Source organism: Aythya ferina (assembly GCF_964211825.1).
Source record: "Aythya ferina genome assembly, chromosome: 3".
Lineage (NCBI taxonomy): Eukaryota > Metazoa > Chordata > Aves > Anseriformes > Anatidae > Aythya > Aythya ferina.
Window position 1 is genome coordinate 54660224 of NC_140298.1, and position 72089 is coordinate 54732312.

The following is a 72089-nucleotide window of genomic DNA, read 5'->3' on the forward strand; positions in this document are numbered from 1 at the left end:
GCTCTTCTGCAACTCTCAGATTGATACATAAGTGGCACTCTCATCTCTAGGTAAAGTGCTTCAAGTAAGGAGATACAAAGAGGCTGGGGACAATAGCATGGAGTAAGGTACTTCCCTCTTCTGTCTAGTAATCAAGTGTGACATTGACAGTTCTGCAAATATTTCTTGTACGTGTTTGGATTGGAAACAATAACATCTGTAGTTCTTAATAAGACATGAAGTAAAGTTTTCATTAGCAATTGCATATCCAGAAACAACTCAGGACAATGTCCTTCTCTGCTCAGTCATTTCCAACATTTCCACAGACTTTAGATGTGTGTTCATTTACTCCTCTACTCACAGTCACAATGTCTCACACAGAAAGTGTGAGTTACACACAGCTGAATCCTGCCTCATGCTTGCTCATACCTTGCACTTGACAGCATTACACCGTCTTTTCTGCAAAGATCCTGTGTACATTAACAGAGAAGGATATGACTCTGGCTCTTGGTTTCATGCAGGCAAAATATCCACAGGGAAGGAGTCTTCTCCAATCACTCTTCAGCTGATGGTTAGTAAAATTCATTACTTTCCATTGACAATGCTTTCATGAGAGGTACAGCAGATAATGATCACCTCAGTTCTTTCCCATCTTTACAACCAAATAACCCCTTTCAGAACACCTAAAATACAAGAAATAAACTTGTACTATCGGAGTTAGTTTGGAGTCATCCTCTGCTGGGTACATATGGTCTATATACTCTTTTTCCATAAGCATCCTTTGCAACCCCATTGAATCAAGACTTTGCTTATCAACTGCCAGAAGAAAACATTTGTGCTCCCACAGAATAAGCTGAATTTAGCTAACTTGCTTTTCAGATATGAGAAACTCTATTGTAAAAGCTTTAGACAAAAGGTGCCTGGTTGGAGTCACTTCACAGCAGGAGCCATTTACATGTTATTGTTAAAATAAAGTAAACAATAGCACTGCAAAACTGAGAATGAAGCTTTAAATTCACTCAGTAGGATCCAACTGTGGAAGATTCAATCTACCTGTAGCTAGACAATGGTACAACATAACTGGCTTCCTTACATGATATGTGGGTGAAAAATCTTGTTTCTATCAAAGCATAGCTATTCTCACCTGTATTTTTCTGCGTAGGACTGTAGCCCTGTTCACAGCAGACAGCCCTAGTTTTCAAAGTGACTTTCCCCTGCACAAGACATGTTGCAGTGCCTGGGCATGTTCAGAAAAGCCTTCAGATCTATGATGTCTGTCTGCTAAGACAGACTTAATAACAACAACAAAAAAAAAAAGCACCTTGGCCAACTTCCAGAGTATTTTGACTGTCTCAGGTCACCATTGTGACCATATTTACAGAAAGTACTTGATCACTATTGTCCTATTAAACCAATAACAGGCTGCTGATGTTTGGCTGTGCATGTATCTATTCATAACAGCTCTTATTATTCTTACATGTAAGATCCACCCCAGTGGAGAGGGGTGAGAAATCACTGCAGTCCTTTCCGAAGCTCAAATTCCATGTTATTCTGGAGTAGAGAAGCTTTGATATGAAGATGATTTTCTGATAGAGCTCATCTGTAATAGATATCACTGGATTTTCAGTCATTTCCTTGCCCAGCTGACCTATAAAAATATCCTAACTTAAAATGGAGCTTTCTTATTTACTTTCTGGATCACCTTTTCTTTAAAATGCTCATACAACTTAATAAAAAACAACTTAATGAGTTCTGTGATAACACCATAAAAACCTGTCTTCTGTAGGAATCATACCAAGTATAATTATAAGTAATTATTATCCCACACACAGACTGAATTCAAAATGAAGTCCTTCAACATAGAATTTGATTGGAAACAATTTAAAAACATGAGGTATATTTAATTATCTATATTATGATAGTGCCCAGGGGCCCTAACTGAGATAGGGATCTTGTTGTGATATACTTTGGAGAAACACATAGTAGGAGAGTTGCCTCAGTTTGCAGTCTAACTGAACAAGGTGGCAGCAAATGCAAAGGGGAACAGATTAAACAACTTGACCCCGCTCAGTATCTCTGAGACCTGAGCTCCCTTGATTCCCCTTTCAGCTGCTACTCTTTGGCTCTCATTGTCTTTCCACTGCAAGAAGAGACAGACTGTCAGGATGGATGGGTACACAAGCCTCTATACATGACCTACTCGGTGATGCATGTCACATGAATTAATGTGTATACACTTAGAGTTCTGAAACATACGCTTACAATCCTAAAAATATTTGTTCAGGCTATAGAGGAATACAATATTTCTCTTAAATGTGGTAATCTAGCCAAATACCTTAGAAGTTAGAAGCTAATCAGGTTGTAATTAAATAAGAAAACATTATCAAAGTCATACACAAATACAGGTCTTGACATCAACATGGAAAAGGAACCGTTCCAAATTTCACCACATAGTTCCTATTCAAGAGAAAATTTCTAGCCAGCTAAACCTTTCCATTGTCAAACATGTGATAAGTCCCAAATTCTAACAGCAAGCATGTCCCAAAATGATATAAATAAATCAATACAACATTTACTGGCCCACACGTCAGCTGGACCAGATGGCATCTCTATACATTTTTAAACAATACAACATAATATTGTATTAACACATGCCTGCATAAGTATATGTAATGATACAAGACAATAATAATACTTGACACTAATCCTGAGGAAATCAACATGGAAAATAACTTGCCTAGTAGAGGCTAGCAAAAGCCCTCAACAATGATAGCAAAATACTACTATATATCTGTGATAAAAGATTTCTACCTCTTTGCCTGACATTCTCATTGACTTGCTAAGTATTGCTTAACAGTGCACCACTAACATCAATATTAAGGAGTTGTTAAATATTCTACATTATTTATGATATGAAAATATGAAAAGCTTCTCAGTCTTGGATCCACTAAAGCTCTACAGAGTCTCCTCAAAGTATTTACATTCCCCTTCAGAAGTGTTAATGCTTCTGTTTGGAGGTTGAACACAGCTCTTTTACCAATATTACAAAACTGCCTCAGGTTTGCTAGAGAGAGGTGTCCACCAGTTCTGTCCTCATGTCTTTGGAGCCAACCATCAGACCACCCTCCTGTGGGCCCTATCCTGGGTAACCTTTTCATGCACTTCCTTCTCTGCAAAAGGACAAACTGACAGGTATCTACTTTGCACCAAGGGCATGCTGGTGTCTCTAAAGCATGCAATATTTTTGAACAAATTAAGGAAGAAAATAAAGTGAGGGAAAGAAAAAAGGGAAGGGAAGGGAAGGGAAGGGAAGGGAAGGGAAGGGAAGGGAAGGGAAGGGAAGGGAAGGGAAGGGAAGGGAAGGGAAGGGAAGGGAAGGGAAGGGAAGGGAAGGGAAGGGAAGGGAAGGGAAGGGAAGGGAAGGGAAGGGAAGGGAAGGGAAGGGAAGGGAAGGGAAGGGAAGGGAAGGGAAGGGAAGGGAAGGGAAGGGAAGGGAAGGGAAGGGAAGGGAAGGGAAGGGAAGGGAAGGGAAGGGAAGGGAAGGGAAGGGAAGGGAAGGGAAGGGAAGGGAAGGGAAGGGAAGGGAAGGGAAGGGAAGGGAAGGGAAGGGAAGGGAGAGAAGAGAAGAGAAGAGAAGAGAAGAGAAGAGAAGAGAAGAGAGGAGAAGAGAAGAGAAGAGAAGAGAAGAGAAGAGAAGAGAAGAGAAGAGAAGAGAAGAGAAGAGAAGAGAAGAGAAGAGAAGAGAAGAGAAGAGAAGAGAAGAGAAGAGAAGAGAAGAGAAGAGAAGAGAAGAGAAGAGAAGAGAAGAGAAGAGAAGAGAAGAGAAGAGAAGAGAAGAGAAGAGAAGAGAAGAGAAGAGAAGAGAAGAGAAGAGAATTCTATTTCTTGCCTTTCTAAAGCCAGTAGCAGAGAAGTACCTTTTATTCCACTATGGCAGTCCAGTCAAACCAATGATATTGGTATTTCTTTCCTAATGTATTTAAATATCCAGATAAACTCATAAATCTTTGTCTTGTCTAATGAATATTTTTGACATGCCAAATTTAGTTGCTGAGTCAAAATATCTTACAAGAAATTAAAATCCCTTAAATTTCAAATTGAAAAGAATCTACTCCTCCCCAAGCTGTCCTGCCCTCCTTCTAAGAGCTGGTTTCTCTCTTTCCCCATAAAACCCTCTCCTGACTTTGTCATCCACCCCCTAACCTGACACTAAAGCATAGGACTTGCAGAATTCATTTAGTGGCCATATTTCAGTTGCATGACAAAATTCTGAAATAAAAATTTTCAAGACAGTATATAAAAAAATAGAAGTATGTCGAAAACCTGAAATGTCAAAAGGTCATCTGGTTTCCAGATTGAAGGTGTCTGGCTGTGTCCTTTGGTTTTCCTTCACGACATGTTTCAGAAGAAGGGGAATACCACCCACACCCGCACTAATAAAAAGCCGGGAACACAAAATTCATTTTTCAAAAATCCCAAACACTTTAGTTCTTAGTTCAAGATTTTGTTTATTTGCTTGCTTAAATGGTGAGAAAATCGGACTTAAAGGTGTCAAGTTTTGGGGGAGAGGGGTGTTTTTGTGGGTTTTGTTTTGTTTTGTTTTGTTTTTCCAGAATCCCCTGTTGAAAAGAAATTCTCTTTTCTAATCAGTCCTGCCTGCCAACTAGGTGTGTCATCAATTCAATGGCAAATTTGTGACAGACCATCTTGTTGAAATTTTGGCAGCACACTGCTACATGTGAGCATTCACAGAACACCAGTGTTTTCTAGGCTCACTGCCAAATGAATGCTTGGGAGAATGTATGTATATACTGTATTCCTGCAGTCTTCAAAGGATTAGCTTTGAATTACCTGAATTGTTTTGAGTTTGAGACATCATTAGGTTATATTAAATTACAAAATATGTAAAAATAAGAGCCTGCACTTGCTTGAACTAGCAACTCTGCCACTTTTACCTTTGTGACTTTATCTGTGATGACATTTGCTTTTTTGTGCTCTTCTATTTAACAATTCTTCCAGGAGCTGCTTTTCTTTTTTCTCAGACTTGATTTTCAGCTTCATTGTTTTGCATTTTGCTTGGCTGCATAAAAGGTGGGTACATCCCTTGCACTCTTTGAGAATGAGATTTTTTTCCAAATATTATTTATTTTGGGTCTTCCCAACATTGTTTTTAAGGCTTTTTCATTTAGCTTTTTTTTAACCAAATCTATTTACGCCCACCCTTAAATGTCACTTCAGCCTTCTCCTCCTTTCCATTTTTATCTCTCTCCTTCTATTGCCTCCGTTTCCCCATTTATATTATCACCACCTTTCTTTAACACTAGCTTCTTGGAGCAACATATTGATTTTACCTTCAGGAAGCTGAACTAAAACTAGAAATAAATTGTTCTGAATATTTCATTTTTCTTGAATAGGAGCTGAGCCTATGTAACTATTTTGAAATGTTATTGACCTCAAAGCAATGCCAAACCAGAATGGTTTCTGTTGCCACTGAGTTCAGACTGAAACTGAACCAAAAGATGCTCTGGTTTAATTGCCTGCCCACATACACATCCGCAGTGCTTGCTTACCCTCCCTCCCTACTCTCACACACCATCACTGCTATTTGTTGCCATTCTGTCATTCCCCATCTCACATCTGCTGTTATTCTCTCCCCTCATCCCCAGCCACTGCTGTCTCCAGACTTCATCTGTACCTTACCTTCCTTGTCTCTGTATTTCAATCCCTCCAGATCATGGCTCTCACACAGACAGGGATTTCTCTTTATATAATTTGTTACTTCCACAAACAGTCTCTCCTATTTCAGTCATCACTGAGATCTCTTCTTCCATTTCTATCTGCTCACCTTTTCCCACTTTTTCTCCTTTGAACATGGATGTCAAAGAGTTAATTTTATATCTCTTCCTCTATGTTTATATTACCTACTTCAGTTTTCATTCTTCACCCAAGATTCCCCAGACTCTGCTCTTGCTCTCTACCATTTGTGGGTGTCTTACAACATCATCCACCAGTCCCTCAGAAATACACAGTCACCCACTTTTTCTAGGACAATTCTTTTTCAGCTGGTGGAGAAAACTGTCAGTTGTGACAGTGTCTGTGAGCTCTTTATTTCTTCCTTTCATTTGGACAGGACATTAACTCTGGCTGGGTTGTATATAGCTACAAGGCAATCATCTTCCCTGCTTTCCATTCTCATTAAAACAACAGTGCAGCTTCATGATCTGAATCAGTTGTGCCAGAAGAAACACTGGGCTGCTCAAGTGGCATCTGCTGTCTGTCCATGCAGCAGGCCCCCATGTCCTCTGTTTTGTCACCAGTAGATCATATGACATCTTGTCTTGCCTTACTTTCCTTTCTCTCCCCCTCCCTTTTCTCACAGCATTTCCAAAGAGTGCATCTTCTTTTTCTTTAGCCCTCATGTGCTGCTCTTTCTTCAATCCTGTCTATCCAGACTGCTGCTTTAAAGGTCATCTCTTTCATTTTTAGAGGAAAGTCCGTCATGGATTATCCCCCACTCTTCTACCATCTCTTCCTCTGCACCAAAAGTCTCTTAAGAGACTCCTACCCATAACAGATTCCCATTGGCCATTTGCATGGTTCTCAGACTGATTTTTCAAATCCATTCATCTTTTGCTTTCCACTCTCCCAGATGCTCAGGAGCCACTCTCTATAAATAACTGTGAAACAGTTCATTACCTTCTTTTAAAACTCTCTTGAAAGCCCTCCTTTTCTGTGATTTGACAACATTCAGACTTCTGGTATGCTGAGGTCACTGCCTATGATGCTGACTAATATTTTCTGTGTTTCCTGGTGTTCCTCCATCTGCCTGTCTCCATCTGTTGTTTCTTTGCTTATCCTTGTGAGCTGCTCAGAGGAGGGAATGACTTGCTGCTCCCCGCTTGTGCAGCTGCTGCAGCCCGGGTTTCCCAGCCGAGGCTCGAGCCCATAGGTGCTCTGCTCCCACAGATCACACGTGATGAACCAGCCTGTGCCTTGCTGAGGATCTTCCCACCTGCTGTATTGGGAGGTTTTGGTCAGGCTGCCGTCCGGCTGACTGCTGGCTTAGGCAATCTTTTACCTCTGGCGCCTTATGTTCAAGCATTGCTTATAGTCGCTGGTGGAAGTTATTTCATTGACCTCACTTAGTCAATATCACAAAACACCAAACAATTTGGCAGAATAAGATTCCCTCTGTGGGATAGCTTCCCCACAGCATGTGTCTGTCTCAGGGCCAGCTTTGCTAGTCCATCCATTTAATTCACTCAGAAAATTACAGTGAGAAGGTAGGACATAAAGTGACCCATTTGCCCGTTGCACTACTCTAAGCCTTTTTATTTGCTGCAGTATAAGTAGGGACCAGTGAAGAAAGATGATTTAGCATAAAAACCTGCCCAGCATGCTGATATGAATACTATGAATAGATCAGTGTTAGACACGCAGGACAGGTCATGACGGTGTAATGGCTGTCAGAGAGGAGGTTGCTAACGCCTCAGCTGAACTAAATTAATTCTCCCCAGGTCTCTCTCTGAACAGTTAAAGACACAAACTGGAATTCTAGCAATAAACTCTGGAGTGGGTCATGCAGGAGGATGATGGCTTAGATGCAGGTGGGAAGAGCATTAGGAACATGGATGCAAGGCTAGCAGATAAAGGGGAAGATGCACACAGATGGTCCTTTATTCACAGGATGTCCTTTATTCACAGGATGGCAAAGGCCGATAAAATTTTGACATCCTAAATTGAATTACCAGAAATCCAAACATGAGCATATTGTATTAGACTTCCAGCTTCTGCTGCCTCCAATGAAGGGGTAAAAGCGATTTAATTTTTTGGACAATTGGATTCCAGAAATCCCAGATACCAGAAGATATGACGCAGAGGATCAGTAAGCTGGATGAAATCATTGCCCAGGTTACAAGAAAACTATGACAATGCAAGTTAACAAATAATTATTTTCTGTGGGGGAAAAGAGGTTGTAGTGTCACCTCTGTCTAGCAGTGCTCAATACTTTTACACATGTGCTCCCTGTCAAAGAGCATGGTGGCAATAGCACAGCTAAACAGCTCTCCACCCTCTTCATACAGAGGTTGCATGCATCCTGGTGACATTTAGCATGATATTTTTGATTACCATCTCATATGATAAACTGTTTAATTTGCAGCTCACTAAATGAAATCTCTTTAACCTTATAAGGCTGAGCACTGTTCTGTTCTCATTCAAATCCCCCTTATGAATTCATTCCTTTGAAGCTCACACATTTAATAGGTGAAAAATTACAAAAGAGAGAAAACAAAAGGTCTAGCTGAGCTCTTTCCTCTGAGTTTCTCATGGCATGTCACCAAATCCCAGGTGATAAGATTACAAAGGTCCTCAAGAGAACAGCAAGTCCTCTTGTCCAGTTCAGCTGTGTATAAATTTGTTTAAAAGTTTTTAAAAGTTCACCATTGCAGTGGGGATAGCAGAAAAATAATTCTATCTTCTTTTTATGTGGTTAGGTCTTTCTCCATTTTTACAGAGACCATAGAAGTTGAGCTACTGCAGCAAACTCTACAAGTAATTTGTTTTCCAAGTGCCTTCCACTGGGAGAAAAGAAATTATTTGATTTCATCATGATTTTTCTCCTACATTTACTAATGCATTTTCTCAGGTATATACTAACACTTTTATCCCCTGAACATGTTTAGACAGGCTTTCAGTCCTTCATTCATATTAAGCTGGCATACACATAAAGTTTTCCAAATTTAGAACCATTTGGAAATGTAATTAGTATTGTTTGTCCTTACCTCTAAACAGAGAAGACAAATGTTGAATAAGACATAGATAAGGTAATACCTTTACTTCTCAGTTATCCAGCACATAGTTCATGAATAATTTAAAGCTATAGTTCAAGCCTTTCTAAATAATGAGAGGCTTTAAAACATTTTCATTCTTAAGCTTCTCACTACATACATTTTATAAGAGATCCTAGCCCATCAAGTTTCTTCCAAAGGTTTCAGGTTAGAAGTCCCAAAATGCAACAAAACTGTTACCATTGCTATATTTTAGGACCTTGTTATGGCTTTAAATTAAGTTAATATATCTTTATGTCTTGTTATTTAGACTTGACCAAAAGCTTCTCTTACAAGGCAACAGTTCCATTCATTTAGGAATTTTGTTCCAATGCTTGTAAGTCTTTCCAGGAGGAACTGTTCAGGAGCTAAGAACAAATGCAAACAAATACAAGAGTAGGAAAACAAAATGTTCAGCTGAACTCCTCCTCCTGGGTATCTTGTCACATCTCACAGAGTTGAAGAAAATAAGACTATGTCTTGAGAGGAAAGTTAGTTCAATGCACGCTAGGATCTGCAGGACACCAGCAAGATGATCTGATATATTGCAGAAACACAGTCAGGATCAGGATGCAAAAATGAATTTCTGATCTTTATGTAGCTTGGTTTCCAGTCTCCTCATCACACTTATTTTACATTATTTTGTAATGTAAAACATTCTTTGGACATTATTCCAAATTGTTTGCTCAGGATTTCTGAGGAAAATACATCAGTGACAGCTTGTTTCACACAGGGAATTGTGAGGGATGGACGAAAAATCCTCCTTCTCTCTACATACTGGAGATCGCTTGGTGGAAGTCAACTTCTCCAGCCTCAGCCCAAGGCCTGCAATGGGCAGAAGGGCTTCTAGGAGCATTCTCTTGGGACTTCTGCCCCAACAGTTCCCTTCCTGGCTTCTCAGCTTTCTGTTCCTATTTATCTTCTGTCTCTTTATGATGGTCAGCTCTTCACACCAAAGAAACTACGGTGAAGTATGTACGTCCACGGCTCAGTGAAAACCTGTGCAAACACATGGCCTCAGCTCATCTTCCAGCTTTGCCAAGCTGGTTGGTGACTCAAGCATCAGTTCTCACAGCACCTTCTGCCATTAAGTAAAGGGAGATTTAAGCTCTTACACTTAACCAGAAAGCAAAGCAGGCAGCACTCTGTCCAAACACTGACCATTGAGCAAACTCGCACTCCCTGGAAGCCCTCCAGCCACTGCTTTCTGCAGAGCTCTTCCAAGAAGAGCTATGTTGGAACTGTTCCGCTCGGACCCAGAGTCCAAACTATATCTAATTATAATTAAGCAATATCATTGTGGAAAGCATATTCCAATTACATTTGGAAGAACTGCTGGGTAGCAAAAACCTCCCAGAAAATCTTCAGAGAATTTTGGCTCAGCCAGGGGGTCAAAAAACAAAACCTTGTATAACAGCTCACCATTTGTTCTTCACTTTAAAATTCTGCCTCAGCACAGAGAGGGGAGTGACACAAAGAGATGAGAACTTGAACTCGGAGCCTCAGAGTACACCAGCATTTTTTTCTTGCTTGATTGTGTACTAAAACTGCCTGTAAAGTCAATAACTTCCTATGGCTTCACAGCAAAAAGGAAAGATTAAAAAAGAGCCACGGTCCTTTGAAGATGTGGAAAGCAGTAAGTGAGCAGGCTGAATCCTCTTTGGATTTGAAAGTCTATGCAGTGCTAACAGTTCTACTTTAAGGTGTCAAAATTGCCTTAAATCTTTACCTTTGTTATATCCTGCTGTTACAGACATATAATAGAATAGGTTTGACTATTCCAAACCATTTAGACAGCATCATTTTTCTTTCAACTTTTTTGAAATATAGCTGATTAGCACCTTTTAGTTGTTTGTTTGTTTAATGCACAAGCAATTTTAATTACTTTAATGAGAAGAGCATGGCAATGTAAAGCACAACATGTAACCGCACTGCAGATTTTACTGTGGTTGGTGATAGTATACAAACATAAAGTTTCAAAATAAATGAAATATTGAGGCCTCTGTTCATGTAGCCACTAAACTCAGTGCAAAATCAGGACTCCAAAAAGGGGTTAAGAGCAGAAATATTTTGCTACTCTGTGTTTGGAAAACCAGACTGTGCATATTAAAAGAGAAAGGAAACACCAGAAGGAGGGATGAGCGGGGAGCATCAGATAGAGCGAGACCTGACCTGTGCCACCTTGGCCAGGAACGTGGTCTGAGCTTGCACAGTAACTCCCTGCACACCACAACAAAACTCCGCCTGCTGGGAGTCGGCACCTTTTATCCAAGGCTGCAACCCCAGGAGCCCCCAGGAAAGCAGCAAGACGCTGAGGCCCCACCACAGCAAAAGCAAGTGGCCCAATAAAAGTGAAGAGCTGAGCAGAAAGCAGAAATAGTTCAGAAATCTTCTGAAATAATTTCTCTGTTTTAACAGACTTGATGTTAACCCTTCCTTCATTTAAGTGCAAAGTCAAACAGGTTGGTTAGACCATCACCAGGGACCTAAGCCAGCCCCCTTAGATGTCAAACTGAACAAAAGGGAGTGGGGGGTGTCAACTAACAGATGAGGGGTGGTTGAAGGAGCCCTTCCGTGCTGCCTCCTCACTGAGTATGTCACTGCCTCCTCTTCAGCCTGGACCAGAAGCAAGCCAAGCAGCCAGTCAAACTGATCTCCGGACTCAGTCCCAATCTAGACATACATTACAGCCATCAAAGGGTTTTGTGCCCTTGGGCATCATCTTTGGAGTGACAGCATCACCACCTTTCTCTCCCTCTTGTCTACTTTTGTAAGGCTTCCATGGATCTGGTAAGAGAAGCTTTTGAACTACAGTGATATATTGCAATTAATAGCAATAAGTATGATTACTACACGCTCATTCATTACATTCAAATATGGTCCCTTTCAGTATTCCAGTTTCCTCCCATCACAGACATCCCTTGGCTGGTCCTATGAATTTTCCAGCCTCCTACTATGGTACTATGAAGTGCTATTCTGGGCCGCATAGACACATTCTTGGCATCTGGTCTCTTCCTTAAGAAAACCCCGCTGTCTCGTGGGGATTGTTGAGTTAGTTTGAGGTATAGCTTGAGTGTTGCCCCTGAGCAGACTCCCATAAGTTTCTATCAGAGATTAAACTGTGCTTTAAGCTCCAGGCAGCTAACTTAATGGAGGGCAGGGGATGGTAGATTGAAGCTCAAGTGTAGCTGACCTTCTAGCTCATAAAGCAGTAAAGACTCAAGTATCCCATGCTGCTAATACAAACACCCCTGCCGAAAGCACACAACCGGAGCAGCTGACACAGGAAGAAGAAGCAGACACAGGCTGAGGCACAGGGATAGCTTGGCTTGGGGTTCTGGCAGGGTCCTCGCCCCTGGCTCACCTTCCTTGTCATGCTGCACAGGTAGCTGAGCTGCATGGGAGCTTGCTCCCAAGCCGACACAGGTTAAGGTGCACTTTCTGGGCTTCAGCTTGTCTTAAAACTTGGAGTCATAAATTATTTAAATCAAGTTTTTCTCATTCGCTGGTCTGAGTTTTGAGCGAAACTGTCTTGAAATGGTAGAAATTCTGTGGGGCTACTCAGGTTGGCACTGCAAGGTTGAACCTATGGCAAAACTTACAATGTTTTGCATGAGGACAGAGAATGTAACAGCTCTCCTATAAATCTAACTACTTAACACTTACTATATAAATTTTTCTTTGTAACTTTTTATGGGTTTCTTAAAGAAATGAGACTTACACAGCTCACTGTCTTCAGCCTCCTGCCTGTCTGTCTGTCAGTCTGTTTCCCTACACCAGTAACTTTTAAACATACTGAGTAACTCCGAAAAAATCTGAAAATTGCATAAATGTCTTAGGAACTTGGCAGGCAAGTTGAGAGAGATCTTGAAGTCCTAACCAAGAAAGAGGCTGGAATAGGAGTTCAATTTTTAATAGAAACCAGCCAATCCAAATGCAAAACAAAAATCAGTAGGAATCTCAATTTTGTAACTTCTACTTTTTAAGGAATTATTTGCTAGACATGCAAGTGACACACTTTGGAATACGTGAGGAAAGATTAACAATAGTTAAGCATCTTGTTAAGCACATGGAGCTTGGCAAAGCAGTGAGCAAGGGACAGGATGTGATAACCACATGAAAGTATCTAAAGCATTCAAATAACAGTGCAGGAAAGAAGTCATGATCACTGCAACTCATGGCAGGCCAAGTATGAGCTCGTAACAGCAATCAACATAAACTTCACACTCCCCTGTGTCGGTCTCAGTAGTGAAACATACATGTATGCAGGAGAGGAGCCCACCATAACAGCTGGTGCCAGTTCTAAAATTCATATTTGAAAGGGATCATAATGATCTGAAATTTCACAGCCAGGTCTAAAATCTGCTCACTCCATGAAACATCCCTCCTTCACACTAAAAATCGCATCCTAAAACCAAGCTAATTTGGCTCCTGAGACTGTAAGGAAAATCCAAGATAAGTAGTCAAATGCCACAAATAGACAGATGTGGTACAAAACTTGGACAGCACAGTGATGACTACAGCTTCACGGTGCACGGTGCTACATCCCCCCAGCTGTGACTGATTCCTGAGATGCAGACCCACACCCCTCAGCTCCTTCCTGAGCATTCATTTTGATCAGTAGTACACCTTCCATCCTAAAAGACAACACATTACATACTCAAAGTTTTCACACCCACTACCACTCCTCCTCACCAGATGTATTTTTGTCAAGTAGTTCTCTCTGAATTCCACTCCAGGCATCTGCATGCTGCTGTCATTTTGTCTGCCTGAGGTTAACTTTCTTAGTGTCCTGTTGCCTTCCTTGGTCCAGGAATATAATCCACAGGGATTTCAGGATCCCTTTGCTCTAGTGGCGTTTCCAGTTTTTGACTGTGGAAAAAATATCGATGTGAGTTCCTTGAAATCCTTTCCCTAAGAAGTGTCAATAATTACCATCCTGGCACACAGAAAAGAGACTTTGGCAGGTTGCCCAGTAACATCAAACAGGTCTGGAACAGTCACAAAAGCTCAGCTTTCTGTAACATTACCTGACATGATTGTAAGAAATCGCATATCTGACTTCTAGGAAGTTGAAAAAATGATATATTCCTTGCTTAATTTTGGTCAGCCATATAAGAACTTTTTGATACTGTACTACAAGAATTCAAGCATAAAATCAACTACTTTCACTATCTATCTAGTTGTTATTTCAGTGATGAAAGAGAAAATAATAATTCTTACTGGTCAGGTTCACAAAAATGCCCTGACCAGAACATTCATGATTTAATTTTATCTTTCTATGAACTGTGAGGTTTTAGCCAAAGCTGCACAAAACTTTCTGCAAACTCAGAGAAGTTTTAAGGATTTTTTTTTTCTCATTTTGAGCTTCACAAAACCACAAAGGCAAGAATTGCTTTTTTTTTTTCTTTACTTTTTGTCAGATAAGCAAAATATCAGAATTTAAATTGTTTGTAAACCACTGAAATCATTTAATTTTGAATCAAAGCCATTACCATAATGATATATGTCAGTGTGTATTGTTTGGCTCAAAGTTTCCTTGAGAGGCAAAAGAACTTGAGTGAACCTGACGTGGTCTGAAGGGCTGAACAGACTAACCTTCAGCATATTTCATTTCCTATATATGCATCTACCGAGGCCTGAATTGTATCCATAATTAAAGTTCTTCTTTATACGCCACTATATTTCCTATCCCAAAGAAAGAAGTTTTCCCATTTGTTTCAGTAAAAATTCAGAGTCATTAGGTAGGAAATCCTATGCTAAAGCAATCTATTCTCAAATCAATCTATTAAATATACCCCAGAAGCACTTTTTCTCCATTTCTCAGTGTCAAAATGCTCTTCCTTTTATGTTTGCCTTTATATTCTCAATATATGCATTTCTAAGATCATAATGTAAAATTATCCAAAAATCCATTACATGTTCACAGTTTGGCCAATGTATTAAATGGGGGAACATTTAAAGCCAGAAACACAAAGAGGAGATGAAGCAGAAGTCAATGTACACTAGTAGACAATGACTCTGACATTTTGTACAGCACTGAAATACCAAATGGGAAAGAAATCTGGCCATAACCCACTGGTCAACAGTAAGGTGGTTTTTTTTCCCACCACAAGACATTTCTAACAGCAGCTAGAGTGAGTGATGAAAAAGTAAATCTTATTTTTTGGTTGACCTATGAACTAGGTCATATATTATGATTCTTCTTCTTAATGGTTGTTATAATTTTGCACCAAGCCTCAAGACTCATTCAGACTTCACAAGCACACAAAACTTCCTGTTGCCAGCTCTTAATCAGCCATAAAATAGACATTATAAACCTACAGTTCAACCAGAGAAATCGGCAAGGAGGCAAAGCATCCTTGCAAAAGAATGCTGTGAGAAAAACAAGCAGAGCAGTAAACTGTGACTCTCTGTGATGCACCTTCCCATGGCTGTTATCAAGTAATTTTTATTCTTCTTTGCCTCCCATACATATGTTTCAGTAAATACACAAAAGCCAAATATGTAAATGTACAATAACAAAATTAAGGGCTACCAGGAATTAAGAAATCCTCAGCTGGCACAAATTATCATTGCTTGACTAAAGTCACTCTGCACTAGTGGATGAGCCAACTCTATATTTCTACTCCAGCAGTCAAGTGATTCTGGAATCCCACAGCTCTCTTTTCCATTTCTATTGTTTGGTTTTTTGTTTGTTTTGTTTGCTGGTTTTTGCTATCATATCTTCTCCAAACCTGTTCATAAAAAAGCTGTTATTGTTATTGCAATACACAACTCAATAAAGATAGATTAACAAAAGTATCTTAATAAAAGAACACCTTGGATATTCACATTGTCACCAATTCCATGGTACAAGGTGGTCGGATGGATATGCATGTGCCATTCTGTCACCCTTATCAGACGACCATGAATGTTGTGCTACATTGCTCATAGGCACTCATTAGGTAAACGGCTGACTGAAACCTAAAGCTCAAAACAGCAGATGCAAAATAAAAATCTGTTTATGTGAATAAGCTGGAGGTCAGACAGGACATTACAAGAAAACTGTTTTCCACCTAGTAGAGACTGATTTGAAACTGAATTTATTTGTGTTACTAAAGAGTTACAGAGATCTGAGAAAAGTATTACAGTACTTACCATGACTAGCAAAAAATTATCTTCAAAATGTTTTTATATTGTTAATATCTTGCTGCCCCTCCTGTGTTCTCCCTCAGCTTTGTCAAGAAATACTCCATCCCAGCCAAGAGGGAGTTGTGTGGCAGCAATTAGATATTTTCCCCTAAAGTGATCAGTACAATTGATTCTTCAGATCAGTATTACTCATCAGGAAGCTAAATTCTAAAAGCTTTCTGGTCATAAACAAGCCTCATAGCCTTTGATCTTTGGCATTTCCCAGTCTGTCTGAGTCAACTTGTATAATATGAAAACTAACAGAGATGTGCCAAATGCCAGTTAGTCAGATCAAGAATCATAGGCAAAGCAAATGTCTACGTAAATGTACATGAAGCCTCTGCACTTCTCCAGCTGTTATTGGGAGCTGGAACAGGACTTGAAGTGCATGGTACAGCCCATCCTTTCTGGGCAGTGGTTCTTCATATAGTTTCTAGAGACTCTGGTTTTCAGGCTCCACAGTCACAGAGATTATTTCTGTCTTTAAAGTACATTCATAGTTATGTCAAGGACTGGAACTCACAGGAAAAAAAAAATAATAAAAAAAAATCCCTGATTCTTGACATGGAAGTACCATCTCTCAGGGTAAAGAAATCTTTCAGAATACAGTTATTCCTTTCTTTGTCTCTCTGAGGAGGGTATCTGCAAGGCAGGCAATGTAAGTGGCCTGTTCACACACCCAGAAGGATCCTTTAAAAATTACCTGTGAAAATTCTCATTCAAAGAAAATCTGCTAATTAATTGAAGATTTGACAGTGGAAGTGGAGGTATTCAGCAGCATTTGGATTCACTGTGGAACCAGGCAAACACATGATATGCCAGAAACACAAAGACTAACAGTCTAAGCAACAGACCATGTCAGCCCCAGTAGGGATGTTGCAAAGCAAGAACATTCTTAAAGGCAGACTCTGCCATCAAAAATTTGCCTACCACAAAGTAAGTTCCTCTGAGGTTCTCTGAACCAATTTCCTACACAAAAGCTTGTGTTGGGCCCCATTTTATGCGTCTAACTGCCACCCATTAGCAATATTGCTGTCTCTCCTCAGTGCTGTCCCTGCTTTCTATCTCTCTGCTGTGGCCCAAAAACTCCCTGGCACTTTTGTGTTGACCTCCACTTTCACCTGTCATTTTCATCACAGAGTGAAGACTGTTGTTCTTAGGACTGTTCTATTCATATGAACTGTTTCTAAACTACTATTTCTGTATTAGTCTATTTTGATGGAAACCAATATTTTTACAGAGTCCAACATCTTAGCATTCACAAAATTCTACTGCTTAAATGGGTTTTAGCTTATTCACATGTCTTTATCCTTTTTTTTTTTTTCTTCATTTCATTAATTCAGTTCTTTTTAAAAAATCACTTTCTTGATACCAATTTCAGGTCACCTCTGTTAATCCAGTGCCAACTCTGTTATTGCCATTTATAAAAATGAGATTTTAACATGTGAAATAGAAATATTCTTCATGTCACTTTATAAACTACCAAGTGCTTATTCAGACTAAAGCGCTGATTTCAAAATCACAGCAAGCAACTAAGACATAATTAAAATTTTATCCCTACAGATTTTGAGAGATATACATATATATTTCCCTTTCTAAAAATGAAAGAAAAAGGACACTTGCAGTGGGTTGCTTTTCCTTCATTTTATATGAGAGCATGAAGAAATTCTTTCTTACAGGTACTAGACACGAGACAGAACAAAAATTAAGATAGCAAACAAACATTCTGTTGAGATTTTTATGATCAAGAATTTATTTTGTTTAACACTGATATTTTTCCACACTTTGTTTTGTTTTCCCACTTTTTCTCCATTAGAGTAAGAATAGACTTGATGTGTCTGCATTCAAGAAGAGTTTTCCTCCTGGGACCAAGTCAGTGAAATAGATTCACCCTTTCTCCAGCACAGTGGTCAGTTGAATAAACACCATTTTACTATTCCTGACCCATCTGTGACCCTTCCCACACTGAAAACAGGACTAGTTGGTGAAATAAGCACTTTGGATAATTGTTTTAGGGATATATTTTGTCCATGGTTTTAACTGGACTTCTCTATTCAAGACCCTTTAGGCCAGAACTTGTGAAAAATGCAAACAGAGCCACGTACCAGAAAACTGCTTCAAGGGTACCAATAGGCAGTATGTTAAAAAGTCCATCAGTCAAAGACTTCCTAAGCCAGTTACAGGTCTCTCCATTCTTCCACCTCATCTCCAATGATAATGTGCTCTTGGTCACCTCTCCATACCCTATTGTAGCCTTCAAATGCAGAACCCATGCAAACAAGGTCAGCAGTGGCCTCTGCAAGTATGAGCATCACTTACAGCAATACAAACAAGATCTTCAAGCACAAACAAAATGTTAGTGTCCAACACAAACTAACCATCCTCAAGCAGTACTTAGCCAACCCCCAACCCCAACGAAGTGCTGTAAGCTCTGTTGTACCTACACATGAAGTCTCAGAGCTCAAGTTCAGTGCTTGGGCCCTTGTCCTGCAGGAATCCTGGGTGAGAAAACAAGGTCGGTGCCCTGGCACTCTCCTTTCTGCTTCTGTAGCAGATAAAATGAGCCAGGACTCAACTCCAAAGTAGTGTCATTTCCTGATATTTTTTTTTTCACATGGTGGTCATATGTGCATCTGGATGTTTCACTTTTGTTCCCCGTGGGCAGGGAGATAACTTATTTGCAAGTGTAAGCCTCCTCCTTGAGCTTAGGACCATCCTGGAAATTCAACTAATAGCTTGCAAACAGGACAGCAGGACAGTTTGAAAATGCTGTGTGTGTATATTCAATCTCAGCCACTTTTAAAAGATGATTGAGAAGACTCCTCAGGCACTGACTGCAGAGACAGAAAACAAGTCAGGTCAGCCCAAAGCCATTACCTGCCATGCAGACCTGCTGAATGCACAGTGAGATGTAAGACCTGGATGACAACCAAAACACTTGATTCCAGGGCCTGAGCTCCAACCTTCCCTGCATTTCCATGCAGACACTGCCACTAAAAAGTGAACCAAATCCAAACCAGCTTGTGTTTATCCTCTTTCTTCCTAAATCTTTATGTACTGTTGTGTCTCATCCTTTTCTTCCTTCACTACCCAGCATGTCCTATTGTTCTTATTTGTCAAGTTATCTAATTAGTTTGGGGCCAGATCAACAGATTACTCATGATAGCAGGCTAAGCAAATCACCCAGGAATAAGTGTTTACTGGATCAAGCCCTTAGCCTGTCAGCTCCTCAGAACAGAGACTGTGCTTTATTATTCACATGCAGAGTAGTCTGTACACTAAATGTGTTATATACATAATTCATTTTAAAATAATAATGGTATACTAAGAATGAAAAACATGCCAGCAGGAAAGTTCACTGGCTGCACTACCATCAGTAACTCAGAGCTGCTCTCACACAATTCAGGCTTGGAAAACCAAAAGGATGATGTTTTGTTTAAGGCAAAGAACCAAGAGCCAGAAGAGCTGCAGTACTATACACAGATCTGCCACAAAAATTGTCAGGACAGATCTTCAGAACTCTCTGTCCCCCTTTCCCTTCTGAAAATAATAACAATGAAAAGAGGTAAATATCCTCCTGCTCCTACTTGGCATATTCTAGGGTAAACCAGGGCTTGGACAGTGTCTTGAACAGACAATGCAATGTATACCAAGTTTAAATCATATGTAATTGCATAATAGCACAGTTTTCAGTGTAAGACAATGGCATTACTTATTGGCATTACTATTTGTGGATAATTTCTAAAAATCTGTGATATGACACATACTTACATGAAACAGACACTTATCCACACCAGCGTGTATGTGTGTGTGTAAATGCTATGTGAGCTACACATTTACAGATCACAGAGAGTACACCAGAACAGAAAATGTTTTATGAGAAAATATAAACCCATGACATTGACCTGGCTGCTGCACCATTTAATCCTGCCTTGACCCTCCAGCAACTAAATATTCATGACTGGCATGACCTCCAGGTTTTCCTCTCACACCCAGTTGTACTTAAGAATCGGAGAATTAACCCTTTGGCAAGCCAACACTTAGGGGGAAGGGTTGTCTCTTCCTCTTACTGTTATGCTAGTGTCTTTTTTCACTTTGCCATCTACAATAGCCTGGCTATTCTTCTTTCATATTTAAAAAACCTTTATGCAAATCAGGCTGGTAGCACAGCAACCTAAAGTTCTTGCATTAATGCAGAGTATTATTCACATATAAAAATTCCATTTAAATCCCATTAAGGTTATGACATAAATCCAAACAAACTAGAAAATGCACAGTTAAGGTGGAAAAGTGACATATGTCTTCCAGTCTCTTAGCAGAAGAAAGCAGAATAAGAAACCTATTAGAATGCCACCCAGTTGGGGCAAGGCACAAAAGCAAATATGTTACCTTCCTGCCTTTTAGCTGTTCATTCCATTGCATCTGGGATTGCTTTGTTTTATTTTTTCCTTGATGCCTGTGTCCCAGTGTCAGTGGTCCTGGAAAATAGTATTTGTCTCTAAATACTTCCAAACAATATCCATTCTGAAGGGCAAGAGAGGCAGCCTCCTGTAAAACAACTGTAAGCTAGGAAAAAGAAAATCAGATTAGCATTTTGTATTTTTCTAGAGGTGTTTCTGGGGTATAGTCAGAAGCAATGACACATATGACACTATTTTGCAAGTGTCCCAATTAACAGCACTGCTGTTACAGTCTGGAAGCACCTACTTCTGTTCTCGCATGTTCCTCTCTCTGAATTCCTGACACTTCATAGTAATGAACTATACAACAAGACCTTGTGAAAGAGTCACTGAAAGACCAGAGATACGCTCCTGAAATACATAAAACACTCTGGGTCATGGCTGAGCTGAGGATATGGGTGAAGGCACCACTGCATTTTGGATAATCTACTATAGCTAGTGTGAAGTGCAGAGGCACTCCTGAGCCCCTACAGCTGGCATTGCACATCTTCATACAAGCAGATGGTTCTCTGCCTATTATGTTAAGTTATATCATATTAAATAAAGTCTTACCCTATTGTCCCGTAACAAGGAGAAGGGGAAAAGGGAGAGGTTGATTTGTTGGTGTTTTTTTTCACTGCATTACTCAAGCTGCAGATGCTATAGTTAGCAGGGAAATTTCAAGGAGATCCAGGCCCAAAGTATGTGCCTCTCCATATGTTTGTCATATAGGCAAGTACTGCATAGCGGGCTGTTACTGGAAAGTGTGGGATATATTCTTTTTCTTTGGAGCTGAATGAAACTTGATTGCAGTCTTCTGTCTTTTTGGTAATGATAAGAGTACAGAAACAAGCTGGTTCAGGCAGTGAAGCTGTTGTCTTGACTAGAATCCCAAGTTTGATTTGAATTAGCCATTCGTAAGACAGACATACATATGCACACACACATAAGCACACACACAGCGCTTTGAAAGCAGTTCCATCTGTTTTTTGGTAAGACTGGGTCATAATTAACAAGAGTGGAGATATTTTATGTTTTGTGTTTGTGACCTGACATGTCTTCCTCTGTGTTGTCATTGAACACTTCTGTCCTAAACAGAACTGGTATTAATTGGGGATTTGGTAGGGGAGGGGGGAATAAAAGTTTAGAGGGGGAGTTGTTGATTTTTAAATTTATTTTCCTTAACTCTGCCTTGAAGAATTTATTTTTCCTGTCCTCTGTTCTAAGCAAACATACGACAAATTATACTTTGAATAAAACACATCACAGACTTCCATGGAAACAGCAATCAGCATGAGGAAAGAGTGGAAAGTGCTCAAGGTTACAAGAATACTTTCTGCAGAGCCATCACAAGATACATGTTGAACCCTAGCGAGTACAGAAGAAGCTGACATGACAATACAAAGCTAAATGAGATCACAAAGTTTGAGACAGTGAGGGAGGAAGGGGACATGTGCCCAAAGCTATTCTTTCCTGCCATTTATCGAATCCTTGACAAATCACAAACACTCAGGGTCTCTTTTGGATGGACTTTCAGGGAAGGTTGAGAGAACAGATTAAAGTGGGGATGTCCAGTGTTTTCTTGGACACCGTACACTTCAGATTAATAAATATGTTGAATTAGATAAACATCTGCTGTGTGTGTGAAGGATGGCAGGTCCCTACAGATATATACTATGCTGACGTTTATAGGAGACACTTTTGGTTTATGTCCTCAGAGGGCTCTTCCAAACCATGTTGAACTGCTGCAGAAGTCAGATCTTCTCTGGACAGTGAAGAAAAATGGGTTATATGGCAGACGCTGAAAAACATGGAGGTGAAGAATATGTAGCTAACAACTCTGATAAGATATATTTTTGAGAAGCCTTTCTTACAAAGCAAGATTTTTTAATGGTGTTCTTACTCTCCTCAATATCCAGATACTAAAGGACTCCATCTTTTCTTCTACTATTCTAAATGTTTATGTATGCCCAGAGACTTATCTAGAGCTCTGGCACTGCAAGTTTGTTTTCCATCAAGGACCTCTGGAAGTACTCCTCTTCTATTCACAGCCCAGCTGCTGCAGTCATTTGTCTTGATCCATGGTCTACATCTCCCCATCACATTCTTTCCTTTCTCATCAGATTTAAGCCTTTCTTTCACAGTTGTCATTTCCATGACTGGTTATTCTAGGTGAGCATCTGCTTCTCAAACCAAATTACTCCGTAAGTTTCCAGTTCTTCCTTCTACACCCACTACTCTTCTCCTTACCTCTATCCAAATATTGTCCCTTATTGAGATTTTTTTAATAAAGACTGGCTTTAATAAAAGCAGTAGGACAGTTTGTACTTTTCTTCCAGCAGGCTCAAAGTGTTGACATTATACAACTGTAAATTTTTAAGGGTATCAGTCTAAAGACAAGAACCAGCATCCGTTAATTTTTAGATCCAAGCATGTAGCTCAAAATCTAGAAATATATGGTTATTCATGGTCTCTTGAGCTACAGATAGACTAACTTGAATGGTTTGCATCTTACTCTGTTATACTCTGGCTGTCATCTGTACCATCTGATCGTTTCCTGTCCAGTCAGATCTGCTAACTGAAATCACCTTGTGCTTCCTCCCAAATCTGAATCAGTCCACAGAAGCTAGGTAGCGTAAATATTAGGGTTGGGGGTATTTTTAACATGTCTCATTTTGATTTAAATGGACTAAAAAAATCATATGCAAGGAGCTCAGCCAGAAGATACAACAGAGCATGAAGGAGAACAAGGCTCCTCAAGAAGAGGATGTTACATTCACTGCTAAGGTTTCAGAGCTACAAAATTCCTCTGCATGTGGGGGTGGCTCTATTGACTTTTCATACTTTCAAGTGCAGAAGTAATTTTTTTTCAAGCAACTAAAAGGCTAAGTGGTTTGATCAAGGCCACAAATCAGCATTCCAGAGACAGGACTATTATAATGTTCTAATAATCCTGTCAGATTTTAAGCTTAAACTCTAGAGACAGAAGTCACCTTTTATCATATGTTTGAAGTGTGCCCAGCATAACAGAATTCAATCCTTTCTGAGGTTTCTGAGTACTTGTTTAATACAGATAGTAAATATCATGTAGACTAATGTGCATGGGGCTTTACGCATTTTTTTTACCCTTGGGATCATAAAAACTTCAAACCTTCAGCAGAATATTTTGGGTCTACCTCTAAATGTCTCAAGCTACTTTCCTAGATTCCATAAAATAAAACATACCCTGCTAAGAAAAATTTCCCATATGGAAATTTTCCTTTCAGGTTGTTTTGTTCCCTTTATAACTACTGGTGACAGCATAGCATTTGAGGCATAAGGAGGAAGTTATGCCGACTAGCTATTGTGAGAGGGAATAAAATAAGGGTGGGTAGAAGATGAAGAAAATATTGTGAGTAATCTTAAAAGGTGTATTAAATCTCTTCACCTGCATTGACCCCAAAATGGTGTTAATTATGAGAATTAACATGTTTCTTGCACATAACGATAGGTTATGTCAGCTGCTGGAGGGAGCTGGTCTGGCGTACCCAGACAGACTTTAAAATACAGCCTACAGATTGCTTATACATATAGCCATGAAATAAATGCTGGTATCCTAACCTGCACTGTGAAAATATGGGTCTATCAGAAGGGAACAGGAAAGATAACATTATCCCATATCCAAGAATGTACCCAAAACCAAACATATCCACTCTCAATAAGTTATAAGAGCAACTTTATTTCTGTCATATCTAATCATCTTCAAAAAGTGCATCTGTCGACCTTATTAGTTTCCAGATCAGCTCTTCCCACCCTCTCTACCATTTGTTTCAGACATACGAGTTTTGTGGAAAATTTATATGGGGTTCAGTTCCTCCAGCCTACCTTCTACTTTGCGTATCTCAGTGAAGGACCGATTGAGTGATAAAATGGGTCACATAGACAAACATACTTTGCCTGACAAAAAACCTTCAAAAGGTGGGGAAGCCTTGTGTAGCCTTATCCTGTTGCCAGCTGTCCAAACATAATTTCAGCTCTGAAGGACCAAGACTCTGTACGGTTTGCAGAAACTTAGCCCCAAATATACCAGAAAAAGTCTCAGTAAATGAAATTCAGTTCACATTCTCCTGTTCTGATATTCTTTTAAGTAACACTGCCTCAGGATACATTAGTTTCATTATCTCTGTATCTATAATAAGATCCTCCTGCATGACAGCCCAAGATTGCCATTTATCCTTCCCACACTGACATGTTCCATTTTGCTTGGTGGAAAGGATATGTTATGTGAACCAAAGCCCTGTAATTCCTGCTCAGTGTCGTATCATGGACATGACATTTGGCCCTGAATCCTTCCCATGAGAGAAGGGATGTTGTACTGACTCAGAATAAATATTGCTGGCTCCTTCAGCAAATGTTTCAGTTTTAGCTGAATTGATCTAAAAACTTTCTTCTTGGAAGAAAAAAAAAATATATTTGTCAGTAAACTATATTTATTAGTTTTCACTTCTAAGGAGCATGTTTCATACAGATAAACATCATGTTGGAAAATTCCCAGCAAGTTCTTCTCAGTTGTCAGACATATTTTGCAATAGGAGAAAAGCATTAAGTAGCAGCTTATTGCTGTGCACAAATTCTGGTTTGGCTGAGACATTAATCTTTACAATGAAGACAGAAAAATATAGACTCCATCCTTGGTTTCCATAACATTTAGGAAGAACATCTGAACACAGAATAGCAGGAACCAGAGCACCTGCACTAGGCATGTGTGTTAAACTTTACAGCACCTACAGATACTTAGCCCGAGTATGATGACCCCAAATTAGCATCCCTATACAGTCAGCAAAGAGACTTTGCCATCCTCAAAGAGACTCAAAAACCTAGTGCTGAGTGAGAAGCTGCTTAAAATGGACAGTAAGAAATAGTAAGTGGGGGGGGGGGTATCTGACCTGCTCTTCATCTGAGGACTTTCAGTGTTAGATTCAAGGCAGTTTCAATTATGTGCTTCCACCTAGAGTGAACCCAGTCCTGAAATGCTCCTCTAGGTACTCAACAGTGGTGAGATTCATGGATCACAAGCTGGAAATGGGAAATCTGCTGAGCATCTGCACCTGCACTTTATGACATCCTTTTAGAGGCACCTGTACCTTTTTTTCTGCACAAAAGGGGCAGAAAGGAGTGGAAGAACACTCCTGCTTAAGATGGAGCTGATTCTTCTAACAGAAGAATTATAAGATAGGTTTTTCTGATATTTCAGAGGCCCATGTTCAGTGACCCTGCAGACCCTTTGTTATTTCCTGTGGGCTCGTGCTTCCTGAGACACAATTTTCTTGAAATCAACAACACATCCCTGGGACAAACATTACTACTTCAACACCTCCCCACCCACCTATTCAAGGGCATGGCATGAGTGTGAGCTCTTTAGCTCAGCTTCACTGTTACAGGTTATGCTCAGAAGCAGCAGCTGCAGAAGACACTGAGAAACCAGACAGCTCCAGATAAATAGCCAAGTTATTACTGAAGATATACAGGGTTCAGAACTTTCAGCAACTCTGGATATCTACTCTGGTAGATAGTCTGTACTGAAATCCTTTCTGAAAGGACTATGACTGTGGCAGAGGTAGGGAAGCCATTCTGGAGTGGCACTACCAACTCCACCAACAGCTCTTTCGCATGCATCAGTGCCTCGTCTCACACAGGGATTCACTGGAGAGACACTGTGACAAGGATCTTCCACGTTTCACCTCAAGTCTTTCTGGTGGATTTTCAAAATGCATAAGTAATGGTGTGCTACTGAGGAACAAATTTTTTTATGGTACCAAAGATGTGGGAAGAGAATAACATAGAGGAGCATTTCACTCACATTCCTCTCAAACAGAGCTGTAAATGCTGTGTTGAAGAAGTCAGGGTGACATCCACAGTTTCTTCCAGTCAGCCCAGCTTGGCAGAGCTGATCAAAAAATAACCCATTTTTCCTGGGGAAGATGTTGAATAGTTGGCCATGCTTCTCATTGAGCACAGAGAAATGAGCACTTCTGTAAGTTTTTTTCAAAAGTTTGAGTACCTTCTCAGAAAACCTCTTCTAATGCCTAACATGCCTGATGCCTGACATCAGCAAAAGTGTAGTCAGGTTGAACCTTATAGTCATTGATGAGATTAACAACTATCAACTCACAAATCATATTGTCCTACAGAAAATAACTGAAACCAATCAAAAGAATCTCTCCCTTAAAATGCTTATTCTCTTTACTGATTATAAAGGGATTCAGTGGTGACTGTAATCCCTAAATTCTTGCCACATAAATGTCTAATGCTAGGTGGAGAGAAGCTGTTTTAGTTCAGGTCAGCTAACTGGAATTGCAACACTTTAACTCCTTTATATAGCATGAATTCATAAACCCTGTTCTCTTTCCACCGGCTTTTGAGTGTCTGTCAGCTTTTTGAGTGTCTTTCTGGCAAGGCAAAAAGGAGCCTCTTGTTGATTTCAGCTTTGTGTCTTATTTCATCATGAGGTAATATAAAGTATCATGCCTTATTTGCTTGACCATTCATGAAATCATTAAAAAACACAGCTGTGCCAGTACTTTATTGCATTATTCCTCAGGAGCAAGATCAGTAGTACTACTTCACATGCAAACCCTTCTCTCTGCGCTACTGCCAGTCATGCATTGGATGAGGCAGGACTCATGATCATTTAACAATCATGCTTTTTCACCTTAAAAATTTACACTTCATACCAGCTTGTTAACATACCATTGTAATGCATTAGGTAAGAATCTATATAATAATAAATACTTTGTTTCAGATACCTAGATTAAAATTTGTTTGATCACATTGATTACTTTCTTAGTAAAAACTGACATTATTATTATGTGCAACATGTTTTGTCAGGTTGCCTATGCCATGGAAATTACAAATGAAAAGAAAAAGAATAACTTGCATTTTTCCTATGTAGTTTCTTTAATTTTGATTGATACTCTTTAAATGTATTTCCCCTAGAATATTATACCTCATAACCCTGAAATAAACATTAAAGGCTGATCTATTCTTTCTCAATTTTAGAAATGCAGGAGGATAAAGTGTGCAAGCTAGACCAAGAAGTTATTTAGTGATGTGACAGGAGCTGGTGGCTGAGCCTTGCCACTTACTAAGCCTATGTCACATCTTCACGAAACACAGAAACACAACCTCTCACTTGATAATTTCACAGAACTGGAGTCAGAGAGCTTGGAAAGGACCTCTGGAGATCACGTAGTCCAACACCCCTGCCCAAAACAGGGAGAAAGCAGCAATCTAGCAGGCTCTGGCCAGCTATTCTAGCCCTGGGAGAATGTCAGCAGCACCCATTCCTCAGAGGGCTGACAGTCCCATGCTTACCTTCCCTACAGCCCACACAGAGTTCCCTAGCTGAGCCCTGGCCCTATGCTGGCACAGAGGTTGTGTTGCCCAGCTTCCTGTAATATGACAGACCATTTTATGTCTATATGCAGCTCTGAATCTTCTTCCCATCCTCTGGTAGATAACTGCTTTCTGGCTCCAGTCTTCCTCAGCCCCTCTCACGTTCCATCCCTCAGTTCTCTTTGTCTGTGTCTCCCCTCACATTTACTGTTTCTGTCCAGCCAGAAGAAAACATGACAGTTTTTTTTTGTTTTGTTTTGTTTTGTTTTGTTTTGTTTTTGTTTGTTTGTTTGTTTTGTTGTTTTTTGTTTGTTTGTTTGTTTTTTGTTTTGTTTTGTTTTTTTGTCCAGCAAGAATGAAACCTGCTTGTTCTGGACAAGGAGGTTTTTCTGATCTTGCTCGTTTCCACATATAGTCAGTATTTGCATAACATATTAAGTATGTAGGGAAAGCTCAAAGGATTTGGTTCAATGCTTTTTGGATAAGCACCTGAAGTTTGGCTGTTTGTGCAATCCTAATCCAAACAAACTGATTCTTGAGTTAATGGTCTGGAAATCTTGTGAGAACAGGCTGTCTTCCAGTACAAGATTTCTTGTAATTTTAGCTTCTGCTATTGGAATGGGAGTACAATGAAAATAACTTCATGTACTATTTTGACACTTCCTTTCAGGGATTCAGGATAAGAGAGTAAGAAAGTTACCCAGACTTTTCCTAGCCTTAAAAGAGATTAGTCAGCTTAAGCTGATGTTTCAGGTGAGACCTCAGGAAGGGAGATTATGCCATCCCAGCCAATTCAGTTGTTCTTTTACAGCAGTGATCACAAACTTTATAGATATGCATCAGGTATTGATAAAATAATACACTACATACTCTGACTGACTGGCTAATAGGAATCTGTCAAACTATGAATGCTCTAACAGTCACATAATAATAACACAGCACTACTGAAGGTAATAAATTATATACTTGCCACCATCCCTCACGCATTCTATACGGATCATGGAGTTATGGTTATTGGTTGCAGTGTGTATTACCAGGTCCCAGGGTCAGAAGAACAGAGTTAAATGATGTAAGGGAGTAAGTAAAATGATGATCTATGTTCAAAAACAGCACTAGCCTTGATACCTATTTACCTCATGCAGTATGTTTATATACTGAGCATGAATAGTCAGGTTCCCTGCAAAAGGAGAGAAAATTGACAATACCAGGAGCAGAATAGTGTTTTCCATTTATCAAGAATTTGGGATTTAAAAGATTATTTATTTTCAGAGGTGCTGCAGGTTACGGGGGTATCACATAGAGTTGGCAAAGCTTCTCTCACAGACCTATAAGGCTCTATACCCAGTAGGGTATTTATTTTCCTCACCAAAGTTCACCTGAGACCATCATGTGAAAAGAAAGTATTCCAAATAGCTGCTGTGTGCCACGCTCTGATAACAACTGAGCCTGAGACCAAAGGCCAAAATAATCCTAGCTTATTGTTACTGCCACTGCTCCTACTTGAGCAAAAGGAGCAATTTCTCTCCATTTAGGCAATGCAGTATTTGTGCTTTAGTTTGAAGTATCATCCACTTACTTTTTATTCATGAATCCTTTCAACTTCATTCCGTCTCCACTCTTCGGAGTACTGCATATCCACAGATTCAGTAGACCTCAAAGACAATGCTGATATATCATAACTTATACTCAAGGGAAGCGCAAGGGCGGAATAAATAGTGGCTCTGTACTAGAAGAGGCTGTTCCCAGATTCACTAGGGAAGCAGGTTCTGGATAGGGAAAAACAAACATAATTACACAAAATTGTATTGCTAAAAATTCCCAATTACATAAATCAATGATATTTTATACTGTACATGGATTCATAGACTATTTAGGAATGACTGATACAGCTATCAGCCACATACTGTCAGCAAGCTCCGTATCTCTTGTTGTCAGCAAAAAAAATAAAATAAAAAAATAAGGAGGAGGGTGTTACTTTTACATCTGAGATGAAATTGTGTTGTATTTTCAAAGTAGATGTCATCTCAAGAAAAAAAATTATGCTTAGGCAAGAGTTTTCATGTAAATAATTTTCTACTGGGCAATCTATTGTTGTTTGGATTTTATTTTTTTTAAGTATCTATAAAAACTCAAAGATTTCTAAGAGCAGCTATAATGCTAGGGGAGAAGACAGGAAAGTGAAAATAGTCCAAGTCCCTCAAGTTAAAGGATTGCTAACTCCAGCTGCCTTTTGCTCTTTTACCTGTTTAAGTCAAAAAGTTATCTCCCCATCTCTCCCCTTCTGGCTTCTGCCCAGCATATACATTATGTCCAATTATGCCTCTGGAAACCATTATCAAGACCAGGTGAGGGTAACTGGACTAACTGGAAAACAGCATCCATTCTCTTACTAGGCATTCAGCTTGTCACATCTTTATTACACAGCATGCTCGTAACCCTTCCCATTTCTGTGTAACACAAAACACACATCTGTACCATATGCCAACTTGACTTGTTTGTGCCCTCCCCTGAAAACAATGAGGTTGCTCCAGTGTAATTGAACAGAATTTGAGCAATAATCCTGGCTTTCTCCTGAAAATGAACAGTAGTGCATGAAAGGTAATATAACCCTATTTTGCTGAGTGCAGGGCTCTGAAAGGTCACACTGGGAGAGAGACTGTGAATTGTTTGGAAAATAGCCAATTTGATTACAATGGGCAATTCTGAGCTTATGGTTTGTTTGTGTCTATCCTGCCTAAAGTGGCATCATTTGTAATAACAACTGTATTGTAGAGGCACCGTGGAAGAGATCACAAGCCCACTTTCTATTCTGTTGATGAATCAAAAAGGAGACTTATACATCAAAAACAAGATACGACCTATTCAACATTGTCTACAGTACAGATATGCAAATGCAAATTCAGAAACATTAAATTAACATATATCTGCTAAATAGTCAAAAGTAACAGTAGTTTGGAGGTAAAAATAATATTAAAAGCTACTATAAAGTATTGAAGGATCATTTCCATTTTTACAAATAAAAATTTCAAAACAGATTGAATCTAAAGTATTTTTCTCATTGTCTAGGTGTAAGTCCCATCACTTCCTTGGAATTTGCCTTGCACTTCACTGTTAATGTGGTTAATGTGACTGATTCAGATTCACATAACAACAGTGTCTTAGGTGGTTCACATGGGCTCCTTGTCTTCCAATAAATGGTGGGACTCAAAAATTGCAATATGGAGACTAGAAACCCATATACATGTATCTTCTCATAACTGTACTGTTGGTTTTGTCTATGTAATTGTCTGATGTGAAACTTTTTGTCTGATTGTTGTGAGGGCCACTATAGATAAATGGGTTTTCCCATTTTCTTTTTGTTGTACACATATTTCAAGATATTTCTGTATTTGTTGAGGGTTTGCAATCATCTGGTATGTCTAACACACATCCACCCTGGAGTATACATGCTCAGCAGGTCTAACATCTTTCAGAAATATGGTAGCCCTAATTATAAGCTCTTGCAGATGGGCTGCTTACAAATTGAATCTCCCTTTCCATTTCTTGCATATTTATAAGTATCTGATTAATGAATAACCATAAGTAGTGGACTGCAGTGTGAACTGCAACGGACTTGCAAATGACTTAAGTAATTTTAGAGGAGACCACATCAACCTGTTTCTAAATCCCCTTGTTTCATTTAGGCACACAGGCAAACTAAACTGAAATCAGAGTCACTCCCTCCAATGTCCCGGCGTGATGACTGCATAATTCACTAATAAAGTGAATCCTTAGCTCATCATTCCTTGATGAAAATCAACTCTGCAGTTTCTAGCTTAACATTAGGGTTGAAAGTACAGTCCTAATAAAAAGGAGAAAAAAAAAAAAAAAAGATATAAATAAATAAATATTATAAATAAATTATAAATAAATAAATAAATATATGCATATTTGCTATCTTTAGAAGCATCTTTAGGTTTCTACTCCCTGATGTGTTATACTGAAGTTTTGGAGATGGTAAACCGGAAGTCCATTTCTACCAGAAATAACCAAAATATTTCCACTCAGCTTGGTAAATGTCAAGGACTAACTAGAGACCCCAGACTTGCTGTCATAACTTCATCGTTTTTTTCTTTCTAAGTTCCTGAATCATGTAGATACTCTCATCCAAATGCTAGATCTTGGTGACAAATGATTGTCACTCTCGCTTTCTAGTACCAAAGAACCTTTTCTTAGTTTCATAATTTTCTGCTATGGTTGTCTGTGATGCTTTTCATGAAATAGTCTCCTACCTTAATTTCCAAAAGCACTAAGAAAATAGAGAGTAATGTGAAAAATTTCCACCCAATATTAAAGATTAATAGTCTCGTTTTAAATTTTCAGGTCATTATGAACAACTCCCAGAATCATCATTTTGTGATGGTCTGGAGGCCTTGGTCTAGTAAAAGGAAAGGGTGTAAAGAAAACTTTCCATGTGAGCCATTTAAAAGCTATCATAAACAGACAGTCTCAAATGGAAAGCAGACTGGGCTACAATTTTTTCAGACTTTTCCAACTATGATGGAGAGATTTCATGCATATTTCCAGCAATTTTTTTCATTTATTTTCTACTGAAAATTGGAAGTTAAAAATCATGCCACTGTTCTTGACACAGGAGCCTAGGGAAAAGAAAGACCAAACAAATTATATATCTTTATTCAGGTTACTGAGTTTCTCTCTGTCAGGGAAAAAAAAAAAAAAAAAGATGCAGAGAAATTTGGTTGTATGTAAGCTTTTTGAGAGAGATATCAAGACATTATTAGAAAGCAGGAGTAGGCAGCAAATAGTTTTCATATCCATAAAATTTTTATATTTCAATTATTTCTTCCAGCCTCAAAAGGAAATCTCACAGAATCAGAGAATACTGTAGATTGGAAAGAACATCTTTTTGCAAAATGAAACAGCCAAAAAATTGGTTTTGTTCAGTTAAAATGATTCACATGACCTAGTTTCTCTTTTCTAGTAAAAATTAAATTCAATTTTAAAAGAAAAAGTTAGCTCTGAATGAAAAAAATTCAATGTTTATCATTTTTGTAAATAGCAAAGTCAATATCTATTATTGCACGTGATTTATTAACAAATAATTCACCGAAATGAAACAGCTTATTTTCTGAAATTCTTTTAGCAAATCAGCATTTTTCACTGACTTAGAGAAATTCTTAGCCAACTACACTAGAGAGTCTCCCCCTGCAGATGGGTTTTATCACCTACGATTTAACTTCAGGCATGTCTTAGGAAGCTCTTCCATTGGCTTTTCACCTGTATAAAATATTATTAGGGGTTATGGATTTCTTTCTTGACTTTCTTTCAAGTAGTTTAGAATAACCCAAACACATCAGGAGAATATTACCGTCTACAGATCACCTTTATGAAATACTGCAAAAAGTAGTTGTGCTTTCCTAATTGTAGAAGGAGTAACATCTTATGCTTTGAATATGTGAACTGAAATTATATTTATGTAGACGAAAAAAAGAAATTAAATTCCCCCCCATCAGCTAACTAAAACTATTATCCCTGCCCAACTGTTCCTGTACAAATATCAAGAGGTATCGCAGTTCATCTGTTCTCTCACTCAACCACAGTATATAGTATTTCTAATGCAGAAAACACGGTATTTTCTGTCTTAAATCAAAGAAAAGAGGGCGGAAGAACAAACCCAGCTTCTTTTCCTCCTTTCTTATAAGTAACCTTGAATGAGGAGTGTACAACTTACAGCTGCACATCTCATCAAGAATATATGTCATCTCTCTAAATAAGTATCATATATCTCAATAGTAGGGTCAGTTCCCCCCTATCCCTTCTCAGTAGCTGATCTATCATGCTAAATCACATGCTTTTTGATATGAGTGTCAATGTATATCTGACATTAAAAAAATAAGCCACATGGGACAGAAAAATAGAAAAAAAAATACAGGAAAAAAATAACTCTTTATGATCTCGAGTCACGAAAATCTAGAGAGATTGGTGCTCAGTTTATGCTCTTCTGCACAGAATATTTTAGTTCAAGTATTTTGAATACATGGACACTTTTTCATGAACCCATCTTCCCTTTCTTTTTCAGCCCTCCTAAGCTGCATATTCATTTTTTGTTCTTCTGCAAGAACTTTGTTGCTTCAGCTTCCATATTACCTCTTCATCTATACCTGATACTATTCCCTGCCACAGTCATCTTTTTCTCCAAATTAAATAAGCTTAAAATACATCATTCCCAGAGGCCTTTAAAAAATCAGACGTCTGCTAAAACAGAGAAGGCTTGTAGAATTATTAAGACTTAAACTAATATTTGACCTGATCAGGAGTTTTCCTGGTAGATTATTTTTCCACAGATTCAATGTCAAAATTTTTTAATGGGAGCAAATGTACAAGCTTCAAGAAACATGGGATTTTTCGTCAAAGCAAGAGAGAAGAAGAACAAGACTTCCTCTCCAAAAGACCCATCAGCTCAGTGTTAGGGGATTCACACTTACATAAATAACAGCTCACAGTCCTGCTCCAGTGGCTCAGGGTTCATACAGGCTGCCATACTTTGTGTGGAAGAGGCAGCCAACACAGTGACTCACTGGGAACCTCCCTGGGCCTTCTCTGGCCCTGAGGGCAAGCAGCACTGGTTCCCACAGGTCTCCAGCCTTTCCTTCTCCACAAACACAACCTCATCCATACAGCCCAAGGATACAGATCCCCACCTGTGTCATCCTTCAGATCTTATCTAGGCAGAGACTTGGAGGTAGCACAGGCTGAAACAGGGCCCACGATTCAACCACGTGGGTGACCATGCACCAACACCCCAGCTCAGGCCTTGGCTTTTCTGACCAGCCTGTTAGGCTGAAGCCTTTGTTCCAATCCAGGCACCCTGGACTTTACATGCTGTGTGTTAGGTCACCCTAAACAAGAAGGGGTGCCAAGGTACACCTCTTTTAGGTGCATCTGTGCTGTCCTTTGCAGGCAGGTCCCACTCCTTGTCCTCTGCACTGCTTGCATGTTGGGGCTGGTCATACACACCCAATGGCTTTCTGGAGGAGCATCTCCTGGACCAGATGCTGTTCCACAGGCTGTGTCTATCTGCAGCATCTCGTTTTGTTTCAAAAGATTCTGACTTCATCCCAGTACAAAAGAAAGTGTGGAAAGGAACTTGAAAATTTTGGAGAAATCTTTTCCCGGTCATATTTAGTAACAGATGCCTCTACTATGAAGCTTCTCTCTTGTGCAGTTAAGCCTCAGTCTGGCTTTCTTCAAAGTCAGCACCTTCCTACTGACAGAAGCTAGACAAGACCGTTGCACTGCAAATCTTTGCCAAACAGCAGTCTTACTTCAATAAATGACATACAAAATGCTACTGGTTTGGCAATGGAGAGATACAGCAGTCCTCTTGCAGTTATAGGATATCTCCCTACTCAGGCAGATGACAAAAGATATGTACATATAAAAGGTACATGAACAGAACTAAAACTAAGATTATTATTTACTTCAGCCTGAAAAGACATAGCCTTTCAACACTGCTTTTTCCTCAAAAAAACTTGAGTTTTCAGGTTTCACAGTGAGACCTTTATACCATGGACTCCAGTTCTGTTCTGCAGGAGAGGTTTATTTTATCCACCAGCTTGTAAATGAATTGGGATGTGATAGTGCATTCACAAAGGGTCCTGTAATAGATGAACATGGAAAACAAAAGACCCAGAGAACAAAGGCAGTGAAGGGGCACATGTTAGGCCTCCTTGACATATTCCTTTAGATTAACAGTAAATGTTGTGCTGTTCCCAAGAGTGCCTGTATCCCAAATGTTAACCGTACCCTTACAAATAATGCAGAGGTAAGTGATGAAGTATACACAGACTTGCAAGAAGGAAAGCTTTAAAGAAGATACCAGGCCTTCAATGAATGGTGGGTTTTCCAGCCAGGGTTATGGGTTTGGGGGTCTGCAAGGACAGCTCTGGAGAATGGTCTGTGTGTCTCACAATGCTGCTTGCCTTTCTGCAGGCTCCTCCACTTCTGGAAGGTGGTCTTGGGAAGCAGACATCCATACCATGCTTGTTTCCAATTTATTAATTAGAACTAAATAACTGGGCAAAAGTGTAACATGTGTATAAACAAACACAATTAGAATAAAGTGTGGAAGCAGCAAATTCATCTAATGATCAGGTTGATTAAATTACTTCACATAAACCAACAATTCCTTATAAGCTCTGTGTAATAATTTAGGAAGGCTGCAGTCTTGTTTAGCTCTCAGCCCAGAAAATAACAGGGCTTTTATCAACTCTCAGTGCCAAGTGACATATTTAAGTTCCAGCCAAATAGCTAGTACAGGGAGTGTCAATCGCTCCCAGGCTGAAACTAGTGTTGAGACTGAGGCTCTGCTGCCAGCTCTGAGAGCTTGTGCAGATTATTGGTTATCTAATGGCAGCCAACCTTTTCTTTCACTGCCCTTTCCCCCTGAAATTCCCAACAATGGATTACAGTGGATTACATTGGAGATATTTCAATATTTCAACATGACACGGCTTCGTAAATTTAATATGCAGAAGATAAATTCAATGAAATAGTATGATTTATCATGATTTAGCTGTAGCTAGTTATTTCAAAAATCATTCTTTACTCACTGTCCTCTAATATGCTCTGGGGATTCTTGTTCCACATGTATGCCAGCCAGCAGCTTGCATTAAAAAACTGCAAGAACATTGAAGCAGAGGTGATTCTTAACTTATAAAGATGGGAAAACAAAGAGGTGCAAACATAGAGACATGAAATCTGAGAGAAGTGTTAAGCCACAGGAAAAAAAATGCACAAACTTCTTCACTTAAAAAATTGCTTTGTTTAGGATCTTACCTTTTACATGCAGGAATACCTGCCTCATGAGAGAAATGAACTGTGAGATATATTCTTGTGTCTGGGTTCTTTGGCTGTTGGCTTGTTCTCAGATTAGTAGCACTTCATTATTATCAAAATCCTTCCCCTACTGAAACTGGGATTTCAACCACTGTGCACGATGTAATTTCTGGAAGAGTAAGCCACACAGAACACTGGACTTAGCCATTCATTAGGCAGCAGAATTCAGTGTCATCCTCTCTATTCTTCCAAGAACTGTTTTAGTTCCCTTAAACTGCCCCGTAGCTCAAAGATGAGTTTATATGAAAGAATTAGTGATATTCCATTTAACATGAACTTAGGATTCCAGAGGACAGTTATAGACACTTGGCAAATCACAATAGATTAATATATTTGAATCCATGCCCAAAATGTTCAGATCAATGTCTGAGTTTTTTGGTGGGCAGCTTTTTAGCCCTTGAGACTGACAGAGGTCATGGTACATGCAGTTTATCATTTCAAGGCACAAGAATTAGGCTTTGGCTAATTGGAAGATTTGCCTGTTGTTTAAATTAAGCTTGTTTGCAGTTTCATCAGCCGTGTGGAATCCAGAAAGGCATCAGACTATCCCATCAATTTAGTTAGAAAAGAATAAATGAATAAATAGGTTGACAATTTTCTCCCCTGGGACTCACACTGTCACTACATTGTTTCTCTATTATTAATTACCTATGTAAAAATAATTCACTGTATGGCAGTATATACTACATTCTGCAAATGACTGGATCAGGTTCTTTTCTGTTTGTCTTCCCATGTGCATTTAAATCACTTGGTGTCTGCAAGTGATGTCCAACAGTGTATTCACTCTGAGGGAGGAAGAGGGAAATCAAGTTGCAGACATCAAAGGGTTACAGCCTCCATTTTTGGATTCGTACAGTAATAGGGTTAGTTCCTTTATATTTTGTATGAGAGACTAATTTACAACTGCTGCTCTGCTTCTGAGGTTTGGATTTAGACTCTCTTGCAAGCAGTTTGTGTGCAAAGCTAAGATGCAATAAGCTAGTAGATGTCACTGACAGGTCAAGGAGTCCTTCAGATGCTGGAAGCCCACAGAGCCCCTAATGAAAAGGGGCAGAACAGAAGCCAAATACATTTCTTTGAGTCAGAGCCTTTACAAGTGTTCGCTTCGCATACAAAATTTGTGACACAATTTAGTGGATAAAAAAAGTTAAGAATCTGTTTATCTTCAGTGAACCAATACCTTGCAGATGTATTTCACTTAACTGATGGGAGAGGGAAGGAAGGAAATGAGTGGTGGAGGGACTAAGAGTTCTCTCTTATTAAACTTCAGACTTTCATCTACCTTCTACCTGAATGCCAGAGAGACAGGTAAATTCATCTCCATCTATTGCACCACAAATTCTATCCCCAATAAATATTTTTCTTGTATGCCATCTGAATATTTTTTTAGACTCATTCAAATAATGACACATTTCATTTGTGACTTACAGACTTTGCCACACACCTTTTAGCTCCACTGCTGCATTATTATTAATCCTTTAAAACTTGCAAAAACTATGTCAAAGCAGAAATTCAGTCTTCATAGTCCTACATCCCAAAGGGGTCTCATAATATCAGTGCCAGTCCTGTGTAATTTCAAAGCTACTTCACTGATTCTTCCAGGAAACAATTTCTTCAGAGCTGAAGTTTTTGAAAAGGTTCAGACATCCAGCCTCTCCGAAACTGCTACCAATAATCCAGGAGAAACACTTAGAGTATTCTCACGAGGATGAGATGGGTTATTTTTTCTTATGGCCCTCTCCTGTATTCTCTAGAAGAATGGTGCTGTCTTTAAAGCACTCTTCAGACAAAGATGTGGCATTGGGATATAGTAGTAAAAATTTGTGTTCCCATTGGGCTTTCTGTATAGCAGAGAGCACTTTTCAGCATCTTGTATATTATCTGCTCCCTGCACAAAGGAATTCTAAACTAAATTCCTTGCGGGAACTCCCTCCATATAATGCAAAACTTTAATTTGTGCCCTCTGCTTCTTGTATTTGACACAAATTCAAATTGTCTGGCATCTACCATTCTTCCTATTCCCCCAAGAACTTCACAGAGCAAAATGATCTCACCTCTCAGCCTCTCTTTCACAGAATATAGCCCTAATTCCTTCGTCTTATTTGGCACAACTGGTGTACCCCAATCCCTGCATTATTCTGCTTGCATTTGCTGTATCTTTTTCTATATCTTTAATAATTCTTTATAAGCAGGTGATCAGAAATAAGGATGATAGTACTAGTTCCGTAGTCCTCTCTGTAGTCCTAAAGGATAGTCATTTCTAAATACTTAAATCCACTATTTATGTACAATTTGCAAAGGTTTCTGTAAATTTCTGCATGTGTGTGCACCTATTATAATCCTTCTGCCTTAAATTTCATCTCACTGTTTCTCCTGAACTACATTTTCCTGAACTGTATTTTTGCACAGTATGATCTTTCAGAGTCTGGCCCTCTGTTTTGTCCAGCTCCTCATTACTCTAATTTTTATCTAGGTCATTCATCTTTACACACACACACATAGCTTCTTTGTATTGGCAGTGCTCCCTGTTTCTGCATTATCTGCAAATATTTCTGCTTTACAGCATTTTCATTTTCCTTAGGCCTCAGACAAATAGTATAAATAAGAGGAACAAATCTAGACCCAGTTCTCATTAATATAATTCTCTGCTCCTCCTTCCAAGTTAACACCAAAGCATTATGATTTCCCTGTAGTCCATGGTGATCTCACCCCTTAATCCACTCGGACATGTCACCCCCTGTACCATACTGCCTACCCCATATATTAGCCTTATTGTGTCTACTGCTGTAGTGAAAGCATCATGAAGCTTGCATAAATTATATCTACATCTTCCTCTTGTCAGCTCTTTGTTCTTTTGCCTACAAATAAAAACATCAGATTATCAAGACAGGATCATCTCTCTGTTAATCCATGTGATCCCAGTTGATTAAATGATATCTCAGTAAGGGACCCTCAATCCTTCTTCTGATGAATTTTAATACCATTTTCTCCATCAGTGCTGGCCATATTGTTGTCTGCTTCCTTCTGCCATTTCTGACATGGCAAAGCAATGGCTCAGTACTAAAAGATCTGTGGTACATGAATACCTCTTCTCAAAACAACACAGCATGATGATTTCAGAAATAGTCAGAACAATGGCTGAACGCTAAGAGATGCAAGGTACAAGTTACATGAATACCAGTTCTCAAAATGGCACAGCGGGAGGATTTCAGAAACACTTAGCTCCTCCTGTTCCTTGAGAATCTGTACAACATACTGTTGATTGAGCAAATCAGCCAAGAGCTTCACGCAAAGGAACTCTAAATTTTTGACAGATTTTTCTGCACATGTACACAAAGGCAACTTCCAGCCTACTGGAAATATTTACCACTCATAAATGCGTATTCATAAAACTCTATCTGAAACCCCTTTCAAAGTTTAAAAATTTTCTTCTTTGTGCTGGGACCATGATCTCCAATTGCTTCTTATATGAGGAAACTTCGAAATGGTGAGGGATATGATATACATTGCCATAAAGTACAAAGGAAGTTTTACAGTACACACACACAGAAGTTGATACTATTTTTCATTCTGAAGCAGTTTCATTCTGAAGCAGAGCTGGGGTGACAAACAAAAGCTCTAGTGGTGCTCTTGTGATCTGGTGAGCCTGCTCATTCACCACCTCAGCAATCTTCCCAGGAGACCCCCCACAACCTTGGGCAGAGCAGTGTTTGCCAAGAGCCACTGCAGGGAGTGTTGAGGCACGGGTGGTTTCTGCTGGTGTCTTTCTGCTGCAAGCACACAGAAAAACTTTGCAGACCTCAGGACAAGTACTTTTGCCTTCCATAAAGATGAGGGATCACAAGTCACCGTCCACTGTGGTGTGGATATGTTAGGACAGCAGGCTTCTTGGCTGAGTAGGTTTACCTGCTAACTCTGCTGCTATGGGAAGAGGTGTTTGAGCCATCTTAAAAATAAATAAATAAATAATGAATTAATTTAAGGAAAAAAAAATTGACTTGGGAGAAACCCTAGTAATGGGGATTTTCTACTCTCATTCAAAGTATCCACATTTTCTTTGCATGCCCAGCGTTTCCCTTCATCTATGAAAATTGGTCCTTCATTCTGTTGAAAAACATATGTGGTTTGCAGAGTTTATCGTCAACATCCTTTAAGCATGCCTCTTATTCAGCACAAGACTGCCTTGATTGTCTTGCTCTTGCTAGGTATCTGCTCTTTTTGCTGTACCAAACTCCAGGAGAGAGAAAAAAGAAAAGAAAAACAGATCAGGGTAACAATACCCAGGCTAAATACATTCAGGATGAGCCACTATACAATATGGTCTGATTAAAACTCCCCTAAGAATATTGTGTGAAGTGACTAATTCAGAGAGCTTGCAATGTTTATAAGGCCAGGGTCCCATATCTGAAACATACTGTTACTTTTATCTATCACAAGGTTTCTTGGCTCTGACTATTCCTTTCTCTTTGTAAGTTTTATATTTTCCTATCACTAATAGCGGCGATGTCTGCACAGATGTATTTAAAGTTGTATCAAAGATACCCAATAATGAGAGCACACTTACAGGGAATTTCAAAGTCATCTGTAAAATACAATTTGGGGATGAAACTCAGCAAGCAAAATCTCATCCCAGAAGCAAACTCTTTTGTAACGTTAAGGGGATTGGGAGCAGGGGGGAAGAGAAGACAGAAAATTACTGCAAAGATGAACAAAAAAGTGCTTTGTGGGGAAGTGAAGAGACTACCTTCAAAGAGCTTAGAATCCCAAATATTGAAGAGAATATGTGTGTAGACTTAAATGTGATAGACATTTTTACCTTTGAAAGTCAGTTCCTGCTTAAGTTCATGTCGAGTGTCAAGTGTTTGTCCTTCAAATGATGCTGAGTTCTTATTTTAGAAGGCCTGCTCTTCACCCCAAGAACTGACTTTTGCTCAATTAGTTAATTGTGTGCAAACTCCCATCTATTAAATAAACCCGTAAGTGGGCTGTGAGCAAAGTCATATCTTGCTTTTCTCACTTCCCATCTCTTTTGGAGCACCCCTGTGTGAGGCTAGAGTATCTGATTTCTCAATGAGTTCTGATCAAGAAGCATATGCTGGATCACTGTGAACAATTAAGAAATGAGCATCTCTTCTCACTATCAATTCTGATGAGTTAAAAAAAAAAAAAAAGCATTTCTTTTTTGCAAGACAAAAGGATATTTTTCTCTGCATTCCTTCTGATGTTTCGATGCAAGACTGAGTGCACCAAAATATGACCCCTACAATACCATGGCAATTATCCTGAGCCCATAGGTCCTTTTCCTTACTTTTAAAGCCATGGTTTGTCTGAGAGAAACAAACCAAAGAGTATTAACCAGAATAACAATAAACAACAATGGAAATATGAAGCAGAAGCACCTAGCAAAGCTGCACCAGGACATAGATCACAGAATCACAGAATCATTTAGGTTGGAAGAGACCTTCAAGAGCACTTAGTCCCACCTATGACCAAATAGCAGATGAGCAGACAGTTGCTGAGGACTTTTATACTTTCCATGATGGACTGACTGGAAGCAGGGAAGGAGCAAGGCTGGATCAGCCAAGATCAGCAGCAGATGGCTAAATGGTGTTGGCCAAGAAGTCAACAAGAACACACCTCTCACAAAGAGTGGCTTGTGGGAGGAGCAGGCCTTCAGCATGAGGTGTCCTGCCAGCAGAGGCATGGGCAGCAGGGAGACAGATAGCTGTACCCAGCTGTACCCACAGCAGGAGCATAGGAGGAGTCCTACCTGTGCCTCCCTGACAGCAGCATTTGCTGCAATTTAGCAGAGTGGTGATTTTTCCACCCTTGGCTCATCAGACATGCCAGACACCTTGTTACAGCTGTTCCACACATGGAGGTAAAACAGGGAGAGTATTGCTTTCCTGGAGAGGATCTTTATCCATGATCCAAAAAAAAAAAAAAAAAAAAAAAAAGGAGACCAAAGCCCCGGTTAGGACCATCCTAGCCAGTTCAAACACTTTGCACTTGCATGTACTTTGCAGTTTAGGAAGTTTAGGATATTTGAGAGATAGCATCGCTGCGAGGGGCGGCAGCACCTATGACTCCTGGCAGTGATCATGCTACGAGGAGCTGAATCAAGCAGAAGGCAGGCCCTGCCCCTTCCCTGCGGAGCTGCACTCCCCAGCAGCTGCCAAAACCCTTTCCGCATGCAGGGAATTAAGTTTCACAGATGCCTCTGAATTCACTATTGCATCTATTCTGAGAAATTGATTATATCCAGTCTGAGGAAAGCAAGGCAAAAACATGCCAGGAGATCTGCCCAAGGTCACATCACTAATCTATTGGAGAGCTTGAAATGGAGGGGAGATAGAGCTGCTGGCTCCTTCCCCTTTGATTAATAACCAAATTGACATGTCCTCTCTTACGCCCTGGTCTAAATCCAAGTTAATTAAACCAGCTTTGGGTGTGAACATTATTAAATCAGTTGAAACCTGGCTAATATCAGATTAACTTGCACCTGCGGATGTAAATACACCAGTTAAACCTGCTATAACCTGTTTTTAAACAAAAATATGCAAATCACCACAGTGGTCCCACCAGCCTGGCTGGTTTGGTGTGGAATCACACCTCCGTAGGCTAACACTTCGGTGGTGCTAGGAAAAGCTCTGCATGGTAAGCAGGAGGGGAAGAAAAGAACAGACAAGCAATGCTGTGCCTTGCAACACAGTACTAATACAAGAGGATGTAACTGTCAGCTGAAGATCCTCTAAATTTTCAGTTGAAAGAGTTATCTCTGCAAAATATATAATATTGCAGCTGTAATTATGAGGAATTGGGATTATCTATTCAAACAGTTGAGTAGCCTAGGGAAGTAAGCCGTGGAGGAAGACACAGTGTCTCTAATTAAACTAGCTGACCCAGTTGGGAAAAACAGACAAACTATGGCTCTCATAAGCCCTTCTGTGGGTCTGAAATGAAAGCCATGGATTTCAAGCTAAGAGCAGGCTGGGAACAATTGCTCTGAGTGTTCGACCTTCCACAAAGCTATTCAGCAAAGTCATGCCTTGCATGTGATACTGAGTGTGTAAATACAGTTATCTGAATCTCACTGTTCCTGTGTTTCCTTCATTTTACATTGCGTAAAGCACAAAAAATGCAACAAAGCCCCTTCTTACTGGTCTTCCAGCATTGCCATTTCATGGTAGCTGCTTGGTCTTGACCATCACCACTTAAACCTATTAGGTCAATGTTTCCTTGCTATGCTGATGTGTCTTGTGGGCTAATTACTGAGGAAGCAGTGACTGCTTTAAAGAGAAACTCCTGCGAGGAATCCGGTGGTGAAAGGAGCCTGGCTTACATAGAAGCACTTGAAAGGAAATACCAGATGCCAAGTGCTTTGGTCTAGAGGCTCTGTTTTCCTGGCTGTGGGCAAAACATAGGAGTGAAGCCAAAAGGAGAGTCACATCAGTACTGAGCATCATTCTTTGCTCAGTCTTTTACTCTGAAGATCCTTGTGGGTGGAAATTAGGTTCCCATCAGAGATAGATATTGCCAGAATTAGCAGCAAAAAAAGTCTGGTCTTGCCATCAGAGGTTCATTAGCATACAAAATGTCTCTATAAGAAAGAATTGTGTCAATCGCTGATGCTGTGCTCCATTGTCTTCAGTGTTGCTGTGCTCAGGCAGAATAGTTCACCCACCCTTACTCTGAGATAATTCACACTCAGATCACTGCAATGTTATGGAGGGAGGGAACGGAGAGTGAGGGGTTGTGTAGGAAGAAAGTGCTAAAACTCTATTCAAATTATACTTTACAAGCGTGAAAAACAACTAGATGGAAGCAAAATTCAAGATAAATAGGGGGAGGAGAATGGTTAATTACCTTGCACTTTGCAAGGACTGTGTTAGCTTCAGATAGGCTCCCTCAGTGTGGGATAGATAATTCCCAAGAATATCACCACAGTGCTCTTAGAAAGATAACGCTGAAAAGGGAAACCAATTTTAAGGAAAACAATGTTATTTAAAAAGACACTGATTTCACTGTATGGTCATTTTGAAGTGGGCAAATTAACAATTAAAAAGGCTCTCATGTACCGTAATCTCTGATTGTTCTATTTTAATAGCTATCTCAGTACAGAAGACTCTCTTCAGTAGCTAGAGATCTAATTTCTGTTAATTTTGTGCAACTCTAACAGAGCCACTGATGTTCATTTGTAATGTGGCCCACAACCCCTCCCCTACCACCACTGCTTCTAGGAATATATCTCTTGAAAACACACTGATTATCAGTGGAATTTCTCTGCTAGCTATGAGCTTTTGCAGTCCAAACCAAAACTGCTGATCAGTTCGGAAGTGGCCATGAGAATGTATAACAAATGTGACATCAGGAAACTAACCCTCTTTTCCCAACTGCGCTCCATATCGTTTCACCATCTGGAAGTACTGTGAAAGATGAAAATGCTCACTTCAGCCTGCACCCTGATATCAGAGCTCAGGAGGAGAAATCTCAGGTTCTCTGACTCCCCGTTGCAGCATTATCCAAGGGCCGTGCTGTCCACAACACATGCATTTTAATAAGAAAACCTTTATTTGCTTATATACTGCTTAATCTAAGGGGAACTGGGAGATGAAGACAGACCTTTATATGTGTTAGCTGCTTCAGTAGGTTTCTGTGTGTCCTGACTGAAGTGTTTACTCATGGTCACACATGAAATCTGTTGTTGAATGAGTAATGGAATATCTCTTGCCCTAAGAGGAAATTATTGGGTTAACATTAAAACATTCTACTTTCCTAGTGCTGATACCAATTACCACAGACCTACTCCCAAAGAGGAGCATGAGACTATTACAGCAGCAGAGGTAAAACAGGAAAAAGCCTCTGTTTTGCAGCAAAAGCAAGCCTGTTTGAAGTATTGCTCAGTAATGTCTAGTTGACCATTATTGACTGAGCCAATACAACACCTGTTTTGAAACTAGTGGAAATGGGAAAAGTACATGCCTATTACTTTCTATTATGAAATGGCTTCTTTACCTCTGCGGTGAACTAAATATGTTCATCAGTAAAGGGTTAAAGGAATAACAGAACTGTATAGCTTGCTAGGCTGGTTACAGCTAACCCATATACACAATTTCAGGGGCCTACCCTTGCTTCCCACTTTGAAACCTGACCTCACCGCTCTGGCTTCTGTTATGCAGAATGCTAATTATCCTGCAAAAATGATACTGCAAAGTGCTGTGTGTGCCTGTGCTGTGACTTGGGGGGGATGGGGTTTGTGCTTTAGACATCGTTAGAGCAAGACAAAGTTTTATCTGAAACTTTTTAACATGAAAAATGACTCTCACCCCAGAAATAAATTATTTCTTGTACATTTTTCATTTTACATTTTTTTTTGAGTTTGTCAAGTAAAACAATTTTTCATTTTTCCAGTTTTTGGGCTTCTGTCTTCCTTTTTCCTCTCCCCTTTTAATCCATAGGAGCAAGGAAAACAGGCAAATAAAACTAACAATAAAAAAAAATGTAATATGTGGTGAGATAAATACCTAACAAATGTCCAAAACCTGAAGAAACCAAATTAAATATTCTTTGTACATAACTTTAAAAAATGACATATATATTTTTCAATATGTATGCAATACACACAGTGTCTCTTTTGGCAGTTCTGATCATAGTATGTGTTCTCCAAGCTAGAAGAGCATTAAACCAGCATTTCACTACAATGCCGGTAAGTGAGGACAGAGCTTGAGCTGTATGTTTCCTAACAATTCCATTGAGGGAATTATTTTTCTCCCTTTTGATCAGAAGGATGAAGTCTTTATGTCTATTGTAAGTGCATGTATCTTTGTGCAGTTAAGGAAAATAAATCCATATATTATTTACTAGTTCCATTTCCCTCTCATAATTTAGATTCAGAGTATTGGGAACAGCAGAAAAATAAATAAATAACCAAAGCACATAAGAGCAGCTAAGGTTCTCAAACTCCTTCATGGAAGTGGGTCAGAATAATTGGTCCCCTTCTACATACGAAGCTGTTGAAGAACAAAGAGAAGCAACAAACTAGACTCAGTGCCAGAGTAGGGAATATTATCCATGTTTCTTAATTCCTGCCATTATTTGCTCTCCATAAAACCTCATCCACAGGCAGGGTGTTTGGGGGTGGATGAAAGAAGCTTCCTTTGGCATTTTCCCTAGTACTTCAGGTATGACAAGAAGCTATGTCTCCTGGAAACTGCTTCTACTAGAAGAAGCCTTTCCAAACTGGAAGGTTATTGGAACAGAAATATGATTGGGATTTTCAGCCAGAACAAAAATAACCATCAACCCAATATTGTTCCAGTCTCAGGTAACATTTTGCTGGCACATGTGGCAATGTTTGTCTACTGAGACCTCAGTGCTGGCCTATGACCCAAAATTATTTTCAGGGTGCATTTGTGTGACTTTGACATGCCAATTCATGTCTTGCAGTTCCACACCAAAAAGCTGGGGACAATAATTTCCTTGTCATTGAGAAATACTTTGCAGTCTCCCTAGACTGAGTCCTTCAGGGGAACCCGGTATGACTAGCATCACCTGGCAGACTGTGTGTCTGCAAGTCCAAGAGCAAGCAGTGAAGCCAAAACACTACTATTTTCCTAAAATGTGTGGCTCTGCAACTCAAAAGCTATACGCTACCTGGAGTATACCCTCAAATACACCCTGGAGTATAACCCCAAATAAATGTTTTCTGGCAAGCCGTGGTAGGGTAGAGCATGCCCCAATTCATCACATTCTAATTCATCAAGTTCTAGTATCTAAGACCATCCCTGATATCCAGCCTATTTGTATGGTCTTCAGATAACCAAATTCCCAGTATATCAGACATATGCCATTACCTTCAGTAGGAAAAGTCAGATTTTCAAGACAGGTCATGTGAAGGTTTTAAAGCACTTCCTCCACCTCATTCAGAAATTCAGATAGAAAAGCCAGCTCTCAAAGACATAACTTGGCTTTCGTGATATGCCCTGAAGGACTACAGTAGGTCCAGAAATCAATGACTAGATTGAACTGCATCATAAACATGCTGTAGCTCTTTTTCACCTGGGACAGCTATATCAATGATAATTTTATATTACTTAAGTGCTTACCATCACATGAGAGAGGACACAATACTGTGAGAACTGTTTATACAAAGCCAAGGAGCAGGTTTTAACATTGTAGGATACGTGGCAGGTTTTTCTCTTTGCTGAAGAGTAATGTTGCAAGTCAAGCAAAGCTGCAATACCTATAGCTATAATGTATACGTCGGTGTCAAGTAAACGGCACTACTGGGAGTGATGGGTGGTTGTAGAAACATGAGCAATACCCCCTTGCATAGGGCAGTAGGTAATTTTATGTTCATCCAGAAGAGAAGAAAAAAATGTGAGAGAGTGAAAAGCAGAGCTGGAAAAGATGGGGTTGCTCCCCTGGTGCTCCCACCTCCCAAGTCAAGCAGGGATTTTCCCTCTCCCCATTTTTTAAGGTCCTTTGCAGTACAAACCATTCTATGATTCTGTAGTTTGCAGGGACCCTGGAAACCCAAAGGACAGCAGGCCATTTCAAGGAACAGCCTGTGGAAAGCTTCAGCCCCTTTGGAAATGCCAGCAGGGTCTGATTAAGTGAGACAGAAGGGTGAATGTATATGTTTCACTAACACTGACCTAGCTCTTGGGTTCTTGTCTCCTACATTCACCTATCAGTGGGAAATCTCTCTTGTCGATGCAGAAAATAAATTTGTTTGCTTTGCGGTGTGTATGTCTTACAGCACTGTGATCTTTTCTCAAACAATGACATAAACACTCCTGAACTACATTGCTATGTAGGATCTAAGCAACACCATGATGTAGGCATATGTATGTCTGTGAAGTCTGATAGGATGAAAGATGTGTTTTCATATCTCTGGGATTTAGAAAACACAATTTGAGAGGCACCTGTTACTGTCCATTGTTACCAGCGAGCATCCTGAACAATACAAAACTGAACAGAATCCCAGTTAGACCTAAAGTCCACATGGGGAATAGGTTTGCAAAAGATACAGTATCACATTTTACTTCAAATACACCATTAATTTCTATTTTAAAATAAAATATACTGTCACTCTTACTTCTAGTTCAAAGGTTTTGTTTAAGAGTTTATAAGTAGAGGAGAGAATGACTAGACAGCACACTGAAATTTGGCAAAATTTCCCTCCCTCAAAATGTTTCTGTGGCAAAAAGCTGCATCCAGCCGCTCCTCAACCCAGCAATGCACACTGACCTGACAAATATGTGGTGCACACAGCAGTTGTTTAGTGCTCAATTTCAGCTCCTTGTGGTTGCTGGTTAACAAACAATAGTCAAAAAAATGCCATTTCTGGTAACTTGCAATAAGCAGCACAGCAAATTCTCCCCCTGCTATATCTCATATCTCATTTTAAAGGCAAACTCCTTCATCACCACACAAAATAGCTGCCCCCAAGACACCTTGATCCCCAGCATGTACTCCCAACATGTGCTGAATAATGCCAATTTTTGTTCCCACAAACAAATTTGAATGAGTACCACTGTGCTGTCTTCACTCACTTCTGGCAGCAGCCAGTCCAGGCAGGGGCTGAGAGAGTCATTTCATTTCACACGCAGCTCTCAGTGAATACCACCATCTGCTTTAGGTGGTTAAATGACCCCTGCCTTGGGTCTGAAAATTCCCGTCAAATCCTGCAGCTTCTGACACTGGATAATTTCAGCTTTCTGCTATGCTGCCTTTGTAGACTATGATAGACTTAACCTACATTTATACAAGTGGAAGAGGGAAGAGTTTGACCCTTTTTGGTTTCCTTCAGGAGGTCTCAGAGGACAGTGGTCTTTCTGTGCTCCTCTCCCACTGCACAGATCCCCATCCCCTAAACTGCACTGACTGTGTGAGGGAGCACATGGCAAAATGGGATGATGAACTCACCCAAGTCTGCAAAAATGCAGGGAATATATTTAACCTAGATCAATTTTGCTACCCCATTTTAGTCTATAGCCTCAAAACTCCATTCAGCCCACAGAGAAACTCACGGAGAACAGCAAAGACACACAAATGCACTTTATGAGCTTTTTTTTTTTTGAATACCAGTTTACCTTCATTCACCCAAGAGTGGTGTGCAGATGTGGCTTTAGTCAGCTCCTCAGACTCCTTCCCACCAAGCCATTAAGGAAAGCAGAGCTGGGATCAATTACAACTTGCTTCCTTGGCCTGCCTTTTTGCTGGGTAGGGGCAGATAAATGGTGAAAAGGCTGCTGCAGCCTTGTTAAATCACTCTCTGAACATGCCACTCCAGGAATGCCCAACACAGAATAGATCTGTGTGATTCACCACCCTTGAATCAGCATGTACCTCAATGCTGATGTCATGAATTTTCCATTAATTAACTGATATTCATTAATTTCTGATATATCCACAAACCAGAGCTGATAACATTTGGTTATCGTATATAACAGAATACAATGGTACATACATAGTAACTCTGATGTCATTCGCCAGAAAAACAAGAGTGAATAATATAAAAGATGCTTGGAAATTAATACCCTCCACGTGAATAAAATTAATACATCCAAAACTAAGTTATTGCAATAACCCCTAGGGTTTCCAGATCAGATTGGTGTTTTAAATATGCTTATTTCCTAACATTTTGCAACAGACAGGTGACAATAATTGTGTGATCATGGTTATAACCCAGGTGTGACTGCTTCCAATACTTTTTAACAGGTGCAGGGGATAGTTAGAGGCATCAGCTTCCCCTCAGCAGAACTGCCAAAATTAGGACTGGCTTCTTTGCAGGAATTTAGAAGGTATAAATATCCAGAGGCAACAGATATTTATTTGTAAGCCTGCAGGTAAAAGCAAGGGGTAATAGTAATTACAAAGCAATACATTTCTAATTGCAATAGATCACACCCTTGAAGGCTAGACTTTCATATTAGTTTCTCAGTCCTTAAGCATACTAAACAGCCCTTTAGCAGGATACAGTATACCTTCAGCAGGATTGAGGAAGTAGAAAACACCTGGTAAAATCTTTTAAGGTTAGATGGGGAGGTATAACCTTGCACACACACACAGACAGACAGCCACACAGACAGACGTTTTACCAAGTCCTGGAATCAAAAAAAAAAAAAAAAAAAAAAACAACTACCAAAGCCAATAAAAGAAAATTTGCTTAAAGCTTCCACATTCAAAGCAAGTGTTCAGGTTCCCCAGGATAGAATCCATATGAAAGAAAAAGGTGTTATTTATTCAACATATTATTCACCATGAGGCATCAATTACTGTACAACCATTTCATAACCAAGATTGGACACGAGACAGACCTGGCCTCCGACACAATGGCACACAACAAGCAGTCACACTCACAGTATTTCAGAGGCTCAGGCAAGCACACTGCTTATAGCTGCACAAGGACAAAAACCTGCTGCCAGTCAGAGAGTTCAGGTGAGCAAGCAAGAAACAGCTTGATTGTTAAGCCAGGGTAACTTGCAGTCTCCTTGGACCCTCAGAAAGAAAAAATAATTAAAAAAATAATAATAATTAAAAAACAAAACAAAACCAGAGACCTAAAGCATAATTATTAAATTGCACAAGCTGCTTTTTTGTTTTCGTAAGGGTTATAATATCAGTAGTCTTTTTTTGAAAGCCCCAAGGGAAAGACTCTTTGAGAAGCTATTTATATGTCTTCAGTTTTATCCTACAACAGTATGACTAGTAAACCTTACCAAGAATCTCATGCATGATATCATTTAGGACTTTCACTTAAGTGCTTTTCTGAATTAAAAAACAAAATCCTCCTTCTCTAGTGTTTACATCCTTCCAATTTGCCTTTCATATCACTGCTTTTTTAACCAGCTTAACTAAGAAACTTTTGTTCTGTTTTATTTTTTCCTGTACTGTTTCAATCTTTTTTTTTTTCCAAATAATCTGTGGCCTAGAAAACCAGGATCTTGTAGCAACAATGAACAGGAATGGAAGAAGTGACCCAAACCCGAACTGGTTTAACTTGGAGCACAGACCTAATACTACACACTGCCCTTGTCCTCTATAACTTGAGCTCTCATCAGATTATACTTCATATACTGGGAGATTCCTTATGTACTGGGCTTTTGTGGAGAGAATGGATGGTGACTCATCCATGACTCAATGGATGGTCTTAGGCAGTGTCAAGAAACAGCTTAGCTGACAGCCCTTTGGAGAACATAAAAAACAGCTGATCTGCACCTCCCAGGAAGCTCTGTCAGATATGGACTTCAGGAGGAGGAAAGAGACCAAGATGTAATAGAGACTAAAGGGTCTTTATAGCCCTCCTGTCTTCTGCCCTTCCTCTCACGTACCCATCCCCTACTGCCCCTTTCCACCCTCATGTTGACGTCTCACCCCTCTCATTGTTGCAGCTCCCTTCAGGCTCTTCCAGCACTAAAGAGAAATTGGGCACTATGCAACAGCTCTGCAAAATATGTGTCAGTGTGCACATGTGCACACGTATACATGTCTGACATATCAAGTCTTCCCACCTTGGATCCAGTGATGCAGCCACCCCTGTTGTGTGAGTCCAGGCAAAGAACATGTACCAGACCAGAAAAGCAAGAAAGGCTAAAGCGTCCCCTTCACTTCTGGCTACATGTTTCTCTAAACAGAGCAGAATATTTCCACCAAAAACATTCCTATATTAAAGTGTATGCTTCTTAAAGGAAACATTCAAATTTCTATAGAAAGCACACATTCATTGCAAAAAGTGAGGGGATAATTTGTCAAATATCCAGTTTTCCATTGTATGGGAAATTTTCACTCAGACCTCCTCAGCTTATTGATGGTTTTCAGGAAGCAGACTAGTGCTCCGTACAAATTCGTTCTGACTGTATATGCAAGGACTCTGTTTACCCTTCAGAGTCTAAGAGTGCTGGAGCACTTCCATACCTACCACATCACCCTTCTCCAGACCCAGCCCTAAATGTATTCTCCAGTAGATTGGCATGCAGGGGCCACACTGCAGCTTCCAGACATCCTGGAGGGCTGACCTTTGATGGTAAAACACAGACTCTTCACCTCACTAGCATCATCAGAGATGAATAGGGGAAAACTGGAGAAAAAAAAAAGAGAGGGCAAAATCTTCAGCACGCTGGGTTGGCCCAGTCAAACAGCTGATGCATCCAAGTTGTTTCAAGACCCCTCGGGAGCCTCTCTTCATTTTGAGCATCTCCACAGCAAGTGGCAACAGCACCCAGCATGGGCAGCATCCATCACAGCCACAGGGCAGGCACATAATCCCTCCTGTTTCTCCTCCTCTTGGGCAGTGAACATTACGCTTTCCTCACCCACCTTGGCAATTTGCAGATGTTAAACTACACTCATAAGGGCCTATAAAATGCAAAAGAAGCCAAACAAGAATTATAGCTCAAAAAATTATATTAGGAAGGAAGGAAGGAAGGAAGGAAGGAAGGAAGGAAGGAAGGAAGGAAGGAAGGAAGGAAGGAAGGAAGGAAGGAAGGAAGGAAGGAAGGAAGGAAGGAAGGAAGGAAGGAAGGAAGGAAGGAAGGAAGGAAGGAAGGAAGGAAGGAAGGAAGGAAGGAAGGAAGAAAAAGAAAGGAAGAAATAGCTATAAAGGTTCTGGAATTAAAACAATGTCTTTTCCCAGGCTCCTGCTGAGATCTAGGTGCATGCAACATTTCATGCAAATCAGATGTAATTTACTGTGTGATTTGTTTCTTCAATAAAAAAGTGAGAATATGGAGAACAATAATTTTCCTACGTTTTAGCTACACATTTCTCCATAAATAGAATAACTATTATAATGACTTCTTATATGTGCTGGCAGAGTGATTGCCTCTGTGTGAAACACAGGGAGATCATTTCTTTGTTATGCTCCAGATGCTTCACAGAGTTCAGTCATACATGTATGTGTACATGTACGCAAATACATTCATGTGCACACACATATGGTACTAATGTACTAATTATGTTACTATATACAGATGTACTGTATACATCTGTATATTCAGTATAAAACGTATGCTAAACAACACACATGTTTTTGTGAGTGTGTGTGCGCGTACCTACCTGTGTGCACGCATATATCAGCCATTCTGCTCCCATTGTTCCTCTTGTCCAGAACAACCTTATTCCTCCAGACAGTATGGCAGGGATCCAGCTGCTGGTGACAAAAATAAGGTTATTGCTGTCATGGATTTCCCAAAGGTAAACACTTCAACATTGCAAATGAGAGGTATTTTATCAGTCGCTATGCGGGCATCTAGGAATTGCTAGATTAAAAATACATCCATAATCAGCTCTAACTTGCAAGCAAATGTAACGGTGTCAACATAACTTGTACTGGTGTTGCCATCCAAAAGTGTTGCGACACTTTCTTCTTTACCTGTACTTCCTAACATCTAACACTATGGGGGGTTACAAAATGGTAAGCATGGAGTCCTTCAGCTGAAAAAGAATAAATGAGCAGTTATTCCTGAGGTATGAAGTGGGACAGTACAGTAGATAAGGCATTACCACAGTATCATCTTCCAAGAAGAAAATCAAAGCATAAAATTTTCCTCACATGTATATTATTCAAATTAACCTGCTATTTAATCACAAAAAAAAAGGGGAGGGGGGAGGGGGGCTTGGGATAGGGCCATTCAGGGGAGAGACATTTTTGTGAATATTTTATAGAAGAAATCATATCTATAATTTTGGGGAAGTGTGCACAAAAGAGGACAAGATGCAAGGTTACGAAAAGGAGAAAATGCTTATTCCATCTGTAAAATGGACCAGTAAGTTTAGACACATGCAGATGTATGCAATGTGTGTGTGTGACAATAAATTTTTATAATAAGCCTACTTGGAAAGTAGAAGTGAAAAAAATAGGTAGATAAATTACAGTGAACTTCTGGTATTATTATATATTAAAGTATTTTATCACAAATAACTCTGTGGCACTTACCTAGAAAACCTGGATTGGGTGTGAGGTGTGGGAGGGGGAAGTTATTCTGGTAAAGTAGAGCAGCTATTTTCCCAGATGAATAGTAATGGGAGAATAATAAATTCTTGATTGCATTTTCTTGCTTTTTGACATTGTGTTTTAGATTTGTCATTTGTATATATTAATACATAATCAGCTTTGCAATAAATTCTGTTTGGGAAACCATTTCTTGATGGTCTTGATAGATTTGTACATAGAAACATAAAGGTAGACATCAAGAAGAGATGCTTATTCAAGATATAAAATGAAGAACTTAACCAAAAATGCTGTGTTTATTTGTAAGTATAACAAAATAAAAGAATTTGAAGAAAAGCAAGGGACATAAAACATGTATTTCATTAAAAATAACAGGTAACATTTGCTGTGAAGACAATATTTCAATGTATTAAAAAAGAGACCACGCTCAGGCAATGCAGAAATAGTAATTATATTTTTCATCAGAGAGAGGGAGGATAATGGAGAAGAGTCAGTGTTGTACCAGGTCTGAGAAAGAGAATCACCATCTGTATGGATGAAAGGCCGTGTATATGCCACTCTCAGTTCCTATGGCAAATCTGCTCTTTCATGGCTATTTCACCTTTCTTTGACCCTCTTCTCTCTAGTAATGGGACCGCCCAGGTGCAGATATAAGAGCTTCTCTGGATCTTTTGAACTGTCCCCAATACTTGCTGAAGACAGCATCTACTGCTAGAACCTGACCCACCCTACTCCCTGGCACAGGGCACACAGAAACTGCACCTGTCTCCTTCCAGTGATGTGCATGACTTTTACAATCTTTCAGACATCTTAGCTTGAACAAGTGCTGCAAGTTTGCATTCTGCCCCGAAGGTGCCCAAGAAGGCTAAAAGCTTAAAGATTTCAGACTTGCAGAAGTCTGATCACATCCACACAAAATCTCACTCCTTGAGTGGTCTCTTGAGAAAATCCATCCAAAAGAAAGTCAAGGCTTAAGAAGTAGCTGTCTGGAGGAAGCCTAAATGAGTAGCTGCAGATAGACACATAACTTTTAGATGATTAAAACAAAGCTAAATCTCATCCTAAGTACCCAGCCCCTCAACAGGAGGAAGATCTTGTAAGGTGCTCAGAAGTCCATGTAGTTTGGTCACTTGGCATCTCTCTTCAGGAGCTCACAGTTGCCAGGAATTGACACAAGAATGAGAAACCTGGCTGCCATGCCTCTGCTCCAAGCAGGTCAGCACTCTTTTTTCCTGCCTCCTTAATCCCCTGAACTGTCTTGGGTTCAAGAGCAGATGAGGGAATATCACTTTGTTTTGTTCCTGGGGTAAATTCCCAAAGTGCAAGGCATCTCCCACTTGGGGCATTTCTCTGCCAGCTACTTGGTGTACTAGCAGTCAGAGCTGGGCAAGCCTTTCACAGTCAGGAGCTGAGTCAACTTTTCTCCCATTAACACTTTTTGTAGACAGGTGGAGATTTCCTTGAATGTCCTTGCTATTTGTTTTTTGCTTTTTCCTTTTTTTTTTTTTTATTTTTCCCACCAAATCACCAAATCATTTCATATATGCAGTGCCTATGCAGAGATTTTGTTGCATGTGTTAAAAATTTGGGATTTCAGCTCTTGCAAAGGTGTGTAGTGCACATTGTATTTTCAAAGTTTGATTGGAAAAGTATGACTGTGAATTGTATTAACTTTGACAAGGGCCAAGTCAAAATTTGCTTCCTGCCAATAACTGACAGTGTGAGCTGAAAATTCACCACTTTGTTGGAACATTTATATCAGCAAATTGGTTTTCAGGTGTATTGCTGGTTTTCAAATGCTCTGGTAATGAGGAACATATTAAACATCTAGACTGATTTATAGGAAATGCACTCAGAACAGGTGCTGCTACCTCAGCCCAACCTTATTTGCTAACTGAATATGAATAGCAATGTTTTATACTAAACCTGAGCAGACCCCAGTGTAGGTGACAGGATACCTTAGTCCATCTCTCTCAACACAGATGGTTTTCTTATGAAGCAATTTCTCGGTCTCAGGCTGAACTCTTTGTTTTCTGGAAAGAAAAAAAAAAAAATCAATTTGGGGGCTCCAATAGCTGGTAGACATTTTTATGATCACTACAATGCAAGTATGTATTCAGAGGGAATTTTTCAACACTCCTGGAGAAGTAGTAAACAACTTCTTTACTGCCTGATAATGCAGAGATACTTACTTTCATCAAAATAAATCTTGAACAGGTTTCAGTACTCCTCCGAAATGAGAGGTTCAGGGACTGGGACAGGAAGACCTTGGAAGGGAATGATACTTTATTGATTTACTTGGGTAACTATTTTCTTGGCAGTACTTAGCATGGGTGCAAAATACCTATTATGTGCTGACTGTAATTTTTTATAGCCCTCATTTAAAATGATGAAGTGGTTATTCCATGCTTGGTAGGGCTTTGTGTGTTTTGTAAGACACAAGCTGTGCTTCCAAAGGCTGCACAAGCCCAGTGAGCATTCAGCCACATATTTTCTGCTGCCTTTCAGATTGTTTGGGTATGGGGTTTTATCTCAATACACCTGAAAATGCACACCTTCCCCACTTGTGTCCCCATGAAGGTAGTGAGTGGAATGGCAACACCTTTTCATGGGGAAGGTTTCATAATAAGTAGTAATAATATATCCCCTGTAATATATCCGCTACAGAACAATTTCTTCCATTTTCCTTCCCACAGTGGGTACGGATCCCACTTACAGATCTTACAAATCACAACTCTGAAGGGATTTGGGAAGCAGCCTACTTATAGCAACCACCAAAAAGCACTCTTCACCTTCCATTTTCTAAAGGAATCATCCCAAAGGAAACATTTTTTGCTACTTGAATCTGAGGCAAGAAGGTCTTGTAAGTCACCAGTTCTAATCCTGTGGAAGGCCTGTCAAAGCTTATTTCAAATTGAATCTCTTTGCCCCAAATGCTGGTATCCCTGTAATTTAATAAAGGAGTGGATGCATGTAGACATGTTTCAGACGCGTATTCCTCCCTGGGCTGTCCCCGTGCATCTCCATGTTTGGAAAAGAAGGGACATCACAGGTGCAAACTGTTAGCCTATTGTAAAGTTAACACTTTTCTCTGTTTACTTACTTGGAAACAGAAGAAAGAAAACTGACTGAAGAAAATCAGCACATGGTTAAACATTTGGATGGAAAACAATGGTAAGATTTTGCCCTGTGGTTTGCCCTATAGCCAACCAGAGTCCACTTATGGTAAAATCAATGAAAATATAAGGCACCTAATATTGGATCAGGTGAGATTTGACTCAGTAAGTATTTTACATTGCAAATGTTATACAGAAAGATAAAACATTTGATTAACTGATTCTGGCAGCCTGGCACACTACAAAAGAAAAATTAACATATATCCTACAATCCTCAGCAATTACAGTGTACTTAATCTGGATTTTTCTTTATAATGTAACTGCAAAAAAAATAATTTGAAAGTGTAATCGTTAGCAACAAGAAGACAGAATTACTAGCAAGCCAGGGAAAAGAGAATTAGACGGTAGATACTACCTCTACACATGCAAATGCTAGTAGTAACTCCTTGAAATTGCAGCTGATGGCACTAGGTGGGAGCCAGTGCTGTGGATAAACATAAGTACTAATGCATGGAGGAGAAGTTTTTCTACATAATCTTTTCATATTTCTGTTAAACTATAACCGTCTGCCTATCAAAAGGGCCCAGCTTTAGGACAGGGGGTGCTGCCTGGTGAGGTGGCTCCAGCTCAGCATCCCCAGCCTTGCTTCCTGGCAAAGCGGATGTATTTTGTGACACCACAGTTTTAAGTGACAGATGTGCCCAAAACACAAGTTTGGGGCTGTGATGCATTTGAAACCTTGTCCTTCTGCTCATTTATGATAGGTGAAGGACAACCAAGTCCCCACCATTTTTTGAGGGTGACAGGGCTTTTTGTGACACTTCCAGAGCTGTAAGTCATCTATTCCTCCTGCAGGGATGATCTGCCCTCATGTAATTAAGGAGTTAGTACTAACCATATGGCTGATTACAGCAATTATTACAAACACAATGTCTAATGAAGGCAAAAGTATGGTAAAATAATTAGACTTAATTATGACATTCACATTTCAAATTATTCACTTATACTATGTGAAGAATGAGAAATTCCCTCTGAAATAGAGCAAGTTTAAAAATCCCTGCATTCTGCAGTGGGAGCCGTGTAAGGAACAGGTGGATGTGTTTACAAAGTCCTAAAAGGTGAGACTACCTAAAATACACAGGATTTTTTGTGGATTTTTTTTCACCCATCCACAGCCTTTTGTTTTTGCAGGTAACTTTCCCTCCCAGCCTAGGCTGGCTGCTGCTGTGCTCTCACAGTTGTGTGGAAGCCTCAGGCATGTCAGAAAGGCAATGAGGAACCTGGAAAAATTCCCCAGCTTCCTAAGCCCCCTGTTATTTTACACTTTTGAGCCTAGTTCCTGAAAACAGTTTTGCTCAGGAGGGTCTCTTTGGACTTTCTTGTAATGGTGAGCATGACCCAGAGCTCTGATGGGCAGTCCCACCTTCCACCATTTGAAGAGCTCCTCCTTCTCTTTTGCTTCCGTAAGCACATCCATCTGGCCTAAGTCAATTTTAATTTACAAACAGCAGTCTCATTTTAGAAGTTTGTAACACACACTTGCACATAAAATATTCGCTGCAGTGGTAAAGGGGAGTTTCAGGCCGGTGCATTTGTCACAGTGCTCAAAATTCCAGCTGTATCAATTCGATCAATTCATTTTACAGTGCTATTTTCATTAGCTAATCCTGGGGAGTTTGCTGCATGGCATCTATTAAGTACACACTCACACGCACATTCAGAGCAGGAGAGGACAGATTTCATTAAAGTGCACCACAGATGGGAAGATATCCAAGTCACTTCCAATACATTATATTAGCTCAACCGGAGGTTTTCCTTAGAGTTCACACAGTTCATGATTAAAGCTTTTCTTTTGACGGCCTGAGTCACACACTCAAGTATGTGCTTCATGGTCACTGCCCGCTAGCTGGGAAATACTTGTGCTATGTGGCCTAAACTTAGGCATGAAAATTATTTTGACACAATTCCTGGTAAGAGCACTTGGTCCACTCTACTCCATGTCAATATGAAAGTGCTTTTCATGTGGCCTCTTGCTTTATTCACTGTAACAACTCAGTGGGAACCTGTAGGGTTAATCACAAACCTGTGTATGAATGGATGCTCTTCACATAACCTGGAGCTATTTCTTCTGCATAAAGGCATCAGTGATAACTTCGGAATGGTTACTGTAGCGTTTTGTCAACCCCAGGAACATGTGCAGGCACATGGCACATTGTGGAAGGAAAATAACCCCTTTTTAAAACAAAATTGCTTGGTACACGTCTTTAGCTCCAAGATACCTCTCAGGCTCCAGAGCCCATTTCTGTGGTGGGCACCCAGCTCTGGGCCCTGCTGAAAGCAACACTGAGAGCTTGCAAAGACTGTGTTTTACATCAGCAGCAGAACTGAACTGTGGGTGGCTACCTCCAGCCCCTGGGGCCTCCCTGGGCAGAATCAGCCCCGCTGTGGCCTGCCCCTGCTCTCCTTTCTCATCGCTGAGCTCCGGCAGTGAGGCTCTCCTCCAGTGCTGCTAATGCTCACCAGGGGAAGCAAGAACTTGGGGCAGGCAGAATCTGAAATTACAGCGATATACAGAAGCAGAGGGGAGCCATCCTTCCTCGTGAAGTGAATTTCAGCCAGGAGACAGTGCTACTGGTGTCTGAGTAACATAATGACAGCGTCCACTTGCCAGGTCATTACCAGTTCTGTGCAACAAAGCATACCTCTCTGAACCCCCCTGGGTGCCACAGCAGGGCACCCTGCAAGCTGTAGGTCAGCCCAACACGCCATGCAAATATTTTTCTTTTTTGACACGCTCAGTATCACCTGGGGTTCTCTTCTGCATAAGCAGAGACCTTCTCTGGGAGAGGCGCCCAACCTCAGCTCAGCACAAAAAGCAGTTCTATGGCCCCATCTCTGAGGATCCCCAAGGTACTCATCCAAATTTGCAGATGAGGAGTTCCACCCCACCATTAAATAAACCAGGTGGATGAGAGGGCCTTGAAGCAAGTGTGTTTTTACCGAAATGTGATTCAGTGTTTCTTTTTCAAAGTGACCTCAAGTGAGTAAATCATTAATTCAAGAAAGTTGCAACGACTAACCCAAAGGGATTTTCATACACTGCTCAGGCTCAGGGATCCTGTGTCTGTTTGCTGGATCTTTATTACTGTGGATAGGTACAGTGCACATAATTGTCACTATGAAGTGGCAATGTTTTGCAGCAACTCGCAAGCAGTAGTTTTTGAGGACTTATCTTTAACCCTGAATGTAGGAATAAATAATAAAAAAAAAAAGTATGGTAGACTGGTAGACTCATAATGCTCATAATGCTCACTAGGAAATGCAGACTTTTTATTCATTCAGTATTTTGAAAGACTCTTCATTCTTATAAAATCAGCATTCTCCCAGGGCAGTTTTTAGACCATTCACAGTTATTGGAGGTTGGAGTCTTGGAAAATTGCTACAGGGCAGAGAGGGAATGAAGATGCATCAGCTCCCTAACAACCCAGCTTCTGAATTACATCACTGCTCCATAAATATATTCATTTTATTCATGTTCATTCCTGAAAGAATTTACTGCACCGAGGATGTCATCTTGACTATGTATCTTAGAATTGATCATTTCCCCAATTAAGCTGTTCAGGCCTCAGACTTAAAGAGCTGTCACAGCTGCTGCAAGCTGATTTATCTCCTGATGACGGGCAGAGCTCCTGACCAAAAATTATTAATGACAGAACTTCTTTTTTTGAAATAACCTTAACCTGACCATATATCTTTTTAGTCACATTAATATCTGAATACATACTCCCAGTTCTTAGCCAGGTATTAAATGGGTGTAAAATTCTAAACCTTAGTCTTTTAATACAGGGCCTTTCAAATGAAGAATAAGAGATTAATCCAGCCTTGTTCTGTGCCAGGCAACTGCTGCTGTTTGATGAGGAGCAAGGGCTCTGAACGTGTTTTACTTGCCATCACTCTGCCATGTAGGCAGCTCACTCCCAGCAGTGCCCTGGAGCTCCTCTTTCCAAGACTTGACTTCCCAGCTTGGTTGAGGGAAGAAGGCATAAAGATAAATAGCAAAAAGTGACCATTCATCAATTCAGACCAGTTATTTATTTTTAAGTATTGTTTGTAGCTTAATACCACTCCCACTGCAGTCAGCAAGCAGCTCTGCCACCAACATTAGTGAGACAAGAACGGGCTGCCCAGGGAAGTGGTGGAGTCCCCATCCTCGGAGGTATTTAAGAATTATGTGGATGTGGCACAAGGGGACGTGGTTTAGTGATGAGACTCAGTAAGTCAGGTGGATGGTTAGTCTTGATGATCTTGAAGGCCTTTTCCAGCCTAGATGATTCTATGATTCTAAGAAGCAGACCTTTCATCAGCATGGTTTTGTGATCACCACTAGAGCAGCTGGGGTCCATTGCATTGCCCTGGCCAAGATGACTTTGTTACATTTAATTGCTTTGCAAATTTTATCATAAAATAAACTGAAAAGACATAATTTATCAGGTTTGTTGAATATGCAAAAGCAGCTTGGGTCTATACAAAGCCTTAGACAGTTGGGTCCTGACCTGTTTGAGACACCCTATCAGTCCTCAGGAGGACACAGCCACAAACTCAAATCCAGTTTCCTCTGATTTGAATGGCCCTAAAATCATTTGCACCTTAAAAATCCCTCTCACAAATGCCAGTGTGAGATAATTCACACATTCAGCTGAGCAGTTCTACCCTGTTCCAGATATATGTCAAAACTTCCACTTAAACTTTTTTTAATTAGTTTAAAAATTCATCCAAATGTTTAAAAGTTTTAAACAGCTAAGCGTCTTTCTTATTATTCAGTCCTCTTATTATTCATTTTCAAAAGGCCCTCTGACACCTATCAAATCTGATAGACTGAGCAGTGATTTCTCTCAGGCGAGTGTAAATCTTACACCACTTCCCACATGATATTACTTTCCACATGTCTTATGGCTCTGGAAACAAGTAATCAAATTAATAGGACTATTTAACTTTCATTCATATCTTAGCTGCCACCATAAATTTCAACCGTCAGAAGATGGTAAAATGTTAGTTTTGCTTTATTTGGAGGAGATATTCATTTTCACAACTTTTGCCTTATTAAATCCAGCAGCTTATTTCTTGGGTAAGACTGTATGATTCACATTGACAGCAATTTCAATAACCTCTCCAAACCTTCACTATTTACATTTGGTTTTGTGAACAGGTCATATTCCTGCCATTAAAAGTTTATGATGATTTAATAGGGTGACTGTAAATATAATCTACCTGGGTCTGAAAACTTTAGTGGTTAAAAAGGTACAACTAGAACCATATGCAGCAACACAATTCCTCAGCTGTTCCACTGAGCTCCTCCTTGGTGATATCCACTTCTGGGACCAGATCAAAACCATCCTCTGGTTATTCTGCTGGTTTCTGACCACCTGTTGTAACAGGTTCATTATGTGATTATTCATCAGCAACATGCCTAGTAGTCCCAGCCCAGGATATCCAGGCATCACGTTATTTTTCAGGAACAAGCTTTGCTTTCGTCCTCTGCTTTGCTGTGGCTTAATGGAAATAGGACAGAGAACTTCCGTTTCAGGACTGAGAAACTGAAGATCTGATCATGCAATGCAAAAATCATCAGTTGCCATGAGTTTTCACTCTTCAGCCAAGGTGTGGCAGTAGCCTTGTGTGCATTTTCTGAGCTCATCTCAACTGCACGCTAAAACTTTCTAATTTAAACCACCATGAATCTGTGTACTGCTTGTTCTCCACTCCCATTCCAAGTAAAGGGCAGATTTTCAACCTACTCTTGCCCAGTAACAACTTTTTGCACATTTCAGTAAAACATTATGCAAAGATCTTCCCTTCAGCCTTCTTCCACACGTATAAACCACGCCCTTAAGAGGAAAAGCAAAAAATAAAGTGTTCAGTGACTGCTACCAACATTGCTTCACAAAACTTAGTGGACAGCAGTTGAATACCATGGTGGTGTGTGACTTGTACAGCAGCATGAACCAAACAGTATCTCGTCAAATTTAGGCAAACATCTTGAAAGACATCAAGTCAATTTTGGTTGGAATGAGAACACCACACAGTGACTAAACAGATACAGACTTGCTGCTCAGAGTTGAAAGCTGCTTGTGCCATTCTGCATTCAGTTGTAATGAACTGTTTGCAGAAAAGATTATTGGTCTTGTGACATGATAGTTTGGCATTTGCAACTTAAAATTACATTGGACATTTTCAGCTTTATGATATTGCAAATTCAGGCTTGGTTGGCTATCCATTATGATCTTACTTCTTTCAGAATTACTGCTTCCCAGGTTTCTTCTTCCTCTCAAAGATATGTGCTTCAGATTATTTTCTCACAGATTTATTATCCTGCAGTTTTCCGGGATGAATCTCCGTTTCTATAAAAACCCCTGTCTACCTTTATAATCTTTTTAGGTCTCTTTTTATTATCTCATTTTCTCTCTAGTCCTTCTAATTCAATATCCTCTGAATTTTGTAATCATGGTCTTCTCACTTTTTTCTTAGATCATTAATGATGGTATTTAATGCAAACTATCTTTACACCAGTCCTAAAGTACTGCATGATCATAATAATGCTTAGCTTTTAGAAAGCACAATCTGTCCATAACTCACAAAGCATTTCGTATGTCAGGTAAATGCTCTTACCCCATATTACAACTGAAGATGCAAATGGTGCAGGATGGCTTCCTCTTCCTATGCATCACCTACAGTCAAGGGAGAGAGAGGGAGACAAAGTTCTCCAGAGTGTGTTTTGGAGTGGCTAAAAGAGCTTTCCACTTTGAACCAGCCTTTAGGGGACACCAGCCCCTCCAGGAGGAGTCATGAAGACTCTGACAAATACCCCTGGAAAAGCTACCCTGATAAAAGAGTGCTGGGACCTGAATCAAGCCTGGCCAACCCTTTGTCAAGCGGAGAGTATTGCAAGTGTCTGTCTCTGCTTAAAACACGGGTAGGTTTCCATGTTGGGAAACTTAAGTATGGACTAGAAATAATTAATCCCCTGGTTCAGTTCTGGATTGTATTTGCATTTTTCCAAGATGAAAGGCTGATATTTTCACCTCTTAGTTTTTAACAAAAAGCTGTATTGTGGTGATGTGAAAGACCCTGTTTAATATGGCTTCACAGAGCACACATTTTCCACAGCCTAGGAATTACCTGCAGAAGGTGATGAGTTTTATGATCTACTCGTTTGTGACAGAAGGGGTGAACCCCATCCCTACCAACTGGTGCAAAGGCTGGTATAACATATTTCAGAGGTGCTCCAAACTGCTGAGCCCTTCCACAGTCCTTCTTCCAGATAATTTCCTATTAAGCCCCTGTGACAAACCAATCTCTCAGACAGTATCTGCCCCAAATCACAGCAATTTTAGATGTGACATGCTGTGGGTGAAGAGTATATAGGTAGAAGGAAAAAGGCACAAAAACAGACACCACTCAGCCTTCCCAAGCAGGTGTTCCCACATACCCATCAGGACCAGGACTTTACAGACATAAAAAGCCAGAGGTCAAAAAGAAATCAAAAATAAATCTATGTAGATCACAGTTGCTAGGTTTCTCTCCCACATAGCCATTAGCTTTTTACCTGACCATCTCTTTTACTGCCTGGGGAATAAATTGCATTTACTTTGTCCTAAGAAATTTACAGGCCACTGCCACAGGATCTTTTCAGCCCGCTTGGAAATCTGGATAATGTTGAACCGTGGCAGAGTTGCCTGGCAGCAAACACATGAACATTAGCTGCAGGCCCAGAGTAGCTATTCAGTCCAGCTGGAAATATGGAAAGACACATCTGCCACCACCTTGTAACCAAGTACTTTTGCCTTTCCTGCTGCTGCCACCCTTGCCAGGCTCAGGGGTACAGCTGTCTGTTGTTCCCCGAAAAGCCTCCTCCCTGGTGGGGACTCACAAATAGCCATGCAACCCCGTCCTGTTTCTGTCCTTCAAGGTGTTTTGCTGTTTCTGAACTAATGCCATCATTTCAAAAACCCATTAATTTCAGGTGCCCATGTTTTCAGAGGAGCTGTGTGCCTGTAGCTCCCACTGAACTTCAGCTGGGCTGGTGGCTCCCAAAAGAGCATCATAATGGGCAATCAGAGCTGAAGACAGGAAAAGTGAAGACACTCTTCTAGAAAGTTACAGCCTGAAAGTTCTTTTGAACATTGTGTTTCACTCTTAATTTTGGGGACACCACCTCAGACAGGAAAAACATATATATATGTAAAGATGCATTTGTCTGAACTACTATCCTCTGGTGGCCAATGTCTATTTGATATCTTCTTCACACAAGATGGAAAAAGTAGTAGGACAATATTTCTGTTGTGTGCTTGTTTTGTTTGTTTGTTTAAAATAAATAAATAAATAAATAAATATGTTTTTAAGAAATCCCCAAATCCAATGATCACTGTTAATTTCTGTTGTTTTCCCATGGTTTGGATATTACAGGTATTTTTCGTAACTGGAAGGAGATGTGCCTTACATTTTTGGCCAAACTTCACTCCAAATAATTATATTCTGAATGCCTTAAGTATCAAAGGTTTTATTTTTGGTAAGATACTAGCTTCTAACCATAAAGCTACAATATAATGGGGTTTTGCACCATTAAACAGCTGCCATTATCTACATGAAAGGTAGCTCTATGTTGCTGATCTATGAAATATATTATTACCTCATAGCCCCATCACCATATTTATGGAGGCAATGCCCACACTAGTGATAGCAAGACCATAGGATAATTTTGTCATTTACTTCATTTAACATCCCAATGTCTGCAGTCCCCATCAGGAAGTCATTTTGACATTCCAAGCCTACAAGCAGCTGCAAACTTGCAGGAACTCCTGTGCGTTTAGAAAAACACATTAACATTAGGTGAAGGAATTTTCATTCCCCGCTACGGGGTTCCCTCTGTAGGGAACAAAGCTGACCAGAAACCTCTTGCAGCAGAACCTTGGATAGAGCATGGGTGGTATATACTTCATTCCTTCTACAAGAACCTGTACAACCAGCTTCCACTTGCTAGAGCGTAACATGGGACTAGAGGATTATCGGTCGCAATTCAAACGCAATTCCCTGATAATGGTAATAGTGTTCCAGTGTTAGAAGTGATAGACTTACATAATTAGCTGCAAGTGCTATTTCTGTGTGTGTAAAATCTTTTAATTATTTCCTTTTTAATTATTTTAAATTACCTAATAACTCTTTGGCAAAGAGGGATGTATGGGAGGGAGGTAAAGAGAGCCCGCCACCGTTATGAAAGCTCTTCAAGAGCTCCATTATGTGCTGTGAGCATCTGACTCTTTGTAGCATGAGTCACCCACAAAGTCTTGAGCCATCAAGTAATTAAGGTTCCTTAATACAGAGTGGGAGGGGAGGAAGTAATATCATTTGTCGTTATGATCAGTCACATTCCTACAAGTATATATCATAACTGTTTTATAAATGGATTATTAGCAAATCAGATTACAGCCCTAATTATTTCTCCCAGCACTTCCCTTACCCATACGCTGTGGAGTCATCCGCTCCCCAATACCAATATATTTCTGTCTGTTTTCTTTCCTCTTTGCTATCTCACATACATACACAATCATTTATGTAAACTCATCCAGGACAGGAAGAGCCAAACAATAGCTGTTTCAACACTTCAAAGCAAAAAATATTTCTGGTTGTCACTGGAAATCTTTCTGAATGGATAGCTACATGGCAACCCTCGTAAAATACAGTGGTCATAACCCAGTTCTGGGCAGAACTGTGAAAGAAGAATTTGCAACACAATGCCATCTCCATGCTGGCTAGCAATCTCAGCAGAAAGGACAAGAAGTGACAGGCCTGAAAAGAAAATCACCTTTCTCACTTTTATGGGAAAAAGCAGGGCTGTTAGGTAAGACATGTTAAGTAACATTTTTCTTTTCTAATCAAGTCCAAGACCACGAGAGCTAGATTATTCCAATAAAAACTCAAGGGCAAGACGAAGTTAAGCAAGATGGAAAGGGAAGCAAGAAGAAAGAAAAAAAGTGGAGTGATGGGAATTAAAATAAACTAAAAGAAAACAAGAAGAATCACGGGTCAAATTTGCCATCCTCAGACAATGAAATCTGTTATCATTTTCAAGAGCACCCATGGGATTTAGCAGCCCTGAGGAACTGTAATAATTCTGTCTATTGTAACTTTTCACAAAAAGACCAGAGATGTAGATGTTTCTGTTCTTTATGCATAGGCTGTTTTGGAAACACCCTGAAAAATTCATTAAAATCATCAAGCCAATGCTAGAAACAGTATACAACCTGAAAGGTAAGGCCAAGATGCTCCCCTGCATTCTTTCCTATTAGTGTAAAATACAGTGTCTGTTACAGGTGTACCAAAAAGGAAAGGAGAGTCTTAGGGGTAAGCAATAATGGGTTGTGAGGCCACAGTTCTGCTAATTCTCCAACCTTTTTATCATTTCCAGAAGGAAAAACAATCAAGAAGGTGGCATAGTCTGTACAAATTCCTTTGCCAGCTAGTAAGGTATGATTAAGATTACCATGAGCGTTTGGTATGGAGGGATTAAGGGTGTTAGTAATGCCAGAATTAGGCTCAGCAATGCTGAAGAACTTGCAAGGGACTTCTGCTTAACCATAACACTGCCTCTAACCCTCCTGATCAAGAAACATACCACCAGTCCCTCTGGTAAAGCTGTACCCCGATGGATAGCTCCCCTCCCCATTGCAACCTGATCATTGCTTGTGTTGGATCTGCTCTTCATATTATCCTTATCTCAACTACATTATGCACAGATCAAGGCAAAAATCCATCTTTCCACCCATAAACAGAACTACCACATACTTTTCAAGGTACAACAATATATCAGGAACAAAAAAAAAAAAAAAAAAAAAAAAAAAGAGACACCAAAGCAGAAATGTGTACCCATGTGCAGAAGGACTCCAGGTTTCAATTCTCCAGGTTTCAATTTTGTCCTCATACCTCCCCTGGCTGGACAAAGTTCTCCAGTGTCTAGCTCTGTCACTAGCATTGCAGGTGAGAGGAAAGAAAGCCCAGATTTCTTTCTGATACACTGACCCCAGACAGGAGGAAAGAACTGCAGATCCCACCAAGTCAGACTTTTCTTAGGGTGTGGCCCAGCAGCTCGCAGGACCCAACATGAGGGGCAGGCTAGAGAAAGCTCAGTGCCAGGATATTTGCCTCCATGTTGCTTATGTTCTTGAGGAGGCTGGTCTCTGCCTGAATGGATGATTCACATGTGGCGGTACCCCACATTCACCTCTCGGGGAGAATGCAAATCGAAAGCATAATTATCACTACTCCTTCCATCCCAGTTAACCCGAAGGTCTCCACTGAATTTCTACTGGCTGAAAAGCATGAATTCTTCTACAAGTACTTCCTGCAACAGTGATTGTCTATCTCTGCAGACCGGGCTTGATTATCTTCAAATATTGCTATAGTGCTGTTTTAGTCAGTAATTACACACAAAGCAGAGTCATTAACCCCTTCTAAATTGAGCCCCCCTCACTGGTGCTGAAACAATAGCATATGCCTACAGTGTGGGCAAACGTCTCAACTCCACTCTCTCTAAGGTGTTACTTCACAATGTTAAACCTATAAAACTCAATCATACTCTAGCCTGGGAGAAAAATTCTGAGAAAACTCTGGAGGAGTCAATTTATTTGGAAGTTAACCAGACATATTTCAATCTCGATTGGACATCTTGAGACACAACATAAATTTTTATATAGGTTATTTGATTCTCACACCTCATAAATTAAGTAGAATGATCTGTGATATATCTAATGCCTGGTGGTAAAACTGTGGAAGGATGGATTTCTGGTACATTTGTTTCCAGTGCCCTGCAGTTAGATCCTTCTGGGCATCAGTTAAGGTTAACATGAAATGAGGGGCAGTGACAGAAGACAGCTTCAAGTCCTGAGCAATTTGCAAAGGAAAGTCAGCTTGCTGGGACCAACCTACTAGCCATTCTACATATGACACAGTTATTAGAGGGTTAGGTATTGTTGCCAGGCTCTGCTCAAAATTGCTCCAAACTGTAGAAAGATGGAACATTGGTGGGCAAGTCAAAAGCAAACATTCCAGCATAAAAACTTTTATAACAGATCTGTATGAGTAATTGATTAGGTTAATTTATCTCATGCAAAGTTGCTTTTAACTTTCCATCTATTTGCCATTCATATGAACCAATAATAAAGTTTGATTTTAAGCTGTAGATGGTATGAAAAATCAATGAAATTGTATCTTGTAAATGTCTTGATTGAACATAGAGTGGGCTAGCCAGCTAAATCCCATGGTGTGTTTTTGTGTCTTTGACTGGACAATACAGAATCAAAACAACACAAGATGTTGCAAGTCAGAATTTGACCCATATTGATTATCTGCATACTTCATCCAGTCAGGAAGAGAAATAATGTCATTTACGGACTAGTAGTCCATAGATAAAACCTGCATGTGACTAATAGTGCAGATGCACTATTCGTATCTCTAAATGTACACTTGAAGTCTGCTTTCAGTAAAACCCAAGATGAACTTTCCACTAATAAAACTCAAATCTTCCCAGGAGGCAAACACAATCAAATGAAACAAATTTTCCTTTGTCATGAAATATGACTACAAATACTTAGAATAATAGGGAGATGAATTCAACTCTGAAGCAGAAATTTATGAGTCGTTACTACCTTAAGTGTATAATACCAGTGATATCTGTTATACAATAGCAGTGATAGTAGGGAAGATATTATACTATAATCAGAACTGGCACATATCTCGTACGTAATAACAAAGCTCATAGCTGTCATCAGCAATTGTTAAGTCATACTGATTACCACCAGCAATAAAGTATGCATCACTGGTGACAGCAGAGAACTTCATTTTTTGATTTAGGAGGTCTTTTCCAGTCTTACATTTTTTTCTTGTTCCTTAATTCGTTTGATAAAAACTGATCCTTATGGCAGAGATGTGTATCATCATTAGGGTTCTGAGTGAACATCCCAGGGCAGTACAGGTAGTGCAGTACAACGGAGGAAAAACTGAAAAGGAATTCATTTTTCTCAGAGTCATCATTTCGCACAAGGAGTGTCCTCAATAAGAGGACTTGTTATTTGTTATTCTTATCTTGCTTTTAACGGCTGGCTTTGTAACCAGGTGGGTGAACAGCATTTTGTTTTTAAAGTAAGCATGTTTTCAAGCTCTTTGTGCCATATGGCCCACAAAGAAGTAAAACTCCAGCCTATGGGCAGGGTGTTCGAGACCTTTGCTCTAGGCAGCTGTGTGCAGTTCTGAATTTGCAGTATGTTTTAAGGAAATGTGTTAATTTTTATGCATTCTAATTTGATTAAGTTCCTTCTCTTGGCAACTGGGCATTGTCAGATCCTTTCTGATCAGCAGGGGACTAATACAACCTGGGAGCTACAGGCCAGGCAATGGAAAACATTACAGGCCTGGTGGAGGACATATTTGTAAAGGATATCTCCTGCACCTGGACTCCATTTATTAAGTTTGCAGAAAGGACAGCTCCTGCCAAGAAGCCAGACACTCTGACCTTGTTTGAACCTGCCTGCTGCCTGCAGAGCAGGATCTGTAGCAGGCAGGAGCGAAGGAGGGGCACAGAGCACACTGTTGCTCCTTGGAGACTCGCTGCAATATAGACAGAGTTTATGTTCACAAAGTGTTTTACTTTTAAAGCCTGTATTCTTTCATCTCGTCACAGGCTATAACTTTGCTATTGAACTATATTGCTGTGTCTAGTCGGGGTGTGTGTTTGTATGCCGGTGTCAATCATTTCTTTCTGTACCCTTCACCGGCTGCAGCTAGCAGAGTGACAGGTGGCTCTTGCTCTCCACTCTATTGATGCCACTTGTTTTTATTATATCATTTTCCCCCTCCACAAGCTTTATAACCTATCAAGGTCTAAAGTCTGTAATAAACAGAAAGTTAAAAGGGGAAAATAAATAAATAAATAAATAACAGCACAGAAAGTTAATACAGTTCGGATCCAACACCCAGCTCATCTTCAGCAAGGCTCTATTTTTCCCACTATGACATGAAATTGAACTTATCCCATAATGCGGTTCTTATTTTGGATTTAAAGATGTTAGCATTCCATGTAAGTCTTAACGATCATGCTTGGCTCTCAGACACTGCAGAGATAAGTGTCCTGCAAATAGCTAAGCTGGATAGACATAGATACTGTTTTCCCTAATAAAGCTGAGATCCTTCGGAACAACAGATTACCTAACTGGAGTATTATCTTTCCAAACAAATAACAAATTACTCCCTTTTATAAAAGAAAAGAAAAAAAAAAAAA

The 72089-nt window shown here is 39.9% G+C and overlaps 2 long non-coding RNA genes across 3 annotated transcripts; both read right to left on the reverse strand.

Annotated features, from left to right (window-relative positions):
* Positions 1 to 8800: 8800 nt before the first annotated feature.
* Positions 8801 to 13731, reverse strand: LOC311433564. Its single transcript, XR_014690823.1, has 2 exons — positions 13503 to 13731; positions 8801 to 9806 (listed from the first exon to the last, which is right to left on the reverse strand). It is a non-coding gene; the product is annotated as an uncharacterized lncRNA (long non-coding RNA).
* Positions 13732 to 34820: 21089 nt separating this feature from the next.
* LOC311433563 lies at positions 34821 to 52756 on the reverse strand. Of its 2 annotated transcripts, none has more exons than XR_014690821.1 (4): positions 52617 to 52756; positions 36632 to 36800; positions 36406 to 36472; positions 34821 to 35868 (listed from the first exon to the last, which is right to left on the reverse strand). It is a non-coding gene; the product is annotated as an uncharacterized lncRNA (long non-coding RNA). The 2 variants fall into 2 exon arrangements; XR_014690822.1 differs by lacking the exon at positions 52617 to 52756 and adding an exon at positions 49789 to 49916.
* Between the last annotated feature and the right edge of the window lie 19333 nt (positions 52757 to 72089).